The 72,089-nt window shown below is 42.6% G+C and overlaps 3 non-coding genes across 3 annotated transcripts; all 3 read right to left on the reverse strand.

Moving 5' to 3' along the window:
• Positions 1-1,888: 1,888 nt before the first annotated feature.
• TRNAL-AAG (transfer RNA leucine (anticodon AAG)) lies at positions 1,889-1,970 on the reverse strand. Its single transcript has one exon. It is a non-coding gene; the product is annotated as a tRNA-Leu (tRNA).
• A 27,115-nt stretch (positions 1,971-29,085) lies between these two features.
• On the reverse strand, positions 29,086-29,167 carry TRNAL-AAG (transfer RNA leucine (anticodon AAG)). Its single transcript has one exon. It is a non-coding gene; the product is annotated as a tRNA-Leu (tRNA).
• A 26,247-nt stretch (positions 29,168-55,414) lies between these two features.
• TRNAL-AAG (transfer RNA leucine (anticodon AAG)) lies at positions 55,415-55,494 on the reverse strand. The gene has a single exon. It is a non-coding gene; the product is annotated as a tRNA-Leu (tRNA).
• Positions 55,495-72,089: the final 16,595 nt, after the last annotated feature.

Consider the following 72,089-nt stretch of genomic DNA (forward strand, 5'->3'; position numbering starts at 1 on the left):
GTGGCCTATAAATTGAAACTCCCGGCCAACTTGCGGATCCCTAACTCCTTCCATGTATCTCTCCTCAAACCTGTGGTACTTAACTCTTTTTCCAAGTCTACAGGTACGCCTCCTGCTCTGGTTTCCGCTGAAAACGAATTTGAGGTAGAGAACATTCTGGCCACCAAAGGGTAAGAGGGAAGACCTTTTTTCTAGTAGATTGGAAGGGGTTTGGTCCTGAAGAGAGAACGTGGGAGCCCCGGGAGAACATCCATGCCCCTCTCATCCTAGCTAAATTTCTCTCTGGCCTAAAAACGGGGGGGCCTAAAGGGGGGGTACTGTCGCGCCGGCGTCCCTGCCCTCTGCTAGGCAGGGACGCTGTTCCCCTCACCCCTCTGCTCCGAGCCCGGCGTCCTCCTCCCACTCTGCTGGCAGCGCGCGCTCCTTCCCGGCCACTGTGCTTAGGGCGCGCGCGCACGCGCTCCCTCCCTCTTAAAGGGGCCGCGCGCGCCGTCCTAAGGAGTCCCCGGCCAATGGCCGGAGGACTTCACCATATATATGGCACCTCCTCCAAAATGGAGGTGCCCGAGCAATGTTGTTGCACTGTTCTCTACTCCGCTTTGGCCCTCAGGTCCCGTTGCCAGTTACCTGCCAGTTACCTGCCAGAAACCTGCCAGTTTGCTGTCTGTTTCCTGCCTGACATTCCTCCTACCTGCTTGCTAGCCTGAGGTCCGACGGTCTGCCTTCCTACCCCTGTCAGTCTGTCTATGGACCAGCTTGCCCACTCACCTGGGAGCGCTCACCTGCTACCTGTTTGTTAGCCTACCTGGAGGCTCCGCCGTCACATGCTGTGACCACCTGCTTATCCAGAGACTCTCGCCTGCTCACCTGGGAGCACTCATCTGCATCCGCCTGTTAGCCTACCTGGAGGCTCCGCCGTCACATGCTGCGACCACCTGCTTATCCAGAGACTCTCGCCTGCTCACCTGGGAGCACTCATCTGCATCCGCCTGTTAGCCTACCTGGAGGCTCCGCCGTCACATGCTGTGACCACCTGCTTTTCCAGAGACTCTCGCCTGCTCACCTGGGAGCACTCATCTGTCATCCGCCTGCTAGCCTAACTGGAGGCTCAGCCGTCACAGGTCTTACCTACCCTATACCCAGAGACTGTCCCGGTCACCTGCTGTGACTACCTGCCCGTCTTCCCTTGTCACCACCCGCTTCCTTACAAGGACCGCCCCCTTGTATAGTAGCTCAGAGGTTCCGCCTCCCAGACCCGTTACAAAGGAATTTAAAAGTTCAGTATTCTCAACATCATTATTGACCACTTTACCCTTTTCATCCTTTAAAAATCCTATAGCATCTTTGGCTTTTCTTTAACTTTTGACTTACTTCCAAAAACCTTTCTTATTGCCTTTGGTCTCTCTTGCAAGCCTCACTTCATTTCTGGCTTTAGCTCTTCTAACGCTAGCCCAGCTTTCCCTGCAGACAGCATTATATTCTTCTTTAGATATGAACCCTTCTTTTCATTTGATATTCATTTCTTTGTTCCTTTTTAGCAAGCTTTTAAGTTCAGTATTTAGCCATCCTGGTCTCCATAAATGCTTTCCATTCTTCCTTCTTTTCGGGATTGTTACTGATTGTGCAGTGAGAATTTAATTTAGCAAAATCTCCCATCATTCCTGGACATTTCTTTCCTTTAGAACACTCTACCTTTCCTTCCTTTTTACTGAGTCCATTAAAAACTGCATTTCTAAAGTCCAATCTTAAAATCTCAGTTTCGCAGGTTTTCCACCTTTTGTAGTTCAAAAGTATAGGATAGAATTAACGCTGCCTCCTAAATTCTCAATCCCCTTTACTTCCTCAACTGTTTCCTAATTTTTGGTAAAAATTAGATCCAAATAAATAATGGCAGCGGTGGGATTTGAATCCACGCCTCCAGAGAGACTGGAGCCTTAATCCAGCGACTTAAACCACTCGGCCACGCTACCTCATACAGATGTTCAAACTTATTTAAATCAGAAATTTGCTAATGATATAAGTGGCAGAAAACATTGTATATCTAATTAGACAAAAATACAAATGTTATTATGCATGAGCAACGTAATTATCAGGGATTTGTTTGTGCAATGACTCTGGGGCACCATTTTGCAAAACATATGACTTGTATCCAGATATTTAACTAATCTTTCCTCTGTTGGCTCATCCGCTAATTTTTAGATATCACTGAATTAGGTGGTATAGATTACTTGCTATGATCTCCCACATACAGGACACTCAAACATGAAGGATTCCAAAAGCCCTGCCTGTATGTAACAGATAATCAGAAGCAGCAGCAAGGAAGACATTATACAGCAGTGCAGAGCAGTGTAGCTATGAATCCAACACTAGGGTGACTTATTGGAAAGCAGCAGAATCAGCATGGCTCTGTTTATGTTTGCTAATCACTCTGCTCATCCTGTATTGATAATCCTAAAAAGGCAGCAGGGATATGAGCTAGCAGTTAGACTTCTTTTGACCAAGATTGATTTTGGCAAATTTTGAGAATGGTTGATCATTTATTGAACTGACATGGATGTAACATAGATGGTAAATTATGTAATTAATTCTGATGCCTAAAGCCAACATGACTATTCATATGCTGTATTCATATGTATGACTTGCTCACATGTTCCTTTTCTTCTACAGCACAGTGAAGATCACTTGATGTTACATTTGCTTTCTTAGAGAACACAGAAGCAAAACAGGAATTTAAAAGTTCAGTCTTCTCAACATCATTATTGACCACTTTACCCTTTTCATCCTTTAAAAATCCTATAACATCTTTGGCTTTTCTTTAACTTTTGACTTACTTCCAAGATCCTTTCTTATTGCCTTTGGTCTCTCTTGCAAGCATCACTTCATTACTGGCTTTAACTCTTCTAATGCTAGCCCAGCTTTCCCTGCAGACAGCATTATATTATTCTTTAGATATGAACCCTTCTTTTCATTTGATATTCATTTCTTTGTTCCTTTTTAGCAAGCTTTTAAGTTCAGTATTCAGCCATCCTGGTCTCCATAAATGCTTTCCATTCTTCCTTCTTTTCGGGATTGTTACTGATTGTGCAGTGAGAATTTAATTTAGCAAAATCTCCCATCCTTCCTGGACATTTCTTTCCTTTAGAACATTCTACCTTTCCTTCCTTTTTACTGAGTCCATTAAAAACTGCCTTTCTACAGTCCAATCTTAAAATCTCAGTTTTCGCAGGTTTTCCACCTTTTGTAGTTCAAAAGTATAGGATAGAATTACCGCTGCCTCGTAAATTCTCAACCCCCTTTACTTCCTCAACTGTTTCCTAATTTTTGCTAAAAATTAGATCCAAATAAACAATGGCAGTGGTGTGATTTGAACCCACGCCTCCAGAGAGACTGGAGCCTTAATCCTGCAACTTAGACCGCTCGGCCACGCTACCTCATACGGATGGTCAAACTTATTTAAATCAGAAATTTGCTAATGATATGTGGCAGAAAACATTGTATATCTAATTAGACAAAAATACAAATGTTATTATGCAACAGCAATGTAATTATCAGGGATTTGTTTGTGCAATGACTCTGGGGCACCATTTTGCAAAACATATGACTTGTAGCCAGATATTTAACTAATCTTTCCTCTGTTGGCTCATCCGCTAATTTTTAGATATCACTGAATTAGGTGGTATAGATTACTTGCTATGATCTCCCACATACAGGACACTCAAACATGAAGGATTCCTACCCCCCTGCCTGTACGTAACAGATAATCAGAAGCAGCAGCAAGGAAGACATTATACAGCAGTGCAGAGCAGTGTAGCTATGAATCCATCACTAGGGTGACTTACTGGAAAGCAGCAGAAGCAGCATGGCTCTGTTTATGTTTGCTAATCACTCTGCTCATCCTGTATAGATAATCCTAAAAAGGCAGCAGGGATATGAGCTAGCAGTTAGACTTCATTTGACCAAGATTGATTTTGGCAAATTTTGAGAATGGTTGATCATTGATTGAACTGACATCGATGTAACATAGATGGTAAATTATGTAATTAATTCTGATGCCTAAAGCCAACATGACTATTCATATGCCATATTCTTATGTATGACTTATTCACATGTTCCTTTTCCTCTACAGCACAGTGAAGATCACTTGATGTTACTTTTGCTTTCTTAGAGAACACAGAAGCAAATTAGGAATTTAAAAGTTCAGTCTTCTCAACATCATTATTGACCACTTTACCCTTTTCATCCTTTAAAAATCCTATAGCATCTTTGAATTTCTTTAACTTTTGACTTACTTCCAAAGTCCTTTCTTATTGCCTTTGGTCTCTCTTGCAAGCCTCACTTCATTATTGGCTTTAGATCTTCTAATGCTAGCCCAGCTTTCCCTGCAGACAGCATTATATTCTTCTTTAGATATTAACCCTTCTTTTCATTTGATATTCATTTCTTTGTTCCTTTTTAGCAAGCTTTTAAGTTCAGTATTTAGCCATCCTGGTCTCCATAAATGCTTTCCATTCTTCCTTCTTTTCGGGATTGTTACTGATTGTGCAGTGAGAATTTAATTTAGCAAAATCTTCCATCCTTCCTGGACATTTCTTTCCTTTATAACATTCTACCTTTCCTTCCTTTTTACTGTGTCCATTAAAAACTGCCTTTCTACAGTACAATCTTAAAATCTCAGTTTTCGCAGGTTTTCCACCTTTTGTAGTTCAAAAGTATAGGATAGAATTAACGATGCCTCCTAAATTCTCAATCCCCTTTACTTCCTCAACCGTTTCCTAATTTTTGGTAAAAATTAGATCCAAATAAATAATGGCAGCGGTGGGATTTGAACCCACACCTCCAGAGAAACTGGAACCTTAATCCAGCGCCTTAGACTGCTCGGTCACGCCACCTCATACGGATGTTCAAACTTATTTAAATCAGAAATTTGCTAATGATATAAGTGGCAGAAAACATTGTATATCTAATTAGACAAAAATACAAATGTTATTATGCATGAGCAACGTAGTTATCAGGGATTTGTTTGTACATTGACTCTGGGGCACCATTTTACAAAACATATGACTTGTGTCCAGATATTTAACTAGTCTTTCCTCTGTTGGCTCATCCGCTAATTTTTAGATATCACTGAATTAGGTGGTATAGATTACTTGCTATGATCTCCCATATACAGGACCCTCAAACATGAAGGATTCCTACACCCCTGCCTGTACGTAACAGATAATCAGAAGCAGCAGCAAGGAAGACATTATACAGCAGTGCAGAGCAGTGTAGCTATGAATCCAACACTAGGGTGACTTACTGGAAAGCAGCAGAATCAGCATGGCTCTGTTTATGTTTGCTAATCACTCTCCTCATCCTGTATTGATAATCCTAAAAAGGCAGCAGGGATATGAGCTAGCAGTTAGACTTCTTTTGACCAAGATTGATTTTGGCAAATTTTGAGAATGGTTGATTATTGATTGAACTGACATGAATGTAACATAGATGGTAAATTATGTAATTAATTCTAATGCATAAAGCCAACATGACTATTCATATGCAGTATTCATACGTATGACTTGCTCACATATTCCTTTTCTTCTACAGCACAGTGAAGATCACTTTATGTTATATTTGCTTTCTTAGAGAACACAGAAACCAAATAGGAATTTAAAAGTTCAGTCTTCTCAACATCATTTGCAAAATCTCCCATCCTTCCTGGACATTTCTTTCCTTTAGAACATCCTACCTTTCCTTCCTTTTTACTGAGTCCATTAAAAACTGCCTTTCTACAGTGCAATCTTAAAATCTCAGTTTTCGCAGGTTTTCCTCCTTTTGTAGTTCAAAATTATAGGATAACATGATCGCTGCGTTCTCAATCCCCTTTACTTCCTCAACCGTTAGCTAATTTTAGGTAAAAATTAGATCCAGATAAATAATGGCAGCAGAGTGATTTGAACCTATGCCTCCAGAGAGACTGGAGCCTTAATCCAGCGACTTATACCACTCGGCCACGCTACCTCATACAGATGGTCAAACTTATTTAAATCAGAAATTTGCTTTTGATTTAAATGGCAGAAAATATTTTATATCCAATAAGACAAAAAGACAAATGTTATTATGCAACAGCAACGTAATTATCAGGGATTTGTTTGTACATTGACTCTGGGGCACCATTTTACAAAACATATGACTTGTTTCCAGATATTTAACTAATCTTTCCTCTGTTGGCTCATCCGCTAATTTTTAGATATCACTGAATTAGGTGGTATAGATTACTTGCTATGATCTCCCATTTACAGGACACTCAAACATGAAGGATTCCTACACCCCTGCCTGTATGTAACAGATAATCAAAAGCAGCAGCAAGGAAGACATTATACAGCAGTGCAGAGCACTCAATGTAAGTGCATTGAGGTGAAGGGTGCATTGCTGGAAAAAAAAAAAAAAACTCTCTAAATCTCTTAGTTTGCGAGTGTGAACAAGCTGCGTGTGTCCGGAGCGAAAGTGCAATTGAAAATAAGTGTGTGACTTGTTTTTCAGTGACTTTGTATTCAGGGAGTTTGGAAGGGAGGACTTAGGACTGAATTGCTGACTGTATTTCATTCTTTCTTTACTTTACTTTTTACTTAATTAATCCACCTGACCTACTTAGCTGATTCCCCCGTCCATACTTGATACTTAATTGATCCCCGTCCATACTTAACTGATCCCCCACCGATATCTAATTGATACACTTGCACATCCCTAATTGATCCCTGTCCATACACCTATATATAAATAATTGTGTTTTGTACTTCTATATATATACTGACTGTATCCCCATATTTAGAATGACGTCCATGTTGGCCGGAGCCGTGCAGTGTACATCTTGCGCAATGTTTGCATTCCGTGAGCAACCGCTCAAGGATCCATACTGCTGCGAGAGATGTGAGCATATCGTGCACTTGGAAGCCCAAATTCTGGATCTAAGTGCTCAGATATCGATACTGAGGAGCATCGACAACATGGAACGGAGTTTGCTGCTCACAGAGCAGACACTCAATGGGTCAATACTGGGGGTGGAGCATAGAGGGGAAGTGCAGGCTGAACAGGCAGGGAGCTGGATAACAATTAGGAGGGATAGAGGGAAGAAGTATCTGAAGGCTGGTTCAGAACCGGCATTATTGGAGCACGACAGATCCTCTGACCGCCGGGGGAGTGTATGCTCCAGTAATGAGGGGGAGGGGGGAAATGTAGGGCAGGCAAGACAGGTTCTGGTAGTGGGTGACTCTATTATTAGGGGGACAGACAGGGCAATCTGCCTTGCTACACTCATCAGGAGAGCTTTAAACTAGAACAATGTGGGAAGGGAAGCAAAAGGCCAGAAAAAGCCATACAGCTGACAAATACTATTGAGATCTCTGCTACTGGAAGTGGAAAGAAAGAACAAAGACAAAAAAATCTAAATAAAAATATGGGAGGAAGAGAAACCAATCACAAACTAAAATGTTTTTATACAAATGCACAAAGCATGGGCAACAAACAAGGAGAATTGGAACTACTAATGCAGGAAAAGAAATATGATGTCATTGGAATCACTGAAACTTGGTGGGACGATACACATGATTGGAATAAAAGGCTAAAAGGATACAACTTATTTGCAAGAAACAGAATTGATAAACGAGGAGGAGGTGTCGCATTGTATGTTAGAAAAGCGTATATCTGCACAGAGATTGAAGCTTCAGAGACTGGGAGTTCTGTGGAAACTGTTTGGGCAAGAATACAAGGAGAGAACAATGGAAAGGACACCATTGTAGGCATTTACTACAGGCCACCTGGGCAAGCTGAAGATATGGATGAACTCTTTATGTATCAAATGACCAAGTTCTCCAAAAAATATGACGTAGTGGTCATGGGAGATTTCAACTATCCAGACATTTGTTGGGAATCTCTCTCAAGTAAAACTAACAGGTCAAGCAAATTCTTATCCTCTCTTGCTGACAACTTTATCTTCCAAAAGGTAGGGGAGAAAACAAGGGGATCTGCTACTTTGGATCTAATCCTTATAAACAGGGAGGAAGTGGTTGAGGAGGTAAAGGTGGCTGGGACCCTAGGAGGCAGCGATCATGCTATTATAGAATTTTGGATAACTAGAGGAGGAAGACATGTGAAGACTCAAACTTCAAGGTTAGATTTTAGAAAGGCAGATTTTAAGAGACTCAGAAAGAGAATAGGAGGGATCCAATGGCTGGATGTCCTTAAGGACAAAAATGTCCAGGAAGGATGGGAAATTTTTAAAAATGAGATTCTCAAAGCACAATCATTAACAATCCCGAAAAATAGGAAGAATGGGAAGCATTTAAGGAAACCAGGATGGATGAACACAGAACTTAAACACATGCTAAAAAGAAAGAAAGAAATGTTTATTAAATGGAAAGAGGGAGGCATATCTAAAGAAGATTATAATGCAGTCTGCAGATCCTGCAGGGCACGTATCAGGTTAGCTAAAGCTGACAATGAATTAAGGCTTGCAAGAGATGTCAAAAGCAATAAAAAAGGATTTTGGGGGTATGTCAAAAGTAAAAGAAAAGTCAAAGATGCTATAGGATTTTTACAGGATGAAAATGGAGAAATGGTAAGAGAGGATGTTGAGAAGGCCAAACTTTTTAATTCCTATTTTGCATCTGTTTTCTCTCAGAAAGAAAATGTAACATCAATTGATTTTCACTGTCCTTTTAAAGGAATAGAAGAATCCAAGTTATCTGTAAACAGAAAGATTGTGAGGGAATATTTAGCTAACATAAATGAGTTCAAGTCTCCAGGTCCAGATGAATTACACCCCAGAGTACTGAAGGAGATCGTAGAAGAAATTTTAGAACCACTCTCCATAATCTTTGAAAATTCTTGGAGAACAGGAGAAGTCCCAGAAGACTGGAGAAGAGAAATGTTGTTCCTATCTTCAAAAAGGGGAAGAAGGTGGACCCAGGGAACTATAGGCCGGTGAGTCTGACTTCTATACCAGGAAAGATCTTTGAACAAATTATTAAACATCATGTATGTAAGTACCTGGATAAGAATGAAGTGATTAACCAGAGTCAGCATGGGTTTGTAACTAACAAGTCATGTCAGACTAACTTAATTTCCTTCTATGAAAGAATCACTGACTGGGTGGATCAGGAAAATGCTGTAGATATAGTATATCTTGACTTCAGCAAAGCATTTGACAAAGTATCTCACACCATCCTTATTGAAAAAATGACAAAGTATGCAATGGACCAGGCAACTGTTAGGTGGATTCATAACTGGCTTAGTGATCGGACTCAAAGGGTGGTTGTAAATGGCTTCACATCCAGCTGGATGAATGTCTCAAGTGGGATACCACAGGGCTCTGTCCTGGGACCTGTATTGTTCAACATCTTCATCAATGATTTAGATGAAGGAATTGAGGGTAAACTGATTAAATTTGCTGATGACACAAAGCTAGGAGGGATAGCTAATACTAGAGAAGAGAGAGAGAGGATTCAAAAAGACCTAAATAAACTGGAGCAGTGGGCAGCAACCAACAGAATGGTTTTTAACAGGGAAAAATGCAAAGTACTACATCTGGGCAATAAAAATGAAAAAAGCATATACAGAATGGGAGGAATAGAGCTAAGCAACAGTACATGTGAAAAAGACTTAGGTATACTAATAGATCATAGACTGAACATGAGTCAACAGTGTGATGCAGCAGCAAAAAAGGCAAATACAATTCTGGGATGTATTAACAGAAGCATACAGTCTAGATCACGTGAAGTCATTATCGGTCTTTACTCCTCTTTGGTCAGACCTCATCTGGAATACTGTGTACAGTTTTGGGCACCACATTTTAAAAAAGACATAGACAAGCTGGAACAAGTTCAGAGAAGAGCGACCAGAATGGTGACTGGTCTGCAAACCATGTCCTATGAGGAACGGTTGCAGGATTTGGGAATGTTTAGCTTGCAAAAAAGAAGACTGAGAGGAGACTTAATAGCTGTCTACAAATATGTCAAGGGCTGTCACATTGTAGAAGGATCATCTTTATTCTCATTTGCACAGGGAAAGACTAGAAGCAACGGGATGAAACTAAATGGGAGGAGACACAGATTAGATATTAGAAAAAACTTTTTGACAGTTAGGGTGATTAATGAGTGGAACAGGCTGCCACGAGAGGTGGTGAGTTCCCCTTCAATTGACGTCTTCAAACAGAGGCTGGACAGACATCTGTCTGAGATGATTTAGTGAATCCTGCTTTGAGCAGGGGGTTGGACCAGATGACCCAGGAGGTCCCTTCCAACTCTACCATTCTATGATTCTATGAAAATGACCGGGATCGCCGAACGGTGTGCTGACTCTCTGGTGCTCGAGTCCGGCACATCGCGGATCGGGGTGACAGGTTACTGGGTGGGGCTGGCGAAGACCCAGCGGTCATGGTCCACATCGGCACCAATGACAAAGTGAGTGGTAGATGGAGGGTCCTTAAAAATGATTTCAGGGACCTAGGTTGGAAGCTTAGGGCAAGGACCTCCAAGGTAGTTTTCTCAGAAATACTACCAATCCCGCGAGCCACACAGGAGCGCCAACAGGAAGTTAGGGAGGTGAATAAGTGGCTAAAGAGTTGGTGCAAGGAAGAAGGGCTTGGGTTCACGGAGAACTGGGCCGACTTCACAGTCGGCTACAGGCTCTACCATAGGGAGGGGCTGCACCTCAATGGGGAGGGTGCAGCGGTGCTGGGGAAGATTATGGGTAATAGGTTGGAGGAGTTTTAAAACTAGAGACGGAGGGGGAACCAAGGAAATAGGTGGGATGTGAGGCAAGCAAGGGGGAAGGGGAGAAGTGAATATAATGAGGGAGGAGAGGGGGGTGGGGATAGTACAGTTAGATCATTAGAGAAGAATAGGATGCTAAATAACCCCAAAGTTTTATCTTGCATGCTGACCAATGCAAGAAGCCTGACCAATAAGGCGGATGAGCTGCGGGCGCTTATATCGGAGGAGAGGTATGACATCGTAGGTATAACAGAGACTTGGTTAGACGATAGCTACGAATGGGCGGTAAATTTATTAGATTATAGTTTATTTAGAAGGGACCGGAAACAGGGGAAAGGCGGAGGAGTCTGCTTATATGTAAAGTCATGTCTAAAACCCAGACTAAGGGAAGATATAGGAGAGGGAGAAGAGGGGGTCGAGTCCATGTGGGTAGAGATAGAGGGGGCAAAAAATAATAATAAAATATTACTGGGGGTCTCCTATAAGATACCAAATATAACAGAGGAGAATGAGAATCTGCTATTAGGACAAATAGACAAAGTAGCAAAACATAATGAAGTGATTGTAATGGGGGATTTCAACTACCCCGATATTGACTGGGAAGCAGAAACCTGTAGATCTCAGAAAGGAAAAAGGTTCTTGACAAATATTAAGGATAATTATCTCTCCCAACTAGTGCAGGAACCAACGAGAGGGAAGGCCGTGTTTGACTTAATATTGACTAATAGGCCTGATAGAATAACTGAGGTACAGATAGGGGGGCACCTAGGTAATAGCGATCATAATATTATCGACTTCAAAATGCCCTTCAGTAGGGTTATCAATAAGGGAACAACAAAAACATTAAACTTTAGGAGGGCGAAGTTTGATCAGCTGATAGAAAACCTTCAACTTATTGACTGGGACAAAGTACTTAATCAATGGAATACGAATAGTAAATGGGAAACCTTGAAAAGAATTCTGAATACTCAGTACGAGAGGTATATACCGTATGGGAATAAAAGGGCCAGAAATAAGAGGAAACCAATATGGTTGAACAAGAACGTAAAAGGGGCGTTAAATAGCAAAAAAGAGGCATACAAGAGATTAAAACAGGAAAAACAGTAAGGAGGCACTAATGTGTTACAAGGAAAAAACGAGAACCTGTAAAAAGCAAATAAAAATAGCGAAGGAGGAAACAGAGAAACGTATTGCTAGAGAAAGTAGATCAAATCCCAAACTGCTCTTTACGTATATAAATAGTAAAAGGATTAAATCGGATAATATTGGACCGATAAAAAGTGAGGAAGGCAAAATCATAGAGAAAGATGAGGATAAAGCTAATCTATTAAATAATTTTTTTTTGACAACTTTCACAAAGGAAATAGAACTAACAGGAGAAATGAGAAGTGACGAGCTTAATCCTCCACTAACTATGACTAATCTAACCCAAGTTGAGGTACAGAAACGCCTAAGTAACATTAAAATAAACAAATCACCAGGACCTGATGGCATACACCCACGGGTACTAAGGGAACTAAGTAATGTGATAGACAAACTGTTATATCTTATATTTAAGGACTCTGTTGAGACTGGGTCTGTACCACTTGATTGGCGACAGGCGAATGTAGTGCTAATATTCAAAAAGGGAGCGAAAAGTGACGCCGGAAACTATCGGCCGGTGAGTCTGACGTCCGTTGTGGGCAAAATTTTTGAAAGCTTCATTAAAGAGGCAATTAGGGAGCATCTTGATGCTAATAATCTTTTAATCCCGAACCAACATGGATTCATGAGGAATCGCTCCTGCCAAACAAACCTGATTGACTTCTACGAGGAGGTTAGCTCTCGAGTAGATCAGGGGGAACCAGTGGATGTTGTGTATCTCGACTTCACAAAAACGTTCGATAGCGTGCCACATAATAGGTTGGTATACAAAATGAGAATGATGGGGCTGGGGGAAAATGTCTGCAAGTGGGTAGCTAATAGAGATGAGCATTGTTCTACTCGAACTGTTCGCCAATCTCAATTTCGAGCTGTTTTGGGCGGTGTTCGAGCCGTTCGGCGAACACGAACAATTTGAGAAAAATTCGGCTGTTCGAGGTTATGTTCGATATCTGTTCGTGCACCAAAATCATAACTAGATTTTTTCTCAGTAATGATGAAAATTAATGTTAATACGCAGTTTGAGTGTACAGCGGGGTGGGGGGAGGGGCAGGGGATGGATCTCTGCAGGAACAATGAAGATCTCCATTTTTTTTTCTCTTTCCCGCATTTGCAGTGGGGAGGTGCAATCTGTCAGCCTATCAGCAGCGCACACACGGAGCGAAGTGCTTTTTTTCACACAAGCAAGGGCATGTGTCATTGGCAGTGTATGTCACATGTCCTTGCCCTATAAGACCAAGCCATTTTCCCCGTCGCCACCATTTTCTCACTGCTGCAGCTGCGTGTTAGACGGCACCGCTGTTGTTGTGTGCGCTATACCTTGTTAATTTCAAGCCAATTTTCGCACAAATCTACAGATAGCTTGGGAGTAGGGAATAGTTGTGATTGCAGTCCTTTTAAGGACTAGGTTACAGCATTTCCTACGACTTTTATCAGGCAGGTCTGTGCTCTTAAATAGATAGATTGTGGGAGTAAAGACTAATTGTAATTGGAGTCCTTTTCAGGACTAGGTTACATCAGTTCCTATCAGTTTTTGCCAGGCAGGTCTGTGCCAGTGCTGTGCAAGTTTTTTTCACAGCATTTGGCTGAATCTAGCAAAGCTAATCCTTTTTGGCCTATTGCAGAGTGTGTTAGTCAGTGGAGTAGCCTATCTGTGTTGCAAGATATACCACCTGTGTATAGAATACCAATTTTTTTACTGCACCTAGTGAAGTAAAATCTTTTGGGCATAGCATCATTCTATTAGTCCATCTATACTGACCTCCATCAGGTTGCAAATTGAATATAATTTTTTTCTGCATCTAGCTCTGAAAAAATATTGGGCTTCTAGCTGTGTGTGGGACTTGTTCTATTAATCAATCTATACAGACCTCCATCAGGTTGCAAACTGAATATATTTTTTTCTGCATCTACCTCTGAAAAAATATTGGGCTTCTAGCTGTGTGTGGGACTTGTTGTATTAGTCCATCTATACTGACCTCCATCAGGTTGCAAACTGAATATATTTTTTTCTGCATCTACCTCTGAAAAAATATTGGGCTTCTAGCTGTGTGTGGTACTTGTTCTATTAATCCATCTATACAGACCTCCATCAGGTTGCAAACTGAATATATTTTTATCTGCATCTACCTCTGAAAAAATATTGGGCTTCTAGCTGTATGTGGGACTTGTTCTATTAATCCATCTATACAGACTTCCATCAGGTTGCAAACTGAATATATTTTTTTCTGCATCTACCTCTGAAAAAATATTGGGCTTCTAGTTGTGTGTGGGACTTGTTCTATTAATCCATCTATACAGACCTCCATCAGGTTGCAAACTGAATATATTTTTTTCTGCATCTACCTCTGAAAAAATATTGGGCTTCTAGCTGTGTGTGGGACTTGTTCTATTAATCCATCTATACAGACCTCCATCAGGTTCCAAACTGAATATATTTTTTTCTGCATCTACCTCTGAAAAAATATTGGGCTTCTAGCTGTGTGTGGGACTTGTTCTATTAATCCATCTATACAGACCTCCATCAGGTTGCAAACTGAATATATTTTTTTCTGCATCTACCTCTGAAAAAATATTGGGCTTCTAGCTGTGTGTGGGACTTGTTCTATTGATCCATCTATACAGACCTCCATCAGGTTGCAAATTGAATATATTTTTTTCTGCATCTACCTCTGAAAAAATATTGGGCATCTAGCTGTGTGTGGGACTTGTTCTATTAATCCATCTATACAGACCTCCATCAGGTTGCAAACTGAATATATTTTTTTCTGCATCTACCTCTGAAAAAATATTGGGCTTCTAGCTGTGTGTGGGACTTGTTCTATTAATCCATCTATACAGACCTCCATGAGGTTGCAAACTGAATATATTTTTTTCTGCATCTACCTCTGAAAAAATATTGGGCTTCTAGCTGTGTGTGGGACTTGTTCTATTAATCCATCTATACAGACCTCCATCAGGTTGCAAACTGAGTATATTTTTTTCTGCATCTACCTCTGAAAAAATATTGGGCTTCTAGCTGTGTGTGGGACTTGTTCTATTAATCCATCTATACAGACCTCCATCAGGTTGCAAATTGAATATAAATTTTTCTGCATCTACCTCTGAAAAAATATTGGGCTTCAAGCTGTGTGTGGGACTTGTTCTATTAATCCATCTATACAGACCTCCATCAGGTTGCAAACTGAATATATTTTTTTCTGCATCTACCTCTGAAAAAATATTGGGCTTCTAGCTGTGTGTGGGACTTGTTCTATTAATCCATCTATACAGACCTCCATCAGGTTGCAAACTGAATATATTTTTTTCTGCATCTACCTCTGAAAAAATATTGGGCTTCTAGCTGTGTGTGGGACTTGTTCTATTAATCCATCTATACAGACCTCCATTAGGTTGCAAATTGAATATAATTTTTTTCTGCATCTAACCCAGCCAATAGTTTTGGCCTAATACTACAGTTTGGCCACTCAGCTCTGCTCGGTTCCCATCCATTGTTTTTTTGTGCAAACAACTCCAGAGTTGTGAATTAGTTAACCACCAAAATGAGTGGAAAAAGGCCTGCTGCTGGTGGAAAGGGGAATAGGCGTGTTGGGAAGGGGAAAAAAGGTTGTGTCCGTGGGGTAGGTGTTAAAGCAACAGTAACATCTGCAGTAGAAAGACCATCTTCCAGCCAAACTAAAATGTCTACTTCTTTTAGCGGACAATGTGATAAGATCCCTTTCTTACGGCCACGCCAATCGCTACAAATTCCAGATGAGGAACAAAAACAGCAGGTGCTTCAACGGATATCAAGTGCTCCTTTAAGTGGGCTCTCCTCCACATCAACTTCAACATCACAAATGCTCCAGTCCTCAAAGGTGTCACCCCAATCGCACTTGCTTCCTCACAGCTCCCAAATCTCCAGCTGCCCATCTGAGTATGAGGTAGAACAGATGGTTGAGTCTGCAGAGCTGTTTACTCATACTATAGCCTGGGAATCAGAGGTCGACTCCAGCTCTTCTGTGAATCCAGACGAGGAAATGATCTGCACTGATGCCCAGAATCTTTATGAGTCGGATCCAGGACCAGACGCAGAAGGTTCTAACCATAATGTAGACCCTCATTCCCAAACTGTAACTCCTGTTGGTGGAGACAATGAGGAAGACGATGATAAGACTCAAATACCTGATTGGAGCGACAACTTTAGTTTTTTGTCAGGGCAGGAACAGGTTGGCTCTGAGGACGACGGGTGTGATAACGCACTGGGTGATGATGATGAGGTTGGAGATCCCACTTACTGTCAACCCACAGTCAGCCAAGAGATGAGGTCAGCAGAGGAGGTGGAGGAAGATGCTAGTGACGACGAGGTCAGGTTGCGCCTTCCTGGACAGAGACGTAGTACTGGAAGCACGTCAACAACTGCATCCTCAAACACAACTCTGCCTCTCACCACAAGTCGTGGTGGTTCTTCAGTTCGCATGGGTGCTAAGCCTTGCATAGCCTGGGCATTTTTTCAGATTGATAAAGATGACCCAACTCGTGTTATCTGTAACATTTGTCAGCAAAAGCTAAGTAGAGGCCAAAAAATACATAGTTTGAGTACTTCATGCATGAACCGGCACAAGGACATGAAGCATAAGTTGCAGTGGGAAGCTCAGTGTGCTACAATGCGGCCTAGCCGGCCGGGCCAACCACCGTCTGCCATATCTTGTGCATCCGTGGCCTCTTCATCCTCTGTGACTGGGGGGACAGCAGTCACACCTGTTTTGGGGCGCAGACCTGCCACCTCTTTACCCGCAACAGCCAGCGTGATTGGCAGGTCATCATTTTCTTTGGAGGTGGTAACACCAGCTGGTGTTGAGCGCTGTCCGACATCGATAGCACCACCTTTGGATCAAGGCAACCTAACATGTCCGCCTGCATCTTCCTCACAGACCGGCAGTTTGCCGGGGACACCCTTATCAACCCCGTCTAAGCACAATAGCCAGCCCTCGGTCCCTCAGATGTGGACAAGTAAAAGACCATTTCCTCCTAGCCATGAGAAAGCTAAGAGGTTGAATTTCACCATCTGCAAGCTCTTGGCTACAGAAATGCTGCCTTTCCGCCTGGTGGACACAGAGGATTTTCGAGACCTTATGTCCGTCGCAGTGCCCCAGTACCAGATGCCCAGTCGGCACTACTTCTCAAAGAAAGGTGTGCCTGCGCTCCACCAGCATGTCGCACACAACATCACCGCTTCTTTGAGAAACTCTGTGTGTGACAGGGTGCATTTCACCACAGACACTTGGACGAGTAGGCATGGACAGGGGCGTTACATGTCGCTGACTGGGCACTGGGTAACTATGGTGACAGCAGGACAAGGGGCTGCTGTCCAAGTCTTGCCGTCCCCACGAGTTGTGCGTCAATCCTCTTTATGTCAAAGTTCCTCCACTGTTTCTGCCTCCTCAACCTCCTCTCGGTCTTCCACCTGCACCCAAAGCCTGTCTGGTCATGCCACAAGCTTTCTAACTGCGCAGAAGGGATCCTGCACACCTCCTTACTATGCTGGCAGTAGGGCTCAACGTCATCAGGCGGTTTTTACATTGAAATGTCTGGGAAATGTGAGTCACACAGCTGAGGAGTTGTGGTCAGCTCTGGAGAACCAATTTCATGAATGGTTGTCTCCACTGGACCTGAAACCAGGGAAGGCCGTGTGCGACAATGCTGCAAACCTGGGTGCGGCCCTTCGCCGGGGCAATGTCACACACGTGCCTTGTATGGCTCACATGTTGAACCTTGTTTTCCAGCAATTTTTAGCCCACTATCCCAGACTAGATGGCCTTCTGCAGAGGGCACGTTCGCTGTGTGCTCACTTCCGCCGTTCGCATCCCGCAGCTCAGCGACTTACATCTCTACAGAAGTCATTCGTCCTGCCACTTCACCGGCTAAAATGCGATGTGCCTACCCGGTGGAATTCAACTCTGCACATGTTGCAGCGACTGTGGCAGCACCGACAAGCCCTGGTGCAATACGTTCTGACGTATAGCCTGGGCCAACGAGATTCAGAGGTGGGGCAAATCACGCTGGAGGAGTGGTCTCAGATCAGGGACCTATGCACCCTTCTGCACAGTTTTGAAATGGCGACGAAGATGTTTAGTGCTGACGATGCCATTATCAGCATGACTATTCTGGTGATTTACATGCTGGAGCACATGTTAAACAGAATTCGGAGTCAGGTGGTGGCACAAGAGGAGGCGGAGGAAGTAGAGGAGGAGGAGTTGTATGCGGAAGGGCTAACATCTGCAAGGTCCAGACGGTCGGCAGCACCAAGGCGGCAGGCATGTGAGGGTGGGGGAGATGGTTTTACCAGGGCGCATGGTAGCAGCCAAACTAGTGAGGAAGGTGCAGGACCCCAGGAAGAAGTGGAGGACGAACTGATGGAAGACTCATCAGATGAGGGATACCTTGATCACATTTCTGTTGTGCGAGGTTGGGGGGAGAGGACAGAGGAAGGAAGCATGATTGTTACCTCGCCACCAACACAACAGGGACTTGGTGCTCCTGGATGCGCAACACACATGAGTGCCTTCTTGCTGCACTACCTGCAACATGACCCTCGAATTGTGAGAATTAGAGATAATCCTGACTACTGGGTTGCCACACTGTTAGATCCCCGGTACAAAAGTAAATTTGCAGAAATTATTCCTGCCATAGAAAGGGATGCACGCATGCAGGAGTATCAGCAGAGACTGTTGCAGAATCTTACATGTGCTTTTCCTCAAAATACCAGTGTGCACGTAGTGAATCTCACAGTTCCAACTTGCCAACCGTGGGACCGTCAAGTGTTCAGCACTCAAACCGTAACAGAACCACAGTATCTGCTGGTAACATCAATTTTGCGGAATCATTTCACCACTTTTTTAGCCCATCCTTTGCAAGGCCACAGGAGACAAGAAGTCTGACACATAGTCAACGCCTAGAGACGATGGTACAGGAGTATCTCCAAGTATACATTGAAGCCACGACTGTGTCACTGGACCCTTGCTCTTTTTGGGCTTCCAATCTGGATAAATGGCCGGAGCTAGCCACTTACGCCTTGGAGATCTTGTCATGCCCCGCAGCCAGCGTTCTGTCTGAACGTGTGTTCAGCGCTGCTGGTGGTGTGCTGACAGATAAGCGCACGCGGCTCTCCACTGATAATGTAGACAGACTCACGTTCATAAAGATGAACAAATCATGGATCCAAAACGACTTTTCTACCCCTGTGTCATCCTGGGGAGAGTAAAAGCTTGATGATTGGTTAAAATCACCCTACCAACCGTTTTAAGCTTTCAAATTACTAATCATGTTTATCTGTATCTTGGCTGGAAAATAATTTGGGCTTTGTAGCAGTGTGCAGCACTGATCCTATTAGGCCATCTATAATAAGCTCCACCAGATTTAAAATTACTAATCATGTTTATCTGTATCTTGACTGGAAAATAATTTGAGCTTTGTAGCAGTGTGCAGCACTGATCCTATTAGGCCATCTATACTAAAGCTTCACCAGATTTAAAATTAATAATAATTTTTAGCTGCATCTAGCCCGGAAAATAATTTTGGGGCTCCGAGATGCGCAAGACACATAAGTGCCTTCTTGCTGCACTACCTGCAGCATGACCCTCATATTGTCAGAATTCGAAGAAATCATGACTACTGGGTTGCCACACTCTTAGATCCCCCAAACTTTTCGATCAACCTTTTCATTTTAATAAAGACCAAAAAAATGGTCATTTTTGAAATTATAAGCATTAGCAGGTTGTTAGAAACTGAAATCAAACAGTTTTCAACTCAAAACTTTATTCTAGGTGATGTTACATTTTCACATAGGACCCCTTGTTCGAAAGGAGCTTCTGAACTCTCTCGTCCATTGAATTTGTCAGGTTTTGGATGGTTTCTGCTTCAATTGTTTTGCATGAGGACAGAATACCCTCCCAGAGCTGTTGCTTAGATGTGAACTGCCTCCCGCCATCATAGACACTCCTTTTAATGATGCTCCAAAGGTTCTGAATGGGGTACAGGTCAGGGGAGCATGGGGGTCACACCATAAGTTTGTCCCCTTTTATGCCCATATCAGCCAGAGATGCAGATGTTTTATGTGCAGCATGAGATGGTGCATTATCATGCAGAAAAATGATCTTGCTGTGAAATACACGGTTCTTCTTCTTGAACCATGGCAGGAAGTGCTGTTTGAGAAAATCCACATACATTATGGAGTTCATCTTTAGCGCCTTCAGGGATCCTAAAGGGGCCGACAATCTCTCTCCCCATGATTCCAGCCCAAAACATTACTCCACCTCCTCCTTGTTGGCGCTGTAGCCGTGTTTGCGTGGGGTGTCCATCAACCAGCCATCCTCCACTCCATCCATCTGGACCATCGAGCGCTGCATGGCACTCATCCGTGAACAAAACAGTTTTGAAATCAGTCTTCATGTAATGTTTGGCCCACTGGAGCCGTTTCTGCTTGTGTGAAGTGGATAGAGGAGGTCGACAGGATGGCGTATGCACATCTGCAAACCTCTGAAGGACCCTGCATCTTGTTGTTCGGGGGACGTTGGAGGCACAAGCAGCTTCAAAAACTTGTCTGCTGCTATGACAAGGCTTTTTTGCCGCTGCTCTTTCAACCTGATGTAATTGCCTGTAGGAAAGAGTCCTCAATTTGCCCTTATCAGCACGCACACGTGTGTACTGTGAATCAGCTACATACTTCTTGACTGCCAAGACACTTCATCCTGATCATCGCACAATGTTGATTGTAGTCATGCCTTGACCTAAACACTCCACAATTTGTTGCTTCTCAGCAGCCGACACATCCTTTTTCTTTCCCATTTTGGCAGAAAATGTAGGCTGCTTAATAATGTGAGACAGCCTTCTTAAGTAGTCTTGCCTTTCATTGGACACACCTGCCAAACTAATTAGCACAGGTGTCTGCAATTGCTTACAGTGATATAAAGAGCCCTGACACACATCACCATCAATGAGTTTAACTGACAAACAAACAAATTCTTCCCTTATCACTCCTAAAAACACTTTTTGCATAATAATTTGGAACGCAGTGTACATGTGCTTTTCCACAAAACCCCAGTGGTTCACGTAGTGAATCTTACAGTTCTAACTTGCCAACCGTGGTCTGTATGGAGTTGTTCAATAAAGGGCCCAAAATTAAGATAACATAGATGGGAGAGGTCTCTATGAATAGGAATTCCTAAGTATTTGATACCCTGTGAGGGCCAGGCAAAGGGAAAGTTGGACTGGATGGAATCCTATATGGATTTGGGGAGGGAGACATCGAGGGCCTCAGACTTCGCTGCATTGATTTTAAAATTTGACCATGTAACAAAGTGATCTATTTCAGCCATAACAGCATGGATGGATATATGTGATTGAGTGATATATACTAGGACATCATCAGCAAATAGAGAGCACTTGTACTCGGTGCCTCCCACCTCAATCCACCTAATATTGGGGTTATGGCGAATTGATGAGAGCAGGTGCTCCGTCACTAGGATGTATAAGAGAGGGGACAGAGGACATCCCTGCCTTGTCCCATTGGTGATTGTGAAAGGTGATGAAAATGTTCTGATACACCCCCTGGGCCTTGGGACACCCGGAGCCGGACCCTTTTTGGTGGATGCTGGTGGTTGTAGTCTTCGTGGCGGCGACCCGGTTCCGTGGCTCAGGGTGGTCAAACCAGTGGCGGAACTATTTATGTGGTTTTGATGTTTAAATGTCTGACTACGCCACCCGTGGATTGCGGTCAGAGTGAACCGCCGCTGCAGGGCAGACCGCTGAGGCTGGTGTTGTGGGTGCAGCAGAGCATAGCATAACTCCCCACGGGAGGAGTATAGCCTCAGGGCAGTGTATGCGGAGGATGGGGGTGATGGTGCAGGGCAGCAGCAGTAACGACACGGAGTCAGTGATGCAGTCCAGGGCCTTTACTCACAGTTCTTATTATCCAGACCACGTCTGCAGGTAATGGCTGCCCACGTCGTACTGTGCTCACCAGGTGAGGGGCTCAGACAACTCCCAGATAACTTTGGAGCGCTTCACAGGACCCCCTTTGTGTGTCCTTTGTCTGGCCTTTCTTACCAACCCTTCTGTCCGGCTGCCTCGGGCCTCCTCTTGGTCAACTTGGCGCCAGTTTCCCTGACCTATGTGGTGCCTTCCTAGCGGGTGTAGCGAGGGGCTGCGCCACATAAAATGTCACAGCCTCCGGTTTCTAGCTGAGGGTCGTTTCCTGCCTCCACTAGTTTCGGGGACCGGTCTCCCCCTTTGGCCTGACCCCTCCACGCAGGTGGATTCGGGCGTGCGGTGGTGACTCGCCCGTCCGCACCCCTGGGATCCCTTCATTCCTCGTTCCTGGAGCCTTCTCCGCTCCTCTTCCTTCCTTCTCCCTCTTCCAGGCCTGGGCCTCTGTTACTAGGCCTGCCTCCGGAGCAGAGCTCATGCAGAGCCCCTGCTCCCTGCCACTTCTGCTCAGACTTCTCTGCACTGAACTAAGATGGTGCCCACCTTTTATACTCCCTTCTCAATGCACCCAGGAACTGCTTCCTCCCTGCTCCTGCACTACAGGGTTCCCCTTCCTCAGTGTTCCCTCCCCCCACTCCAGCCAGGGACAGGGACTGTTGTGCCCATCTCAGAGGCATATTGGTCGCCCTGCCCCACGGCAATGTGGTGTAATGCATGAAGGTGTTGGGTCCTGATCCACCCTCCATCCTTACCTGAGAGTGAGATATCACACCTCTGGGTGAGGTGTAATACCTCTGTAGCAACCGAGCCCTCAGGGTGCTACAGTTCCATTTATCTTCAGCCTAGGTGACGTATTGTGATACAGGGCTGTGATTTTGGCTATAAAAGGGTCCCCTAGACACCTACCCCAAGCTTTTTAAGAGAATCATATATGGCGTGCCAGGAGACTCTATGGAATGCTTTCTCAGCATCCAACGAGAGTATCTAATTACAAATTTTTAACTGCATCTAGCCCAGGAAATACTTTGTGCCTAGTAGCAGTGTCTGCTAGTCAGCGGATTATCCCGGCTGTTAAGCAAGCTACACCACCTGTAGTTTAGACACTTAATTTTTTCAAAGGAAATGCTTCGGGACCATGGGATACTCAGTGAAGAGCATCAGGAGGCACCCCAAGGCATAGGGGCTGGGACTGGCAGTAGGATGCCTTGCGATGGACAGCCGAACTCGATCCTCATAAAAGCTTTTTAACTGCAGCAGCTTTAGTGGACGCTACTGGAGCTTTAATGACGCGGCTGCTGGCATGAGACTTGCCCTCCAATAGATCCTTGTAAATGGATTTAAAGTGTATTCATTCAAATTAGAGAGACAATTTAAATTAAAAAGCTTAGAGCTGCCTCCACCACAGGGGGCTCGCTCGACCCACCAGCGGACAGGCACCAGTATTGGGAGAGGGGGGCTGGCCATCAGGGTTCACCGCGGCTCTGGCACAAACCCGGCGACACGGAGGTGGCACGGGCAGGAGCGGACTGGCCGTGTCGGCTTCTCACTTTTTGGATTTTAGAAGGGCATGACATGCCTATATCTGTGTCTTCCCCTCCTTTTACTCCTCCACCTCTTTAATTTTCGCATGACTATATGTACTTGTCACTTTTCCATGTGTTAGTTATGTCTTCTGAGCAGTTTGTCAGCTTTTGGACACCTTTGAAGGTGTTTTCTATGTGTTTCTATGTGTTTTTGTTTGCCTGCCATTGGTTTTAACGGTGTTCAAAGGTGTTCGACGAACAGTTCGACGAACAGTTCGGCGAACACACGGGTGTTCGACGAACCGAACCGAACTCGAACACTACGGGGGTGGCTCAAGACTAGTAGCTAACTGGCTAAAGGATAGAAGGCAGAGGGTGGTTATAAATGTTATATACTCAGATTGGGTAAGCATCACTAGTGGGGTACCACAGAGGTCTGTACTAGGCCCAATGTTATTTAATATCTTTATTAACGACATAGTCAACGGGATAAATAGTAAAATATCAATATTTGCAGATGACACAAAGTTATGTAAAACAATTAATACAAAAGAGGACAGTTCAGACCTACAGAGGGATTTGGATAAGCTGGGTAGGTGGAGCATTAAATGGCAAATGAGGTTTAATGAGGAGAAATGTAAGGTCATACATATGGGAAGGAAAAATGGAAGTCACCAGTACTCACTGAATAGGAAATCATTGGGGAATTCAGAGATGGAGAAGGACTTGGGCATCTTGATTGATAGCAAACTAAATTGGAGTGCCCAAAGTCAGGCCGCTGCTGTAAGGGCAAACAGGGTAATGGGATGTATCAGAAGAGGTATAGCTGCAAAGGATGAGAACATTGTTCTTCCACTGTACAAAGCACTGGTCATACCACACTTGGAATACTGTGCTCAGGTATGGGCCCCAATATATAGAAAGGATATAAATGAGCTTGAAAAGGTACAAAGGAGGACAACAAAATTAATAAAGGGAATGGAGGGACTGCAATACCCAGAGAGGTTGGCAAAACTAGGACTATTCAGCCTGGAAAAGAGAAGGTTGAGGGGGGACATAATAAATGTGTACAAATATGTTAGGGGACAGTATAGAGATCTTGCCCGGGATTTGTTCAAAAGGAGGGATATTACGGTAACAAGAGGGCATTCACTAAGACTGGAAGAGAAAAGGTTTCAGGACCAGCATAGGAAGGGGTTCTTTACGGTAAGAGCAGTGAGAATATGGAATTCACTGAGTGAGGAGACGGTAATGTCGGATTCACTACACCAGTTCAAGCGGGGACTGGATGCATTTCTAGATACCAGGCAGATTTCAGCGTATACTTAAAAATAAAATAAAATAGTAGGTTGATACAGGGATTTATTCTGACTGCTGGTTTCAGAGTCGGGAGGGAATTTTTCCTCAGGTGAAGATTGGCTAAATCATTTCGGGTTTTTGCCCTCCTCTGGATCAACTTTAGCAATTACAGAACTAACAGGTCGAACTTGATGAACGCAAGTCTTTATTCGGCTTTACAAACTATGTTACTATGTTACTATGTAGCTATCTGGAGGAGTTTTTAAACTAGAGACGGGGTTGGGGAACCAAGGAAATAGGTGGGATGTGAGGCAAGCAAGGGGGAAGGGGAGAAGTGAATATAATGAGGGTGGAGAGGGGGGTGGGGATAGTACAGTTAGATTGTTAGAGAAGAATAGGATGCTAAATAACCCCAAAGTTTTATCTTGCATGCTGACCAACGCAAGAAGCCTGACCAATAAGGCGGATGAGCTGCGGGCGCTTATATCGGAGGAGAGGTATGACATCGTAGGTATAACAGAGACTTGGCTAGACGATAGCTATGACTGGGCGGTAAATTTATTAGATTATAGTTTATTTAGAAGGGACCGGAAACAGGGGAAAGGCGGAGGAGTCTGCTTATATGTAAAGTCATGTCTAAAACCCAGACTAAGGGAAGATATAGGAGAGGGAGAAGAGGGGGTCGAGTCCATGTGGGTAGAGATAGAGGGGGCAAAAAAAATAATAAAATATTACTGGGGGTCTGCTATAAGCCACCAAATATAACAGAGGAGAATGAGAATCTGCTATTAGGACAAATAGACAAAGTAGCAAAACATAATGAAGTGATTGTAATGGGGGATTTCAACTACCCGGATATTGACTGGGAAACAGAAACCTGTAGATCTCAGAAAGGAAAAAGGTTCTTGACAAATATTAAGGATAATTATCTCTCCCAACTAGTGCAGGAACCAACGAGAGGGAAGGCCGTGTTGGACTTAATATTGACTAATAGGCCTGATAGAATAACTGAGGTACAGATAAGGGGGCACCTAGGTAATAGCAATCATAATATTATCGACTTCAAAATGCCCTTCAGTAGGGTTATCAATAAGGGAACAACAAAAACATTAAACTTTAGGAGGGCGAAGTTTGATCAGCTGATAGAAAACCTTCAACTTATTGACTGGGACAAAGTACTTAATCAATGGATTACGAATAGTAAATGGGAAACCTTCAAAAGAATTCTGAATACTCAGTGCGAGAGGTATATACCGTATGGGAATAAAAGGGCCAGAAATAAGAGGAAACCAATATGGTTGAACAAGTACGTAAAAGGGGCGTTAAATAGCAAAAAAGAGGCATTCAAGAGATTAAAACAGGAAAACAGTAAGGAGGCACTAATGTGTTACAAGGAAAAAACGAGAACCTGTAAAAAACAAATAAAAATAGCGAAGGAGGAAACAGAGAAACGTATTGCTAGGGAAAGTAGATCAAATCCCAAACTGCTCTTTACGTATATAAATAGTAAAAGGATAAAATCGGATAATATTGGACCGATAAAAAGTGAAGAAGGCAAAATCATAGAGAAAGATGAGGATAAAGCTAATCTATTAAATAATTTTTTTTCGACAACTTTCACAAAGGAAATATAACTAACAGGAGAAATGAGAAGTGACAAGCTTAATCCTCCACTAAGTATGACTAATCTAACCCAAACTGGGGTACAGAAACGCCTCAGTAACATTAAAATAAACAAATCACCAGGACCTGATGGCATACACCCACGGGTACTAAGGGAACTAAGTAATGTGATAGACAGACCGTTATATCTTATATTTAAGGACTCTGTTGAGACTGGGTCTGTACCACTTGATTGGCGACAGGCGAATGTAGTGCCAATATTCAAAAAGGGAGCGAAAAGTGACGCCGGAAACTATCGGCCGGTGAGTCTGACATCTGTTGTGGGCAAAATTTTTGAAAGCTTCATTAAAGAGGCAATTACGGAGCATCTTGATGCTAATAATCTTTTAATCCCGAACCAACATTGATTCATGAGGAATCGCTCCTGCCAAACAAACCTGATTGACTTCTATGAGGAGGTTAGCTCTCGAGTAGATCAGGGGGAACCAGTGGATGTCATGTATCTCGACTTCTCAAAAGCGTTCGATAGCGTGCCACATAATAGGTTGGTATACAAAATGAGAATGATGGGGCTGGGGGAAAATGTCTGCAAGTGGGTAGCTAACTGGCTAAAGGATAGAAGGCAGAGGGTGGTTATAAATGGAATATACTCAGATTGGGTAAGCGTCACTAGTGGGGTACCACAGGGGTCTGTACTAGGCCCAATGTTATTTAATATCTTTATTAACGACATAGTCAACAGGATAAATAGTAAAATATCAATATTTGCAGATGAAACAAAGTTATGTAAAACAATTAATACAAAAGAGGACAGTGCAGACCTACAGAGGGACTTGGATAAGCTGGGTAGGTGGAGCATTAAATGGCAAATGAGGTTTAATGAGGAGAAATGTAAGGTCATACATATGGGAAGGAAAAATGGAAGTCACCAGTACTCACTGAATGGGAAATCATTGGGGAATTCAGAGATGGAGAAGGACTTGGGCATCTTGATTGATAGCAAACTAAATTGGAGTGCCCAAAGTCAGGCCGCTGCTGTAAGGGCAAACAGGGTAATGGGATGTATCAGAAGAGGTACAGCTGCAAAGGATGAGAACATTGTTCTTCCACTGTACAAAGCACTGGTCAGACCACACTTGGAATACTGTGCTCAGTTATGGGCCCCAATATATAGAAAGGATATAAATGAGCTTGAAAAGGTACAAAGGAGGGCAACAAAATTAATAAAGGGAATGGAGGGACTGCAATACCCAGAGAGGTTGGCAAAACTAGGACTATTCAGCCTGGAAAAGAGAAGGTTGAGGGGGGACATAATAAATGTGAACAAATATGTTAGGGGACAGTATAGAGATCTTGCCCGGGATTTGTTCAAAAGGAGGGATATTACGGTAACAAGAGGGCATTCACTAAGACTGGAAGAGAAAAGGTTTCAGCACCAGCATAGGAAGGGGTTCTTTACGGTAAGAGCAGTGAGAATATGGAATTCACTGAGTGAGGAGACGGTAATGTCAGATTCACTACACCTGTTCAAGCGGGGACTGGATGCATTTCTAGATACCAGGCAGATTTCAGCGTATACTTAAAAATAAAATAGTAGGTTGATACAGGGATTTATTCTGACTGCTGGTTTCAGAGTCGGGAGGGAATTTTTCCTCAGGTGAAGATTGGCTAAATCATTTGGGGTTTTTGCCCTCCTCTGGATCAACTTTAGCAATTACAGAACTAACAGGTCGAACTTGATGGACGCAAGTCTTTATTCGGGTTTACAAACTATGTTACTATGTTACTGTGATTTCATCACTAGGGTGACTTACTGGAATGCAGCAGAAGCAGCATGGCTCTGTTTATGTTTGCTAATCACTCTACTCATCCTGTATTGATAATCCTAAAAAGGCAGCAGGGATATGAGCTAGCAGTTAGACTTCTTTTGACCAAGATTGATTTTGGCAAATTTTGAGAATGGTTGATCATTGATTGAACTGACATGGATGTAACATAGATGGTAAATTATGTAATTAATTCTGATGCCTAAAGCCAACATGACCACTCATATGCAATATTCATAAGTATGAATTGCCCACATGTTCCTTTTCTTCTACAGCACAGTGAAGATCACTTGATGTTACATTTGCTTTCTTAGAGAACACAGAAGCAAAACAGGAATTTAAAAGTTCAGTCTTCTCAACATCATTACTGACCTCTTTACCCTTTTCATCCTTTAAAAATCCTATAGCATCTTTGGCTTTTCTTTAACTTTTGACTTACTTCCAAATTCCTTTCTTATTGCTTTTGGTCTCTCTTGCAAGGCTCAATTCATTACTGGCTTTAGCTCTTCTAACGCTAGCCCAGCTTTCCCTGCAGACAGCATTATATTCTTCTTTAGATTATAACCCTTCTTTCCATTTGATATTCATTTCTTTGTTCCTTTATTGCAAGCTTTTAAGTTCAGTATTCAGCGATCCTGGTCTCCATAAATGCTTTCCATTCTTCCTTCTTTTCGGGATTGTTACTGATTGTGCAGTGAGAATTTAACTTAGCAAAATCTCCCATCCTTCCTGGACATTTCTTTCCTTTAGAACATCCTACCTTTCCTTCCTTTTTACTGAGTCCATTAAAAACTCCCTTTCTACAGTCCAATCTTAAAACCTCAGTTTTCGCAGGTTTTCCACCTTTTGTAGTTCAAAAGAATAGGATAGAATTACTGCTGCCTCCAAAATTCTCAATCCCCTTTACTTCCTCAACTGTTTCCTAATTTTTGGTAAAAATTAGATCCAAATAAATAACAGCAGTGGTGGGATTTGAACCCACGCCTCCAGAGAGACTGGATCCTTAATCCAGCGCCTTAGACTGCTCGGCCACGCTACCTCATAAATATTTTCAAACTTATTTAAATCAGAAATTTGCTAATGATATAAGTTGCAGAAAACATTGTATATCTAATTAGACAAAAATACAAATGTTATTATGCATGAGCAACGTAGTTTTCAGGGATTTGTTTGTACATTGACTCTGGGGCACCATTTTACAAAACATATGACTTGTATCCAGAAATTTAACTAATCTTTCCTCTGTTGGCTCATCCGTTAATTTTTAGATATCATTGAATTAGGTGGTATAGATTACTTGCTATGATCTCCCATATACAGGACACTCAAACATGAAGGATTCCTACCTCCCTGCCTGTACATAACAGATAATCAGAAGCAGCAGCAAAGAAGACATTATACAGCAGTGCAGAGCAATGTAGCTATGAGTTCATCACTAGGGTGACTTACTGGAAAGCAGCAGAAGCAGCATGGCTCTGTTTATGTTTGCTAATCACTCTGCTCATCCTGTATTGATAACCTTAAAAAGGCAGCAGGGATATGAGCTAGCAGTTAGACTTCTTTTGACCAAGGTTGATTTTGGCAAATTTTGAGAATGGTTGATCATTGACTGAACTGACATGGATGTAACATAGATGATAAATTATGTAATTAATTCTGATGCCTAAAGCCAACATGACCACTCATATACAGTATTCATACGTATGACTTGTTCACATGTTCCTTTTCTTCTACAGCACAGTGAAGATCACTTGATGTTACATTTGCTTTCTTAGAGTACACAGAAGCCAAATAGGAATTTAAAAGTTCAGTCTTCTCATCATCATTATTGGCCACTTTACCCTTTTCATCTTTTAAAAATCCTATAGCATCTTTGGCTTTTCTTTAACTTTTTAATTACTTCCAAATCCTTTCTTATTGCTTTTGGTCTCTCTTGCAAGCCTCAATTCAATACTGGCTTTAGCTCTTCTAACGCTAGCCCAGCTTTCCCTGCAGACAGCATTATATTCTTCTTTAGATATGAACCATTCTTTCCATTTGATATTCATTTCTTTGTTCCTTTTTAGCAAGCTTTTAAGATCATTATTCAGCCATCCTGGTCTCCATAAATGCTTTCCATTCTTCCTTCATTTCGGGATTGCTACTGATTGTGCAGTGAGAATTTAATTTAGCAAAATCTCCCATCCTTACTGGACATTTTTTCTTTTAGAACATACTACCTTTCCTTACCTTTTACTGAGTCCATTAAAAACTCCCTTTCTACAGTCCAATCTTAAAATCTCAGTTTTCGCAGGTTTTCCTCCTTTTGTAGTTCAAAATTATAGGATAGCATGATCCCTGCCTCCTAAGTTCTCAATCCCCTTTACTTCCTCATCCATTTCCTAATTTTTGGTAAAAATTAGATCCAAATAAAAAATGGCAGTAGTGGTATTTGAACCCACGCCTCCAGAGAGACTTTAGCCAAAATCCAGTGCCTTAGATCGCTCGGCCACGCTACTTCTTACAGATGTTTAAAGTTATTTATATCAGAAGTTTGCTTTTGATGTAATCAGCAAAATATATTTTGTATCCAATAAGACAAAAAGACAAATGTTATTATGCATGAGCAACATAGTTATCAGGGATTTGTTTGTACATTGACTCTGGGGCATCATTTTACAAAACATATGACTTGTATCCAGATATTTAACTAATCTTTCCTGTGTTGGCTCATCCACTAATTTTTAGATATCACTGAATTAGGTGGTATAGATTACTTGCTATGATCTCCCATATACAGGACACTCAAACATAAAGGATTCCTACACCCCTGCCTGTACGTAACAGATAATAAGAAGCAGCAGCAAGGAAGACATTATACAGCAGTGCAGAGCAGTGTAGCTATGAATCCATCACTAGGGTGACTTACTGGAAAGCAGCAGAAGCAGCTTGGCTCTGTTTATGTTTGCTAATCACTCTGCTCATCCTGTATTGATAACCCTAAAAAAGCAGCAGGGATATGATCTAGCAGTTAGACTTGTTTTGACCAAGATTGATTTTGGCAAATTTTGAGAATGGTTGATCATTGATTGAACTGACATGGATGTAACATAGATGGTAAATTATGTAATTAATTCTGATGCCTAAAGCCAACATGACCACTCATATGCAGTATTCATACATATGACTTGCTCACATGTTACTTTTCTTCTACAGCACAGTGAAGATCACTTGATGTTACATTTGCTTTCTTAGAGAACTCAGAAGGAAAACAGGAATTTAAAAGTTCAGTCTTCTCAACATCATTATTGACCACTTTACCCTTTTCATCCTTTAAAAATCCTATAGCATATTTGGCTTTTCTTTAACTTTTGACTTACTTCCAAAATCCTTTCTTATTGCTTTTGGTCTCTCTTGCAAGCCTCACTTCATTACTGGCTTTAGCTCTTCTAACGCTAGCCCAGCTTTCCCTGCAGACAGCATTATATTCTTCTTTAGATATAAACCCTTCTTTCCATTTTATATTCATTTCTTTGTTGCTTTTTAGCAAGCTTTTAAGTTCAGGATTCAGCCATCCTGGTCTCCATAAATGCTTTCCATTCTTCCTTCTTTTCGGGATTGTTACTGATTGTGCAATGAGAATTTAATTTAGCAAAATCTCCCATCCTTCCTGGACATTTCTTTCCTTTAGAACATCCTACCTTTCCTTCCTTTTTACTGAGTCCATTAAAAACTGCCTTTCTACAGTCCAATCTTAAAATCTCAGTTTTCGCAAGTTTTCCTCCTTTTGTAGTTCAAAATTATAGGATAGCATGATCCCTGCCTCCTAAGTACTCAATCCACTTAACTTACTCAACCGTTTCCTAATTTTTGGTAAAACATAGATCCAAATAAATAATGGCAGCAGTGGGATTTGAATCTACGCCTCCAGAGAGAATGGAACCTAAATCCAGCGCCTTAGACCGCTCGGCCACGCTTTTCGAATTTATTTAAATCAGAAGTATGCTTTTGATGTAAGTGGCAGAAAATATTTTATATCCAATAAGACAAAAATACAAATGTTATTATGCAACAGCAACGTAATTATCAGGGATTTATTTGTACATTGACTCTGGGGCACCATTTTACAAAAAATATGACTTCTATCCAGGTATTTAACTAATCTTTCCTCTGTTGGCTCATCCGCTAATTTTTAGATATCACTGAATTAGGTGGTATAGATTACTTGCTATGATCTCCCATATACAGGACACTCAAACATGAAGCATTCCTACACCCCTGCCTGTACATAACAGATAATCAGAAGCAGCAGCAAGGAAGACATTATACAGCAGTGCAGAGCAGTGTAGCTATGAATCCATCACTAGGTTGACTTACTGGAAAGCAGCAGAAGCAGCATGGCTCTGTTTATATTTGCTAATCTCTGTGCTCATCCTGTATTGATAACCCTAAAAAGGCAGCAGGGAAATGAGCTAGCATTTAGACTTTTTTTGACCAAGATTGATTTTGGCAAATTTTGAGAATGGTTGATCATTGATTAAACTGACATGGATGTAACATAGATGGTAAATTATGTAATTAATTCTGATGCCTAAAGCCAACATGACCACTCATATGAAGTATTCATACGTATAACTTGCTCACATGTTCTTTTTCTTCTACAGCACAGTGAATATCACTTGATGTTACATTTGCTTTCTTAGAGAACACAGAAGCAAAACAGGAATTTAAAAGTTCAGTCTTCTCAACATCATTATTGACCACTTTACCCTTTTCATCCTTAAAAAATCCTATAGCATCTTTGGCTTTTCTTTAACTTTTGACTTACTTCCAAAATCCTTTCTTATTGCTTTTGGTCTCTCTTTCAAGCCTCACTTCATTACAGGCTTTAGCTCTTCTAATGCTAGCCAAGCTTTCCCTGCAGACAGCATTATATTCTTCTTTAGATATGAACCCTTCTTTCCATTTGATATTCATTTCTTTGTTCCTTTTTAGCAAGCTTTTAAGTTCAGTATTCAGCCATCCTGGTCTCCATAAATGCTTTCCATTCTTCCTTCTTTTCGGGATTGTTACTGATTGTGCAGTGAGAATTTAATTTAGCAAAATCTCCCATCCTTCCTGGACATTTCTTTCCTTTAGAACATCCTACCTTTCCTTCCCTTTTACTGAGTGCATTAAAAACTGCCTTTCTACAGTCCGATCTTAAAATCTCAGTTTTTGCAGGTTTTCCTCCTTTTGTAGTTCAAAATTATAGGATAGCATGATCGCTGCCTCCTAAGTTCTCAATCCCCTTTACTTCTTCAACCGTGTCCTAATTTTTGGTAAAAAGTAGATCCAAATAAATAATGGCAGCGCTGGGATTTGAACCCACACCTCCAGAGAGACTGGAGCACTAAATCCTACGCCTTAGACTGCTCAGCCACGCTACCTCACACATATTCTCAAACTTATTTAAATCAGAAATTTGCTAATGATATAAGTTGCAGAAAACATTGTATATCTAAAAAGACAAAAATACAAATGTTATTATGCATGAGCAATGTAGTTATCAGTGATTTGTTTGTACATTGACTCTGGGGCACCATTTTACAAAACATATGACTTGTATCCAGATATTTAACTAATCTTTACTCTGTTGGCTCATCCGCTAATTTGTGGATATCACTGAATTAGGTGGTATAGATTACTTGCTATGATCTCCCATATACAGGACACTCAAACATGAAGGATTCCTACACCCCTGCCTGTACGTAACAGATAATCAGAAGCAGCAGCAAGGAAGACATTATACAGCAGTGCATAGCTATGTAGCTATGAGTTCATCACTAGGGTGACTTACTGGAAAGCAGCAGAAGCAGCATGGCTCTGTTTATGTTTGCTAATCACTCTGCTCATCCTGTGTTGATAACCCTAAAAAGGCAGCAGGGATATGAGCAAGTAGTTAGACTTCTTTTGACCAAGATTGATTTTGGCAAGTTTTGAGAATGGCTGATCATTGATTGAACTGACATGGATGCAACATAGATGTTAAATTATGTAATTAATTCTGATGCCTAAAGCCAACATGACCACACATATGAAGTATTCATACGTATTACTTGTTCACATGTTCCTTTTCTTCTACAGCACAGTGAAGATCACTTGATGTTACATTTGCTTTCATAGAGAACACAGAAGCCAAATAGGAATTTAAAAGTTCAGTCTTCTCAACATCATTATTGACCACTTTACCCTTTTCATCTATTAAAAATCCTATAGCATCTTTGGCTTTTCTTTAACTTTTGACTTACTTCCAAAATCCTTTCTTATTGCTTTTGGTCTCTCTTGCAAGCCTAAATTCATTACTGGCTTTAGCTCTTCTAACGCTAGCCCAGAATTCCCTGCAGACAGCATTATATACTTCTTTAGATATGAGCCCTTCTTTCCATCTGATATTCATTTCTTTGTTACTTTTTAGCAAGCTTTCAAGTTCAGTATTCAGCCATCCTGGTCTCCATAAAGGCTTTCCATTCTTCCTTTTTTTCGGGATTGTTACTGATTGTGCAGTGAGAATTTAATTTAGCAAAATTTCCCATCCTTCCTGGACATTTCTTTCCTTTAGAACATCCTACCATTCCTTCCTTTTTACTGAGTCCATTAAAAACTGCCTTTCTACAGTCCAATCTTAAAATCTCAATTTTCGCAGGTTTTCCTCCTTTTATAGTTCAAAATTAAAGGATGGCATGATCGCTGCCTCCTAAGTTCTCATTCCCCTTTACTTCCTCAACCGTTTCATAATTTATGGTAAGAATTATATCCAAATAAATAATGGCAGCGGTGTGATTTGAATCCACATCTCCAAAGAGACTAGGGCCTTGATCCAGCGCCTTAGACCGCTCGGCCACGCTACCTCATACAGATGTTCAAACTTATTTAAATCAGAAATTTGCTAATGATATAAGTGGCAGAAAACATTGTATATCTAGTTAGACAAAAATACAAATGTTATTATGCATGAGCAACGTAGTTATCAGGGATTTGTTGTACATTGACTCTGGGGTTCCATTTTACAAAACATATGACTTGTATCCAGATATTTAACTAATCTTTCCTCTGTTGGCTCATCCGCTAATTTTTAGATATCACTGAATTAGGTGGTATAGATTACTTGCTATGATCTCCCATATACATGACACTCAAGCATGAAGGATTCCTAAACCCCTGCCTGTACGTAACAGATAATCAGAAGCAGCAGCAAGGAAGACATTATACAGCAGTGCAGAGCAGTGTAGCTATGAATCCATCACTAGGGTGACTTACTGGAAAGCAGCAGAAGCAGCATGGCTCTGTTTATGTTTGCTAATCAGTCTACTCATCCTGTATTGATAACCCTAAAAAGGCAGCAGGGATATGAGCTAGCAGTTAGACTTCTTTTGACCAAGATTGATTTTGGCAAATTTTGAGAATGGTTGATCATTGATTGAACTGACATGGATGTTAGATAGATGGTAAATTATGTAATTAATTCTGATGCCTAAAGCCAACATGACTATTCATATGCCGTATTCATACGTATGACTTGCTCACATGTTCCTTTTCTTCTACAGCACAGTGAAGACCACTTGATGTTACATTTGCTTTCTTAGAGAACACAGAAGCAAACCAGGAATTTAAAAGTTCAGTCTTCTCAACATAATTATTGACCACTTTACCCTTTTCATCCTTTAAAAATCCTATAGCCTCTTTGGCTTTTCTTTAACTTTTGACTTACTTCCAAATCCTTTCTTATTGCTTTTGGTCTCTCTTGCAAGCCTCACTTCATTACTGGCTTTAGCTCTTCTAACGCTAGCCCAGCTTTCCCTGCAGACAGCATTATATTCTTCTTTAGATATGAACCCTTCTTTTCATTTGATATTCAATTCTTTGTTCCTTTTTAGCAAGCTTTTAGGTTCAGTATTCAGCCATCCTGGTCTCCATAAATGCTTTCCATTCTTCCTTCTTTTCGGGATTGTTACTGATTGTGCAGTGAGAATTTAATTTAGCAAAATCTCCCATGCTTTCTGGACATTTCTTTCCTTTAGAACATCCTACATTTCCTTCCTTTTTACTGAGTCCATTGAAAACTGCCTTTCTACAGTCCAATCTTAAAATCTCAGTTTTCGCAGGTTTTCCACCTTTTGTAGTTCAAAAGTATAGGATAGAATTACCGCTGCCTCCTAAATTCTCAACCCCCTTTACTTCCTCAACTGTTTCAAAATTTTTGGTAAAAATTAGATCCAAATAAATAAAGGCAGCTGTGGATTTTGAACCCACGCCTCCAAAGAGACTGGAGCCTTAATCGAGTGCCTTTGACCGCTTGGCCACGCTACCTCATATGGATGTTCAAACTTATTTAAATCAGAAATTTGCTAATGATACATGTTGCAGAAAACATTGTATAACTAATTAGACAAAAATACAAATGTTATTATGCATGAGCAATGTAGTTATCAGGGATTTGTTTGCACATTGACTCTGGGGCACCATTTTACAAAACATATGACTTGTATCCAGATTTTTAACTAATCTTTCCTCTTTTTTCTCATCCGCTAATTTTTAGATATCACTGAGTTAGGTGGTATAGATTACTTGCTATGATCTCCCATATACAGGACACTCAAACATGAAGGATTCCTACACCCCTGCCTGTGCGTAACAGATCATCAGAAGCAGCAGCAAGGAAGACATTATACAGCAGTGCAGAGCAATGTAGCTATGAGTTCATCACTAGGATGACTTACTGGAAAGCAGCAGAAGCAGCATGGCTCTGTTTATGTTTGCAAACCACTCTGCTCATCCTGTATTGATAACCCTAAAAAGACAGCAGGGATAAGAGCTAGCAGTTAGACTTCTTTTGACCAAGATTGATTTTGGCAAATTTTGAGAATGGTTGATCATTGATTGAACTGAAATGGATGTAACATAGATGATAAATGATGTAATTAATTCTGATGCCTAAAGCCAGCATGACCACTCATATGCAGTATTCATACGTATGACTTGTTCACATGTTCCTTTTCTTCTACAGCACAGTGAAGATCACTTGATGTTACATTTGCTTTCTTAGAGAACACAGAAGCCAAATAGGAATTTAAAAGTTCAGTCTTCTCAACATCATTATTGACCACTTTACCCTTTTCATCCTTTAAAAATCCTATAGCATCTTTGGCTTTTCTTTTTCTTTTGACTTACTTCCAAAATCCTTTCTTATTGCTTTTGGTCTCTCTTGCAAGCCTCAATTCATTACTGGCTTTAGCTCTTCTAACGCTAGCCCAGCTTTCCCTGCAGACAGCATTATATTCTTCTTTAGATATGAACCCTTCTTTCCATTTGATACTCATTTCTTTGTTCCTTTTTAGCAAGTTTTAAGTTCAGTATTCAGCCATCCTGGTCTCCATAAATGCTTTCCATTCTTCCTTCTTTTCGGGATTGTTACTGATTGTGCAGTGAGAATTAAATTTTGCAAAATCTACCATCCTTCCTGGACATTTCTTTCCTTTAGAACATCCTACCTTTCCTTTCTTTTTACTGAGTCCATTAAAAACTTCCTTTCTACAGTCCAATCTTATAATCTCAGTTTTTGCATATTTTCCTCCTTTTGTAGTTCAAAATTATAGTATAGCATGATCGCTGCCTCCTAAGTTCTCAATCCCCTTTATTCCTCAACCGTTTTCTAATTTTTTGTAAAAATTAGATCTAAATAAATAATGGCAGTGGTGGGATTTGAACCCACCGCTCCTGAGAGACTGTAGCCTAAATCCAGCGCCTTAGACCACTCGACCACGCTACCTCTTACAGATGTAAAAAGTTATTTATATCAGAAGTTTGCTTTTGATGTAAGTGGCAGAAAATTTTTTATATCCAATAAGACAAAAAGACAAATGTTATTATGCAACAGCAACGTAATTATCAGGGAATTGTTTGTACATTGACTCTGGGGCACCATTTTACAAAACATATGACTTGTATCCAGATATTTAACTAATCTTTCCTCTGTTGGCTCATCCGCAAATTTTTAGATATCACTGAATTAGGTGGTATAGATTACGTGCTATGATCTCCCAAATACAGGACACTCAAACATGAAGGATTCCTACACCCCAGCCTGTACGTAACAGATAATCAGAAGCAGCAGCAAGGAAGACCTTATACAGCAGTGCAGAGCAGTGTAGCTATGAGTTCATCACTAGGGTGACTTACTGGAAAGCAGCAGAAGCAGCATGTCTCTGTTTATGTTTGCTAATCACTCTGCTCATCTTGTATTGATAATCCTAAAAAGGCAGTAGGGATTTGAGCTAGCAGTTATACTTTATTTGACCAAGATTGATTTTGCCAAATTTTGAGAATGGTTGATCATTGATTGAACTGACATGGATGTAACATAGATGGTAAATTATGTAATTAATTCTGATGCCTAAGGCCAACATGACTATTCATATGCCGTATTCATATGTATGACTTGCTCACATGTTCCTTTTTACTTCTACAGCACAGTGAAGATCACTTGATGTTACATTTGCTTGCTTAGAGAACTCAGAAGCAAAACAGGAATTTAAAAGTTCAGTCTCCTCAACATCATTATTGACCACTTTACCCTTTTCTTCCTTTAAAAATCCTATAGCCTCTTTGGCTTTTCTTTAACTTTTGACTTACTTCCAAATCCTTTCTTATTGCTTTTGGTCTCTCTTGCAAGCCTCACTTCATTACAGGCTTTAGCTCTTCTAATGCTAGCCCAGCTTTCCCTGCAGACAGCATTATATTCTTCTTTAGATATGAACCCTTCTTTTCATTTGATATTCATTTCTTGTTCCTTTTTAGCAAGCTTTTAAGTTCAGTATTCAGCCATCCTGGTAAACATAAATGCTTTCCATTCTTCCTTCTTTTCGGGATTGTTACTGATTGTGCAGTGAGAATTTAATTTAGCAAAATCTCCCATCATTCCTGGACATTTCTTTCCTTTAGAACTTCCTACCTTTCCTTCCATTTTACTGCGTCCATTAAAAACTGCCTTTCTACAGTTCAATCTTAAAATCTCAGTTTTCGCAGGTTTTCCACCTTTTGTAGTTCAAAAGTATATGATAAAATTACCGCTGCCTCCTAAATTCTCAATCCCCTTTACTTCCTCAACTGTTTCCTAATTTTTGGTAAAAATTAGATCCAAATAAATATTAGCAGCAGGGGGATTTGAACCCCCGCCTCCAGAGAGACTGCAGCCTAAATCCAGCACCTTAGACCGCTCGGCCAAGCTACCTCTTACAAATGTTTAAAGTTATTTATATCAGAAGTTTGCTTTTGATGTAAGTGGCAGAAAATATTTTATATCCAATAATTCAAAAAGACAAATATTATTATGCAACAGCAGCGTAATTATCAGGGATTTGTTTGTACATTGACTCTTGGGCACCATTTTACAAATCATATGACTTATATCCAGATATTTAACTAATCTTTCCTCTGTTGGCTCATCTGCTAATTTTTAGATATCACTGAGTTAGGTGGTATAGATTACTTGCTATGATCTCCCATATACAGGACACTCAAACATGAAGGATGCCTACACCCCTGCCTGTACGTAACAGATAATCAGAAGCAGCAGCAAGGAAGACATTATTAGAGATGAGCGTTGTTCTACTCAAACTGTACGCCAATCTCAATTTCGAGCTGTTTTGGGCGGTGTTCGAGCCGTTCGGCGAACACGAACAATTTGAGAAAAATTCGGCTGTTCGAGGTTATGTTCGATAACTGTTCGTGCACCAAAATCATAACTGGATTTTTTCTCAGTAATGATGAAAATTAATGTTAATACGCAGTTTGAGTGTACAGCGGGGAGGGGGGAGGGGCAGGGGATGGATCTCTGCAGGAACAATGAAGATCTCCATTTGTTTTTCTCTTTCCCGCATTTACATTGGGGAGGTGCAATCTGTCAGCCTATCAGCAGCGCACACACTGAGCGAAGTGCTTTTTTTCACACAAGCAAGGGCATGTGTCATTGGCAGTGTATGTCACATGTCCTTGCCCTATAAGACCAAGCCATTTTCCCCTTCGCCACCATTTTCTCACTGCTGCAGCTGCGTGTTAGACGGCACCGCTGTTGCTGTGTGCGCTATACCTTGTTAATTTCAAGCCAATTTTCGCACAAATATACAGATAGTTTGGGAGTAGGGAATAGTTGTGATTGCAGTCCTTTTAAGGACTAGGTTACAGCATTTCCTACGACTTTTATCAGGGAGGTCTGTGCTCTTAAATAGATCGGTTGTGGGAGTAAAGACTAATTGTAATTGCAGTCCTTTTCAGGACTAGGTTACATCAGTTCCTATCAGTTTTTGCCAGGCAGGTCTGTGCCAGTGCTGTGCAAGTTTTTTTCACAGCATTTGGCTGAATCTAGCAAAGCTAATCCTTTTTGGCCTATTGCAGAGTGTGTTAGTCAGTGGAGTAGCCTATCTGTGTTGCAAGATATACCACCTGTGTATAGAATACAATTTTTTTACTGCACCTAGTGAAGTAAAATCTTTTGGGCATAGCATCATTCTATTAGTCCATCTATACTGACCTCCATCAGGTTGCAAATTAAAACTAATTTTTATCTGCATCTACAGTACCTCTGAAAAAATATTTGGGCTTCTAGCAGTGTGTGGGACTTGTTCTATTAGTCCATCTATACTGACCTCCATCAGGTTGCAAACTGAATATATTTTTTTCTGCATCTACCTCTGAAAAAATATTGGGCTTCTAGCTGTGTGTGGGTCTTGTTCTATTAATCCATCTATACTGACCTCCATCAGGTTGCAAACTGAATATAATTTTTTTCTGCATCTAGCTCTGAAAAAATATTTGGCCTTCTAGTAGTGTGTCGGACTTTCTCTATTAGTCCATCTATACTGACCTACATCAGGTTGCAAATTAAAACTAATTTTTATCTGCATCTACAGTACCTCTGAAAAAATATTTGGGCTTCTAGCTGTGTGTGGGACTTGTTGTATTAGTCCATCTATACTGACCTCCATCAGGTTGCAAACTGAATATATTTTTTTCTGCATCTACCTCTGAAAAAATATTTGGCCTTCTAGTAGTGTGTCGGACTTTCTCTATTAGTCCATCTATACTGACCTCCATCAGGTTGCAAACTGAATATATTTTTTTCTGCATCTACCTCTGAAAAAATATTTGGCCTTCTAGTAGTGTGTCAGACTTTCTCTATTAGTCCATCTATACTGACCTCCATCAGGTTGCAAATTAAAACTAATTTTTATCTGCATCTACAGTACCTCTGAAAAAATATTTGGGCTTCTAGCAGTGTGTGGGACTTGTTCTATTAGTCCATCTATACTGACCTCCATCAGGTTGCAAACTGAATATATTTTTTTCTGCATCTACCTCTGAAAAAATATTGGGCTTCTAGCTGTGTGTGGGTCTTGTTCTATTAATCCATCTATACTGACCTCCATCAGGTTGCAAACTGAATATATTTTTTCCTGCATCTACCTCTGAAAAAATATTTGGCCTTCTAGTAGTGTGTCGGACTTTCTCTATTAGTCCATCTATACTGACCTCCATCAGGTTGCAAATTAAAACTAATTTTTATCTGCATCTACAGTACCTCTGAAAAAATATTTGGGCTTCTAGCAGTGTGTGGGACCTGTTCAATTAGTCCATCTATACTGACCTCCATCAGGTTGCAAACTGAATATATTTTTTTCTGCATCTACCTCTGAAAAAATATTTGGGCTTCTAGCTGTGTGTGGGTCTTGTTCTATTAATCCATCTATACTGACCTCCATCAGGTTGCAAACTGAATATATTTTTTTCTGCATCTACCTCTGAAAAAATATTTGGCCTTCTAGTAGTGTGTCGGACTTTCTCTATTAGTCCATCTATACTGACCTCCATCAGGTTGCAAATTAAAACTAATTTTTATCTGCATCTACAGTACCTCTGAAAAAATATTTGGGCTTCTAGCAGTGTGTGGGACTTGTTCTATTAGTCCATCTATACTGACCTCCATCAGGTTGCAAACTGAATATATTTTTTTCTGCATCTACCTCTGAAAAAATATTGGGCTTCTAGCTGTGTGTGGGTCTTGTTCTATTAATCCATCTATACTGACCTCCATCAGGTTGCAAACTGAATATATTTTTTTCTGCCTCTACCTCTGAAAAAATATTTGGCCTTCTAGTAGTGTGTCGGACTTTCTCTATTAGTCCATCTATACTGACCTCCATCAGGTTGCAAACTGAATATAATTTTTTTCTGCATCTAGCTCTGAAAAAATATTTGGCCTTCTAGTAGTATGTCGGACTTTCTCTATTAGTCCATCTATACTGACCTCCATCAGGTTGCAAATTAAAACTAATTTTTATCTGCATCTACAGTACCTCTGAAAAAATATTTGGGCTTCTAGCTGTGTGTGGGACTTGTTGTATTAATCCATCTATACTGACCTCCATCAGGTTGAAAATTCAAAATTATTTTTTTCTGCATCTAACCCAGCCAATAGTTTTGGCCTAATACCACAGTTTGGCCACTCAGCTCTGCTCGGTTACCATCCATTGTTTTTTTGTGCAAACAACTCCAGAGTTGTGAATTAGTTAACCACCAAAATGAGTGGAAAAAGGCCTGCTGGTGGAAAGGGGAATAGGCGTGTTGGGAAGGGGAAAAAAGGTGTCCGTGGGGTAGGAGTTAAAGCAACATTAACATCTGCAGAAGAAAGACCATCTTCCAGCCAAACTAAAATGTCTACTTCTTTTAGCGGACAATGTGATAAGATCCCTTTCTTACGGCCACGCCAATCGCTACAAATTCCAGATGAGGCACAAAAACAGCAGGTGCTTCAACGGATATCAAGTGCTCCTTTAAGTGGGCTCTCCTCCACATCAACTTCAACATCACAAATACTCCAGTCCTCAAAGGTGTCACCCAAATCTCACTTGCTTCCTCACAGCTCCCAAATCTCCAGCTGCCCATCTGAGTATGAGGTAGAACAGATGGTTGAGTCTGCAGAGCTGTTTACTCATACTATAGCCTGGGAATCAGAGGTCGACTCCAGCGCTTCTGTGAATCCAGACGAGGAAATGATCTGCACTGATGCCCAGAATCTTTATGAGTCGGATCCAGGACCAGACGCAGAAGGTTCTGACCATAATGTAGACCCTCATTCCCAAACTGTAACTCCTGTTGGTGGAGACAATGAGGAAGACGATGATAAGACTCAAATACCTGATTGGAGTGACAACTTTAGTTTTTTGTCAGGGCAGGAACAGGTTGGCTCTGAGGACGACGGGTGTGATAACGCACAGGGTGATGATGATGAGGTCGGAGATCCCACTTACTGTCAACCCACAGTCAGCCAAGAGATGAGGTCAGCAGAGGAGGTGGAGGAAGATGCTAGTGACGACGAGGTCAGGTTGCGCCTTCCTGGACAGAGACGTAGTACTGGAAGCACGTCAACAACTGCATCCTCAAACACAACTCTGCCTCTCACCACAAGTCGTGGTGGCTCTTCAGGTCGCATGGGTGCTAAGCCTTGCATAGCCTGGGCATTTTTTCAGATCGATAAAGATGACCCAACTCGTGTTATCTGTAACATTTGTCAGCAAAAGCTAAGTAGAGGCCAAAAAATACATAGTTTGAGTACTTCATGCATGAACCGGCACATGGACATGAAGCATAAGTTGCAGTGGGAAGCTCAGTGTGCTACAATGCGGCCTAGCCGGCCGGGCCAACCACCGTCTGCCATATCTTGTGCATCCGCGGCCTCTTCATCCTCTGTGACTGGGGGGACAGCAGTCACACCTGTTTTGGGGCGCAGACCTGCCACCTCTTTACCCGCAACAGCCAGCGTGATTGGCAGGTCATCATTTTCTTTGGAGGTGGTAACACCAGCTGGTGTTGAGCGCTGTCCGACATCGATAGCACCACCTTTGGATGAAGGCAACCTTACATGTCCGCCTGCATCTTCCTCACAGACCGGCAGTTTGCCGGGGACACCCTTATCAACCCCGTCTAAGCACAATAGCCAGCCCTCGGTCCCTCAGATGTGGACAAGTAAAAGACCATTTCCTCCTAGCCATGAGAAAGCTAAGAGGTTGAATTTCACCATCTGCAAGCTCTTGGCTACAGAAATGCTGCCTTTCCGCCTGGTGGACACAGAGGATTTTCGAGACCTTATGTCCGTCGCAGTGCCCCAGTACCAGATGCCCAGTCGGCACTACTTCTCAAAGAAAGGTGTGCCTGCGCTCCACCAGCATGTCGCACACAACATCACCGCTTCTTTGAGAAACTCTGTGTGTGACAGGGTGCATTTCACCACAGACACTTGGACGAGTAGGCAAGGACATGGGCGTTACATGACGCTGACTGGGCACTGGGTAACTATGGTGACAGCAGGACAAGGGGCTGCTGTCCAAGTCTTGCTGTCCCCACGAGTTGTGCGTCAATCCTCTTTATGTCAAAGTTCCTCCACTGCTTCTGCCTCCTCAACCTCCTCTCGGTCTTCCACCTGCACCCAAAGCCTGTCTGGTCATGCCACAAGCTTTCTAACTGCGCAGAAGGGATCCTGCACACCTCCTTACTATGCTGGCAGTAGGGCTCAACGTCATCAGGCGGTTTTTACATTGAAATGTCTGGGAAATGTGAGTCACACAGCTGAGGAGTTGTGGTCAGCTCTGGAGAACCAATTTCATGAATGGTTGTCTCCACTGGACCTGAAACCAGGGAAGGCCGTGTGCGACAATGCTGCAAACCTGGGTGCGGCCCTTCGCCGGGGCAATGTCACACACGTGCCTTGTATGGCTCACGTGTTGAACCTGGTTGTCCAGCAATTTTTAGACCACTATCCCAGACTAGATGGCCTTCTGCAGAGGGCACGGTCGCTGTGTGCTCACTTACGCCGTTCGCATCCCGCAGCTCAGCGACTTACATCTCTACAGAAGTCGTTGGGCCTGCCACTTCACCGGCTAAAATTCGATGTGCCTACCCGGTGGAATTCAACTCTGCACATGTTGCAGCGACTGTGGCAGCACCGACAAGCCCTGGTGCAATACGTTCTGACGTATAGCCTGGGCCAACGAGATTCAGAGGTGGGGCAAATCACGCTGGAGGAGTGGTCTCAGATCAGGGACCTATGCACCCTTCTGCACAGTTTTGAAATGGCGACGAAGATGTTTAGTGCTGACGATGCCATTATCAGCATGACTATTCCGGTGATTTACATGCTGGAGCACATGTTAAACAGAATTCGGAGTCAGGTGGTGGCACAAGAGGAGGTGGAGGAAGTAGAGGAGGAGGAGTTGTATGCGGAAGGGCTAACATCTGCAAGGTCCAGAAGGTCGGCAGCACCAAGGCGGCAGGCATGTGAGGGTGGGGGATATGGTTTTACGAGGGCGCATGGTAGCAGCCAAACTAGTGAGGAAGGTGCAGGAGCCCAGGAAGAAGTGGAGGACGAACTGATGGAAGACTCATCAGATGAGGGAGACCTTGATCACATTTCTGTTGTGCGAGGTTGGGGGCAGAGGACAGAGGAAGGAAGCATGATTGTTACCTCGCCACCAACACAACAGGGACTTGGTGCTCCTGGATGCGCAACACACATGAGTGCCTTCTTGCTGCACTACCTGCAACATGACCCTCGAATTGTGAGAATTAGAAATAATCCTGACTACTGGGTTGCCACACTGTTAGATCCCCGGTACAAAAGTAAATTTGCAGAAATTATTCCTGCCATAGAAAGGGATGCACGCATGCATGAGTATCAGCAGAGACTGTTGCAGAATCTTACATGTGCTTTTCCACAAAATACCAGTGGTGCACGTAGTGAATCTCACAGTTCCATCTTGCCAACCGTGGTACCGTCAAGTGTTCAGCACTCAAACCGTAACAGAACCACAGTATCTGCTGGTAACATCAATTTTGCGGAATCATTTCACCACTTTTTTAGCCCATCCTTTGCAAGGCCACAGGAGACAAGAAGTCTGACACATAGTCAACGCCTAGAGACAATGGTACAGGAGTATCTCCAAGTAAACATTGAAGCCACGACTGTGTCACTGGACCCTTGCTCTTTTTGGGCTTCCAATCTGGATAAATGGCCGGAGCTAGCCACTTACGCCTTGGAGATCTTGTCATGCCCCGCAGCCAGCGTTCTGTCTGAACGTGTGTTCAGCGCTGCTGGTGGTGTGCTGACAGATAAGCGCACGCGGCTCTCCACTGATAATGTAGACAGACTCACGTTCATAAAGATGAACAAATCATGGATCCGAAACGACTTTTCTACCCCTGTGTCATCCTGGGGAGAGTAAAAGCTTGATGATTGGTTAAAATCACCCTACCAAACGTTTTAAGCTTTCAAATTACTAATCATGTTTATCTGTATCTTGACTGGAAAATAATTTGGGCTTTGTAGCAGTGTGCAGCACTGATCCTATTAGGCCATCTATAATAAGCTCCACCAGATTTAAAATTAAAAATGATTTTTAGCTGCATCTAGCCCGGAAAATAATTTTGGGGCTCCGAGATGCGCAAGACACATAAGTGCCTTCTTGCTGCACTACCTGCAGCATGACCCTCATATTGTCAGAATTCGAAGTAATCATGACTACTGGGTTGCCACACTCTTAGATCCCCCAAACTTTTCGATCAACCTTTTCATTTTAATAAACACCAAAAAAATGGTCATTTTTGAAATTATAAGCATTAGCAGGTTGTTAGAAACTGAAATCAAACAGTTTTCAACTCAAAACTTTATTCTAGGTGATGTTACATTTTCACATAGGACCCCTTGTTCAAAAGGAGCTTCTGAACTCTCTCGTCCATTGAATTTGTCAGGTTTTGGATGGTTTCTGCTTCAATTGTTTTGCATGAGGACAGAATACCCTCCCAGAGCTGATGCTTAGATGTGAACTGCCTCCCGCCATCATAGACACTCCTTTTAATGATGCTCCAAAGGTTCTGAATGGGGTAGAGGTCAGGGGAGCATGGGGGTCACACCATAAGTTTGTCCCCTTTTATGCCCATATCAGCCAGAGATGCAGATGTTTTATGTGCAGCAGGAGATGGTGCATTATCATGCAGAAAAATGATCTTGCTGTGAAATACACGGTTCTTCTTCTTGAACCATGGCAGGAAGTGCTGTTTGAGAAAATCCACATACATTATGGAGTTCATCTTTAGCGCCTTCAGGGATCCTAAAGGGGCCGACAATCTCTCTCCCCATGATTCCAGCCCAAAACATTACTCCACCTCCTCCTTGTTGGCACTGTAGCCGTGTTTGCGTGGGGTGTCCATCAACCAGCCATCCTCCACTCCATCCATCTGGACCATCGAGCGCTGCACGGCACTCATCCGTGAACAAAACAGTTTTGAAATCAGTCTTCATGTAATGTTTGGCCCACTGGAGCCGTTTCTGCTTGTGTGAAGTGGATAGAGGAGGTCGACAGGATGGCGTATGCACAGCTGCAAACCTCTGAAGGACCCTGCATCTTGTTGTTCGGGGGACGTTGGAGGCACAAGCAGCTTCAAAAGCTTGTCTGCTGTTATGACAAGGCTTTTTTGCCGCTGCTCTTTCAACCTGACGTAATTGCCTGTAGGAAAGAGTCCTCAATTTGCCCTTATCAGCACGCACACGTGTGTACTGTGAATCAGCTACATACTTCTTGATTGCCAAGACACTTCATCCTGATCATCGCACAATGTTGATTGTAGTCATGCCTTGACCTAAACACTCCACAATTTGTTGCTTCTCAGCAGCCGACACATCCTTTTTCTTTCCCATTTTGGCAGAAAATGTAGGCTGCTTAATAATGTGAGAGAGCCTTCTTAAGCAGTCTTGCCTTTCATTGGACACACCTGCCAAACTAATTAGCACAGGTGTCTGCAATTGCTTACAGTGATATAAAGAGCCCTGACACACATCACCATCAATGAGTTTAACTGACAAACAAACAAATTCTTCCCTTATCACTCCTAAACACTTTTTGCATAATAATTTGGAACGCGGTGTACATGTGCTTTTCCACAAAACACCAGCGGTTCATGTAGTGAATCTTACAGTTCTAACTTGCCAACCGTGGTCTGTATGGAATTGTTCAATAAAGGGCCCAAAATTAAGATAACATAGATGGGAGAGGTCTCTATGAATAGGAATTCCTAAGTATTTGATACCCTGTGAGGGCCAGGCAAAGGGAAAGTTGGACTGGATGGAATCCTATATGGATTTGGGGAGGGAGACATCGAGGGCCTCAGACTTCGCTGCATTGATTTTAAAATTTTACCATGTAACAAAGTGATCTATTTCAGCCATAACAGCATGGATGGATATATGTGATTGAGTGATATATACTAGGACATCATCAGCAAATAGAGAGCACTTGTACTCGGTGCCTCCCACCTCAATCTACCTAATATTGGGGTTATGGCGAATTGATGAGAGCAGGTGCTCCGTCACTAGGATGTATAAGAGAGGGGACAGAGGACATCCCTGCCTTGTCCCATTGGTGATTGTGAAAGGTGATGAAAATGTTCTGACGCACCCCCTGGGCCTTGGGACACCCGGAGCCGGACCCTTTTTGGTGGATGCTGGTGGTTGTAGTCTTCGTGGCGGCAACCCGGTTCCGTGGCTCAGGGCGGTCAAACCAGTGGCGGAACTATTTATGTGGTTTTGATGTTTAAATGTCCGACTACGCCACTCGTGGATTGCGGTCAGAGTGAACCGCCGCTACAGGGCAGACCGCTGAGGCTGGTGTTGTGGGTGCAGCAGAGCGTAGCATAACTCCCCACGGGAGGAGTATAGCCTCAGGGCAGTGTATGCGGAGGATGGGGGTGATGGTGCAGGGCAGCAGCAGTAACGACACGGAGTCAGTGATGCAGTCCAGGGCCTTTACTCACAGTTCTTATTATCCAGACCACGTCTGCAGGTAACGGCTGCCCACGTCGTACTGTGCTCACCAGGTGAGGGGCTCAGACAACTCCCAGATAACTTTGGAGCACTTCACAGGACCCCCTTTGTGTGTCCTTTGTCTGGCCTTTCTTACCAACACTTCTGTCCGGCTGCCTCGGGCCTCCTCTTGGTAAACTTGGCGCCAGTTTCCCTGACCCTATGTGGTGCCTTCCTAGCGGGTGTAGCGAGGGGCTGCGCCACATAAAATGTCAGAGCCTCCGGTTTCTAGCTGAGGGTCGTTTCCTGCCTCCACTAGTTCGGGGACCGGTCTCCCCCTTTGGCCTGACCCCTCCACGCAGGTGGATTCGGGCGTGCGGTGGCGACTCGCCCGTCCGCACCCCTGGGATCCCTTCATTCCTCGTTCCTGGAGCCTTCTCCGCTCCTCTTCCTTCCTTCTCCCTCTTCCAGGCCTAGGCCTCTGTTACTAGGCCCGCCTCCGGAGCAGAGCTCATGCAGAGCCCCTGCTCCCTGCCACGTCTGCTCAGACTTCTCTGCACTGAACTAAGATGGTGCCCACCTTTTATACTCCCTTCTCAATGCACCCAGGAACTGCTTCCTCCCTGCTCCTGCACTACAGGGTTCCCCTTCCTCAGTGTTCCCTCCCCCCACTCCAGCCAGGGACAGGGACTGTCGTGCCCATCTCAGGGGCATATTGGTCGCCCTGCCCCACGGCAATGTGGTGTAATGCATGCAGGTGTCGGGTCCTGATCCACACTCCATCCTTACCTGAGAGTGAGATATCACACCTCTGGGTGAGGTGCAATACGTCTGTAGCAACCGAGCCCTCAGGGTGCTACAGTTCCATTTATCTTCAGCCTAGGTGACGTATTGTGATACAGGGCCGTGATTTTGGCTATAAAAGGGTCCCCTAGACCCCTACCAAAAGCTTTTTAAGAGAATCATATATGGCGTGCCAGGAGACTCTATGGAATGCTTTCTCAGCATCCAACGAGAGTATCTAATTACAAATTTTTAACTGCATCTAGCCCAGGAAATACTTTGTGCCTAGTAGCAGTGTCTGCTAGTCAGCGGATTATCCCGGCTGTTAAGCAAGCTACACCACCTGTAGTTTAGACACTTAATTTTTTCAAAGGAAATGCTTCGGGACCATGGGATACTCAGGGAAGAGCATCAGGAGGCACCCCAAGGCATAGGGGCTGGGACTGGCAGTAGGATGCCTTGCGGTGGACAGCCGAGCTCGATCCTTATAAAAGCTTTTTAACTGCAGCAGCTTTAGTGGACGCTACTGGAGCTGGAATTACGCGGCTGCTGGCATGAGACTTGCCCTCCAATAGATCCTTGTAAATGGATTTAAAGTGTATTCATTCAAATTAGAGAGACAATTTAAATTAAAAAGCTTAGAGCTGCCTCCACCACAGGGGGGCTCGCTCGACCCACCAGCGGACAGGCACCAGTATTGGGAGAGGGGGACTGGCCATCAGGGTTCACCGCGGCTCTGGCACAAACCCGGCGACACGGAGGTGGCACGGGCAGGAGCGGACTGGCCGTGTCGGCTTATCACTTTTTGGATTTTAGAAGGGCATGACATGCCTATATCTGTGTCTCCCCCTCTTTTTACTCCTCCACCTCTTTTATTTTCGCATGACTATATGTACTTGTCACTTTTCCATGTGTTAGTTGTGTCTTCTGAGCAGTTTGTCAGCTTTTGGACAACTTTGAAGGTGTTTTCTATGTGTTTCTATGTGTTTTTGTTTGCCTGCCATTGGTTTTAACGGTGTTCGAAGGTGTTCAACGAATAGTTCGATGAACAGTTCGGCGAACACACGGGTGTTCGACGAACCAAACCGAACTCGAACACTACGGGGGTGGCTCAACACTAGACATTATACAGCAGTGCAGAGCAGTGTAGCTATGAATCCATCACTAGGGTGACTTACTGGAAAGCAGCAGAAGCAGCATGGCTCTGTTTATGTTTGCTAATCACTCTGCTCATCCTGTATTGATAACCCTAAAAAGGCAGCAGGGATATGAGCTAGCAGTTAGACTTCTTTTGACCAAGATTGATTTTGGCAAATTTTGAGAATGGTTGATCATTGATTAAACTGACATGGATGTAACATAGATGGTAAAATATGTAATTAATTCTGATGCCTAAGGGCAACATGACTATTCATATGCCGTATTCATTTGTATGACTTGCTCACATGTTCCTTTTCTTCTACAGCACAGTGAAGATCACTTGATGTTACATTTGCTTTCTTACAGAACACCGAAGCAAAACAGGAATTTAAAAGTTCAGTCTTCTCAACATCATTATTGACCACTTTACCCTTTTCATCCTTTAAAAATCCTATAGCATCTTTGGCTTTTCTTTAACTTTTACTTCTAAAATCCTTTCTAATTGCCTTTGGTCTCTCTTGCAAGCCTCACTTCATTACTGGCTTTAGCTCTCCTTATGCTAGCCAAGCTTTACCTGCAGAAAGCATTATATTCTTCTTTAGATATGAACCCTTCTTTTCATTTGATATTCATTTCTTTGTTCCTTTTTAGCAAGCTTTTAAGTTCAGTATTCAGCCATCTTGGTAAACATAAATGCTTTCCATTCTTCCTTCTTTTCGGGATTGTTACTGATTGTGCAGTGAGAATTTAATTTAGCAAAATCAACCATCCTTCTTGGACATTTCTTTCCTTTAGAACATGCTACCTTTCCTTCCTTTTTACTGAGTCCATTAAAAACTGCCTTTCTACAGTCCAATCTTAAAATCTCAGTTTTCGCAGGTTTTCCACCTTTTGAAGTTCAAAAGTATAGGATAGAATTACCGCTGCCTACTAAATTCTCCATCCCCTTTACTTCCTCAACCGTTTCCTAATTTTTGTAAAAATTAGATCCAAATAAAAAATGGTAGCGGTGGAATTTGAACCCGCACCTCCTGAGAGACTGGAGCCTTAATCTGGTGCCTTAGACCGCTCGGCCACGCTGCCTCATACGTATGTTCAAAAGTTATTTAAATCAGAAATTTGCTAATGATATAAGTGGCAGAAAACATTGTATATCTAATTAGACAAAAATTGAAATGTTATTATGCATGAGCAACGTAGTTATCAGGGATTTATTTTTACATTGACTCTGGGGCACCATTTTACAAAACATATGACTTGTATCCAGATATTTAACTAATCTTTCCTCTGTTGGCTCATCCGCTAATTTTTAGATATCACTGAATTAGGTGGTATAGATTACTTGCTATGATCTCACACATACAGGACACTCAAACATGAAGGATTCCTACACCCCTGCCTGTACATAACAGATAATCAGAAGCAGCAGCAAGGAAGACATTATACAGCAGTACAGAGCAGTGTAGCTATGAATCCATCACTAGGGTGACTTACTGGAAAGCAGCAGAATCTGCATGGCTCTGTTTGTATTTGCTAATTACTCTGCTCATCCTGTATTGATAACCCTAAAAAGGCAGCAGGGATATGAGCTAGCAGTTAGACTTCTTTTGACCAAGATTGATTTGGGCAAATTTTGAGAATGGTTGATCATTGATTGAACTGACATGGATGGAACATAGATTTTAAATTATGTAATTAATTCTGATGCCTAAAGACAACATGACCACTCATATGCAGTATTCTTACTTATGACTTGCTCACATGTTCCTTTTCTTCTACAGCACAGTGAAGATCACTTGATGTTCCATTTGCTTTCTTAGAGTACACAGAAGCAAAACAGGAATTTAAAAGTTCAGTCTTCTCAACATCATTATTGACCACTTTACCCTTTTCATCCTTTAAAAATCCTGTAGCATCTTTGGCTTTTCTTTAACTTTTGACTTACTTCCAAAATCCTTTCTTATTGCTTTTGGTCTCTCTTGTAAGCCTCTCTTCATTACTGGCTTTAGCTCTTCTAACGCTAGCCCAGCTTTCCCTGCAGACAGCATTATATTCTTCTTTAGATATGAACCCTTCTTTTCATTTGACATTCATTTCTTTGTTCCTTTTTAGCAAGCTTTTAAGTTCAGTATTCAGCCATCCTGGTCTCCATAAATGCTTTCCATTCTTCCTTCTTTTCGGGATTGTTACTGACTGTGCAGTGAGAATTTAATTTTGCAAAATCTCCCATCCTTCCTGGACATTTCTTTCCTTTAGAACATCCTACCTTTCCTTCCTTTTTACTGAGTCAATTAAAAACTGCATTTCTACAGTCCAATCTTAAAATCTCAGTTTTCGCAGGTTTTCCACCTTTTGTAGTTCAAAAGTATAGGATAGAATTAACGCTGCCTCGTAAATTCTCAATTCCTTTTACTTCCTCAACTGTTTCCTAATTTTTGGTAAAAATTAGATCCAAATAAATAATGGCAGCGGTGGTATTTGAACCATTGCCTCCAGAGAGACTAAAGCCTTAATTGAGCACCTTAAACCGCTCAGTCACGCCACCTTAACAGATGTTTAAAGTTATTTATTTCAGAAGTCTGCTTTTGATGTAAGTGGCAGAAAATATTTTATATCCAATAAGACAAAAAGACAAATGTTATTATGCAACAGCCACGTATTTATCAGGTAATTGTTTGTACATTGACTCTGGGGCACCATTTTACAAAACATATGACTTGTATCCAGATATTTAACTAATCTTTCCTCTGTTGGCTCATCCGCTAATTTTTAAATATCACTGAATTAGGTGGTATAGATTACTTGCTATGATCTCCCATATACAGGACACTCAAACATGAAGGATGCCTACACCCCTGCCTGTACGTAACAGAAAATCAGAAGCAGCAGCAAGGAAGACATTATACAGCAGTGCAGAGCAATGTAGCTATGAGTTCATCACTAGGGTGACTTACTGGAAAGCAGCAGAAGCAGCATGGCTCTGTTTATATTTGCTAATCACTCTGCTCATCCTGTATTGATAACCCTAAAAAGGCAGCAGGGATATGAGCTAGCAGTTAGACTTTTTTTAACCAAGATTGATTTTGGCAAATTTTGAGAATGGTTGATCATTGATTGAACTGACATGGATGTAACATAGATGGTAAATTATGTAATTAATTCTGATGCCTAAAGCCAACATGACCACTCATATGCAGTATTCATACGTATGACTTGTTCACATGTTCCTTTTCTTCTACAGCACAGTGAAGATCACTTGATGTTACATTTGCTTTCTTAGACAACACAGAAGCCAAATAGGAATTTAAAAGTTCAGTTTTCTCAACATCATTATTGACCACTTTACCCTTTTCATCCTCTAAAAGTACTATAGCATTTTTGGCTTTTCTTTAACTTTTGACTTACTTCCAAAATCCTTTCTTATTGCTTTTGTGCAGTGAGAATTTAATTTAGCAAAATCTCCCATCCTTCCTGGACATTTCTTTCCTTGAGAACATCCTACCTTTCCTTCCTTTTTACTGAGTCCATAAAAACTGCCTTTCTACAGTCCAATCTTAAAATCTCAGTTTTCGCAGGTTTTCCACCTTTTGTAGTTCAAAATTATAGGACAGCATGACCGCTGCCTCCTAAATTCTCAATCCCCTTTACATCCTCAACCGTTTCCTAATTTTTGGTAAAAATTTGATCCAAATAAATGACGGCAGCGGTGGGATATGAACCCATTAATTATGTAATTAATTCTGATGCCTAAAGACAAAATGACCACTCATATGCAGTATTCTTACTTATGACTTGCTCACATGTTCCTTTTCTTCTACAGCACAGTGATGATCACTTGATGTTACATTTGCTTTCTTAGAGTTCACAGAAGCAAAACAGGAATTTAAAAGTTCAGTCTTCTCAACATCATTATTGACCACTTTACCCTTTTCATCCTTTAAAAATCCTATAGCATCTTTGGTTTTCTTTAACATTTGACTTACTTCCAAAATCCTTTCTTATTGCTTTTGGTCTCTCTTGCAAGCCTCTCTTCATTACTGGCTTTAGCTCTTCTAACGCTAGCCCAGCTTTCCTTGCAGACAGCATTATATTCTTCTTTAGATATGAACCCTTCTTTCCATTTGATATTCATTTCTTTGTTCCTTTTTAGCAAGCTTTTAAGCTCAGTATTCAGCCACATTGGTCTCCATAAATGCTTTCCATTCTTCCATCTTTTCGGGATTGTTACTGATAGTGCAGTGAGAATTTAATTTAGCAAAATCTCCCATCCTTCCTGGACATTTCTTTCCTTTAGAACATCCTACCTTTCCTTCCTTTTTACTGAGTCCATTAAAACTGCCTTTCTACAGTCCAATCTTAAAATCTCAGTTTTCGCAGGTTTTCCACCTTTTGTAGTTCAAAAGTATAAGATAGCATGACCGCTGCCTCCTAAATTTTCAATCCCCTTTACTTCCTCAACCGTTTCCTAATATTTGGTAAAAATTAGATCCAAATAAACAATGGCAGCGTTGGGATTTGAACCCATGCCTCCAGAGACTGGAGCCTTAATCCAGCGCCTTAGACCGCTCGGCCACGCTACCTCATATGGATGTTCAAACTTATTTAAATCAGAAATTTGCTAATGATATAGGTTGCAGAAAACATTTTAGATCTAATTAGACAAAAATACAAATGTTATTATGCATGAGCAACGTAGTTATCAGGGATTTGTTTGTACATTGACTCTGGGTCACCATTTTACAAAATATATGACTTGTATGCAGATATTTTCCTAATCTTTCCTCTGTTGGCTCATCTGCTAATTTTTTGATATCACTGAATTAGGTGGTATAGATTACTTGCTATGATCTCCCATATACAGGACACTCAAACATAAAGGATTACTACACCCCTCTCTGTACGTAACAGATAATCAGAAGCAGCAGCAAAGAAGACACTATACAGCAGTGCAGAGCAGTTTAGCTATGAATCGATCACTAGGGTGACTTACTGGAAAGCAGCAGAAGCAGCATGGCTCTGTTTATATTTGCTATTCACTCTGCTCATCCTGTATTAATAACCTGAAAAAGGCAGCAGGGATATGAGCTAGCAGTTAGACTTCTTTTGACCAAGATTGATTTTGGCAAATTTTGAGAATGGTTGATCATTGATTGAACTGACATGGATGTAACATAGATGGTAAATTATGTAATTAATTCTGATGCCTAAAGCCAACATAACCACTCATATGCAGTATTGATACGTATGACTTGTTCACATGTTCCTTTTCTTCTACAGCACAGTGAAGATCACTTGATGTTACATTTGCTTTCTTAGAGAACACAGAAGCAAAATAGGAATTTAAAAGTTCAGTTCTCTCAACATCATTTATGACTATTTTACCCTTTTCGTCCTGTAAAAATCCTATAGCATCTTTGGCTTTTCCTTAACTTTTGACTTCCTACCAAAATTTTTTTTATTGCTTTTGGTCTCTCTTTCAAGCCACAATTCATTACTGGTATTAGCTCTTCTAACGCTAGCCCAGCTTTCCCTGCAGACAGCATTATATTCTTCTTTAGATAGGTACCCTTCTTTCTATTTGATATTAATTTCTTTGTTCCTTTTAAGCAAGCTTTTAAGCTCAGTATTCAGCCATCCTGGTCTCCATAAATGCTTTCCATTCTTCCTTCTTTTCGGGATTGTTACTGATTGTGCAGTGAGAATTTAATTTAGCAAAATCTCCCATCCTTCCTGGACATTTCTTTCCTTTAGAACATCCTACCTTTCCTTCCTTTTTACTGTGTCCATTAAAAACTGCCTTTCTACAGTCCAATCTTAAAATCTCAGTTTTCGCAGGTTTTACACCTTTTGCAGTTCAAAATTATAAGATAGCATGATCGCTGCCTCCTAAGTTCTCAAACCCCTTTACTTCCTCAACTGTTTCCTAATTTTTCGTAAAAATTCCATCCAAATTAATAATGGCAGCGGTGTGATTTCAATCCACATCTCCAGAAAGACTGGAGCCTAAATCCTGCGCCTTAGACCGCTCAGCCACACTATCTATTACAGTTGTTTAAAGTTATTTATATCAGAAGTTTGCTTTTGATCTAAGTGGCAGAAAATATTTTATATCCAATAAGACAAAATGACAAATGTTATTATGCATGAGCAACGTAGTCATCAGGGATTTGTTTGTACATTGACTCTGGGGCACCATTTTACAAAACAGATGACTTGTATCCAGATACTTATCTAATCTTTCCTCTGTTGGCTCATCCGCAAAATTTTTAGATATCACTAAATTAGGTGGTATAGATTACTTGCTATGATCTCCCATATACAGGACACTCAAACATGAAGGATTCCTACATCCCTGCCTGTACGTAACAGATAATCCGAAGCAGCAGCAAGGAAGACATCATACAGCAGTGCAGAGCAGTGTAGCTATGAATCCATCACTAGGGTGACTTACTGGAAAGCAGTAGAAGCAGCATGGCCCAGTTTATGTTTGCTAATCACTCTGCTCATCCTGTATTGATAACCCTAAAAAGGCAGCAGGGATATGAGCTAGCAGTTAGACTTCTTTTGACCAAGATTGATTTTGGCAAATTTTGAGAATGGTTGATCATTGATTGAACTGACATGGATGTAACATAGATGGTAAATTATGTAATTAATTCTCATGCCTAAAGCCAACATGACCACTCATATTCAGTATTCATACGTATGACTTGCTCACATGTTCCTTTTCTTCTACAGCACAGTGAAGATCACTTGATGTTACATATGTTTTCTTAGAGAACACAGAAGCAAAACAGGAAATTAAAAGTTCCGTCTTCTCAACATCATTATTGACCACTTTACCCTTTTCATCCTTTAAAAATCCTATAGCATCTTTGGCTTTTCTTTAACTTTTGACCTACTTCCAAAATCCTTTCTTATTGCTTTTTGTCTCTCTTGCAAGCCTCAATTCATTACAGGCATTAGCTCTTCTAATGCTAGCCCAGATTTCCCTGCAGACAGCATTATATTCTTCTTTAGATATGAACCCTTCTTTCCATTTGATATTCATTTCTTTGTTCCTTTTTAGCAAGCTTTTAAGTTCAGTATTCAGCCATCCTGGTCTCCATAAATGCTTTCCATTCTTCCTTCTTTTCGGGATTGTTACTGATTGTGCAGTGAGAATTTAATTTAGCAAAATCTCCCATCCTTCCAGGACATTTCTTTCCTTTAGAACATCCTACCTTTCCTTCCTTATTACTGAGTCCATTAAAAACTGCCTTTCTACAGTCCAATCTTAAAATCTCAGTTTTCGCAGGTTTTCCTCCTTTTGTAGTTCAAAATTATAGGATAGCATGATCGCTGCCTCCTAAGTTCTCAATCCCCTTTACTTCCTCAACCGTTTCCTAATTTTTGGTAAAAATTTGATCCAAATAAATAATGGCAGCGATGGAATTTGAACCCATGCCTCGAGAGAGACTGGAGTCTAAATCCAGCGCCTTAGACCTCTCAGCCACATTACCTCTTGAAAAGGTATAAAGTTATTTATATCAGAAGTTTGCTTTTGATGTAAGTGGCAGAAAATATTTTATGTCCAATAAGACAAAAAGACAATTGTTATTTTGCAACAGCAACGTATTTATCATGGATTTGTTTGTACATTGACTCTTCGGTAGAGATGAGCGGTGTTCGACTAGAACTGTTCGCCAATCTCAAATTCGAGCTGTTTTGGGCGGTGTTCGAGTTGTTCGACGAACCCGAACGATTTGCAAAAAATTCGGCTGTTCGAGGTTATGTTCGATAACTGTTCGTGCACCAAAAGCGTGTCCTGCATGTCTGGCGCTATTTAGAGCACCAATCATGCAGGGATTGTCTGCCACTCACTGTAATGCCACAGCCATGGTGGTTGTGACATTACAGTGATTGCCCAAATCGATGGGAAAAGTGCCAACAGTGAAACATGAAAAGCCGGCAATTCAGCAGCGGCATACACCTGTACCCGACAATTTAGAACCGAAAGAATAGAGCTTCACACATAGATTAGATAGATATAAACATGTCAGCCACATATATACGAAGTACAGTGAAAGTGCTGCTTACTGTACTTGTCATTTAGCGTAATGGATTTATCAAAAAAAATAATAGTGTTTTCATGCACCGTCTCTTTAAAAAAGCCGGCCGGCAATTCAGCATCTGTACCCGACAATTTATAACAGACAGAATAGAGCTTCACACATAGATTAGATAGATAGAAACATGTCAGCCACATATATACGAAGTACAGTGACAGTGTTGCTTACTGTACTTTTCATTTAGCGTAAAGGATTTATCAAAAAAAATAATAGTGTTTTCATGCACCGTCTCTTTAAAAAAGCCGGCCGGCAATTCAGCAGCGGTACCCGACAATTTATAACAGACAGAATAGAGCTTCACACATAGATTAGATAGATAGAAACATGTCAGTCACATATATATGAAGTACAGTGATAGTGTTGGTTACTGTACTTGTCATTTAGTATTAAAATAAAGGATTTATTATTAAAAAAATTGGCGTGGGGTTCCCCTTAATTTTAGGCTCTAGCGGAGGTTAAGCAGATGGCTGGGGCAGATGTTTGAGACCTGGGAAGGGGGTAATACCCACGGAGCTTCCCAGGCTACTAATATCAGCCCCCAGCTGAATACATAGCCTTTACTAGCTATTAAAATGGAGGACCCCCCAAAAAAAATGACGTGGGGTCCCCCCTACTTTAATAGCTATCAAAGGCTAGGCAGACAGCTGGGGGCTGATATTAATAGCCCAGGAAGGGAGCCATGAATATTGGCCCCCTCCCAGGCTAGAAACACCAGCCGTCAGCCGCCCCAGAAATGGCGCATTCATAGGATGCGCCAATTCTGGCACTTAGCCTCGCTCTTCCACGCTGCCCTGGTGCGGTGGCAGGGGGTAATAGGGTTGGGGTTGATGTCAGCTTATAATGCCAGCTGACATCAAGCCCAGGTTAGTAATGGAGAGGCGTCTATAAGACACCCCCATTACTAACCCCATAGTCAAAGTTAAAAAAAACACAAACACCCAGAATAAAGTCCTTTAATTGAAATAAAGACACAATCCTTTATTGTTCTAAATTAAACCATACTTACCGTCACGCCCATTCCAGCTGAAGCCAACCATCTCCTGCAATAAAAGAAAAATAATAAAGCAACCTCATCCTTACCTTTCCATGGTTCCCACGACAGCTTCAGCTCTGCTACATCGAGATGACAGGCTGGACCGCAGCAGAACGCTGCCATCCAGCCTGTCATCCCGCAGACACTGAGAAGCGCAGGCTTGCTTGCGCTGCTCAGCGTCTCTCTGTGACGACATCCAGATGAGCCGAGTTCATGTCCAATGAACTCGGCTCACCTCATGCACGTCACTGACAGCGTGGGAAAATTCTCCTGCACTCAGCGCTTCAGCGTGAGAATTCTCCCACGCTGAAGCGCTGAGTTTAGGAGAATTCTCCCACGCTGTCGGTGACGTGCATAAGGTGAGCTCATGTCCAATGAACTCAGCTCACCTCCTGCACGTCACTGACAGCGTGGGAGAATTCTCCTGCACTCAGCGCTTCAGCGTGAGAATTCTCCCACGCTGAAGCGCTGAGTGCAGGAGAATTTTCCCACGCTGTCAGTGACGTGCATAAGGTGAGCTCATGTCCAATGAACTCAGCTCATCTCCTGCACGTCACTGACAGCGTGGGAGAATTCTCCTGCACTCAGCGCTTCAGTGTGAGAATTCTCCCACGCTGAAGCGCTGAGTGCAGGAGAATTTTCCCACGCTGTCAGTGACGTGCATGAGGTGAGCCGAGTTCATTGGACATTAACTCGGCTCATCTGGATGCCCTCACAGAGAGACACTGTGGAGCGCAAGCAAGCCTGCGCTTCTCAGTGTCTGCGGGATGACAGGCTGGATGGCAGCGTTCTGCTGCGGTCCAGCCTGTCATCTCGATGTAGCAGAGCTGAAGCTGTCATGGGAACCATGGAAAGGTAAGGATGATGTTGCTTTATTATTTTTCTTTTATTTCAGGAGATCGTTGGCTTCAGCTGGAATGGGCGTGATGGTAAGTATGGTTTAATTTAGAACAATAAAGAATTGTGTGTTTATTTCAATTAAAGGACTTTTTTCTGGGTGTTGTGTTTTTTTTAAATACTTTACTAGAAATTCATGGTGGTCATGTCTAATATTGGCGTGACCCCATGAATTTCGGGCTTAGGGCCAGCTGATAATGCCAAGCTGGCCCTAACCCCTTTATTACCCAGTGAGCCACCGCATCAGGGCCCTGGATGAGTTGGGTACAGCGCCAGAAGATGGCGCTTCTATGAACGCGCCATTTTCCGGGGTGGCTGCGGACTGCAATTTGCAGCGGGGGTGGCCCAGAAAGCTTGGGCCTCCCTGCGCTGTGGATTCCAGCCCCCAGCTGCCTAGTTGTACCTGGCTGGACACAAAAACAGGGCGAAGCCCCACGTCAATTTTCTTTAAATTATTTCATGAAATAATTAAGAAAAAAAGGGCTTCCCTATATTGTTGTGTCCGGCCAGGTACAAATAGGCAGCTGGTGGATGGGGGCAGCCCGTTCCTGCCTGCTGCACCTGACTGGACACAAATATAGTGCGAAGCCCCACGTCAATTTTTTTTAAATTATTTCATGAATTTCCTGAAATAATTTAAAAAAATTGAAGTGGGGCTTCGCACTATATTTGTGTCCAGCCAGGTACAGCAGGCAGGAACGGGCTGCCCCCATCCACCAGCTGCCTATTTGTACCTGGCCGGACACAACAATATAGGGAAGGCCTTTTTTTCTTAATTATTTCATGAATTTCATGAAATAATTAAAAAAAAAGTACGTGGGGCTTCGCCCTATTTTTGTGTCCAGCCAGGTACAACTAGGCAGCTGGGGGCTGGAATCTGCAGCGCAGGGAGGCCCAAGCTTTCTGGGCCCCCCCCCGCTACAAATTGCAGTCCGCAGCCACCCCGGAAAATGGCGCGTTCATAGAAGCGCTATCTTCTGGCGCTGTACCCAACTCATCCAGGGCCCTGGTGCGGTGGCTCACTGGGTAATAAAGGGGTTAGGGCCAGATTGGTATTATCAGCTGGCCCCAAGCCCAAAATTTATGGCGTCACGCCAGTATTAGACATGACCGCCATGAATTTCTAGTAAAGTATTTAAAAAAAACACAACACCCAGAATAAAGTCCTTTAATTGAAATAAAGACACAATTCTTTATTGTTCTAAATTAAACCATACTTACCGTCACGCCCATTCCAGCTGAAGCCAACGATCTCCTGCAATAAAAGAAAAATAATAAACCAACCTCATCCTTACCTTTCCATGGTTCCCACGACAGCTTCAGCTCTGCTACATCGAGATGACTGGCTGGACCGCAGCAGAACGCTGCCATCCAGTTTGTCATCCCGCAGACACTGAGAAGCGCAGGCATGCTTGCGCTCCTCACTGTCTCGCTGTGACGGCATCCAGATGAGCCGAGGTCATGTCCAATGAAATTGGCTCACCTCATGCACGTCACTGACAGCGTGGGAAAATTCTCACGCTGAAGTGCTGAGTGCAGGAGAATTCTCCCACGCTGTCAGTGATGTGCATGAGGTGAGCTCATGTCCAATGAACTCAGCTCACCTCCTGCACGTCACTGACAGCGTGGGAAAATTCTCCTGCAATCAGCGCTTCAGCGTGAGAATTTTCCCACGCTGTCAGTGACGTGCATGAGGTGAGCCGAGTTCATTGGACATGAACTCGGCTCATCTGGATGTCGTCACAGAGAGACGCTGAGCAGCGCAAGCAAGCCTGCGCTTCTCAGTGTCTGCGGGATGACAGGCTGGATGGCAGCGTTCTGCTGCGGTCCAGCCTGTCATCTCGATGTAGCAGAGCTGAAGCTGTCGTGGGAACCATGGAAAGGTAAGGATGAGGTTGCTTTATTATTTTTCTTTTATTGCAGGAGATCGTTGGCTTCAGCTGGAATGGGCGTGATGGTAAGTATGGTTTAATTTAGAACAATAAAGGATTGTGTCTTTATTTCAATTAAAGGACTTTATACTGGGTGTTTGTGTTTTTTTTAACTTTGACTATGGGGTTAGTAATGGGGGTGTCTTATAGACGCCTCTCCATTACTAACCTGGGCTTGATGTCAGCTGGCATTATAAGCTGACATCAACCCCAACCCTATTACCCCCTGCCACCGCACCAGGGCAGCGTGGAAGAGCGAGGCTAAGTGCCAGAATTGGCGCATCCTATGAATGCGCCATTTCTGGGGCGGCTGACGGCTGGTGTTTCTAGCCTGAGAGGGGGCCAATATTCATGGCTCCCTTCCTGGGCTATTAATATCAGCCCCCAGCTGTCTGCCTAGCCTTTGCTAGCTATTAAATTAGGGGGGACCCCACATAATTTTTTTTGGGGGGTCCCCCATTTTAATAGCTAGTAAAGGCTATGTATGCAGCTGGGGGCTGATATTAGTAGCCTGGGAAGCTCCGTGGGTATTACCCCCTTCCCAGGCTTCAAACATCTGCCCCAGCCGTCTGCTTAACCTCCGCTAGAGCCTAAAATTAAGGGGAACCCCACCCCAATTTTTTTAATAATAAATCCTTTATTTTAATACTAAATGACAAGTACAGTAACCAACACTATCACTGTACTTCATATATATGTGACTGACATGTTTCTATCTATCTAATCTATGTGTGATGCTCTATCTTTCTGTTCTAAATTGTCGGGTACCGCTGCTGAATTGCCGGCCGGCTTTTTTAAAGAGACAGTGCATGAAAACACTATTATTTTTTTAAATAAATCCTTTACACTAAATGACAAGTATAGTAAGGAACACTATCACTGTACTTATTATATATGTGACTGACATGTTTCTATCTATCTAATCTATGTGTGAAGCTCTATTCTTTCTGTTCTAAATTGTCGGGTACAGATGCTGAATTGCCGGCCGGCTTTTTTAAAGAGACGGTGCATGAAAACACTAATATTTTTTTTAATAAATCCTTTACACTAAATGACAAGTGCAGTAACCAACTGTTAGAACCTTGCTGTTAGGTTTTTTTTCCTTTGCTGGTCACATGACCTTGTTGGCCTATTTAATCCTGCTCCGCCCTTCTGGCTTTGCTGGACTTCATTGTATATCTACTTTCTAGCTAGCCTGTGCTCTGTATCTAACTCTGTTAGTTTGCTTGGTCTACGGACCTCTATGTTCTATCTATTTTGTTTGTTCGTCTGTCTGCTACTATTTCTGTTAGGAGGTGTCCCATATTCCTCCCAGTCCTTAGTACTTGTAGGGATTCCCTCCCCACATCTATAGGTCTTCGTACAGACTAGATTAGCACTTTAGCAGGTCTGATCGCAGGATCAGGTTCCCTGTTACATCGTAGGGATTCAGCTGAGTCTTATAGTAGGGACAGATCTCCTCTCTTTCCTTAGCTTTGGTAGCAGAACATAACAGTAAGTCCAGCCTGCAAATTCTCTAAGGAAAGATTTTTTTTTTTTTTTTTCCATCATGGTGTCGGTTCAGGATTTGGCTCATCGCCTGCAGTGACTCTCTCTGGAGGTGGCCGAGCTCCGTCAGCACGTGAGTAACTGTCCTGGAGCATATTTCTTGGAGCCTAAGGTATGTTTGCCGGATTTATTTTTTGGTGAACATCGAGAATTTTTTTCATTTAAAAATGCTTATTGTATTTTCGTTTGAGACCCAAGTCCTCTGGGGATGAATCCCAGCGCGTAGGGTTCATAATGTCACTTTTGCGCAAAGAGCCTCAGGAGTGGGCCTTTTCTTTGCAACCTAGTGATACATGCTTCAGATCAGTGGATAGTTTTTTTTCTGCTTTAGGACTATTATATGATGATCCTGACCGTGTGGCATCAGCTGAGACTGAGTTGAGACGTTTAAAACAAGGATCAGGTAATGTCGAAAAATATTGTACTCATTTTCGTCGTTGGTCCACTCAAACAGGGTGGAACGATTCTGCTCTGAAAAGTCTATTTCTTGCTGGGCTCAGTGAAAGGGTTAAAGACCTGCTAATTGCTTATCCTACACCTGAGGATTTGCAACAGGCTATGCAATTAGCTATACGGGTGGATAGAAGACTGCGTGCTAGGGTTAATGAGAGCAAATCCTCTGCTATGTCAGTTTCTGGTTATGATAATGTGTGTACTAACAGTGGTGAACCGATGGAGATTGGATCGGTGGCACCTCGCTCTCAAGAAAAAGACCGTCGTTTTTCGGAAGGCTTGTGCTTCTATTGCGGAAAATCTGGTCATTTGATTAAAGGCTGTGAGCTTCGGATGAAGAAAGAAAAAAAAATGGTCAGTCACGCCCGTATTGCCTGTTTAAATTCCAAGGGTATATTTTTAGCTGCTTCCACGATTGCTCAGGAAAAATTAATGGAATTTCGGGTGTTTGTTGATTGCGGGTCTACACTGAATGTAATTGATGGGGGATTCGTGGAAAAACTCAATTTAAAACCTGAACCTTTATCATCCCCCATTGCTGTGGTTTCTGTGGATGGCTCCCCTTTGAAGAATATTACTCTCAAGGTCAGTGAATTTCCTCTCACTATTAATGGTGTTCACCATGAGAAATTGGATTTGGTAGTGTTGAATAACTTGCCTTCTCCAGTAATATTGGGTTTGCCCTGGTTAAAATTTCACAATCCTGTACTGGATTGGTCTACCAGTGAAATTAAATCCTGGAGCCATAAATGTTATGACAAGTGTTGTAATGGGCGTATTGCAGCTTTGGATAGGGGAGAATTGCCTGTTCCTATTCAGGATTTTTGGAGAGTTTTTTCTGAGAAGGAATCGCAGGTTTTGCCTCCCCATAGAGACTATGATTGTTCTATTGAATTTGTCCCTGGAGCGACTCTTCCTAAAAGTCGTTTATTTAACCTTACTATTCCTGAGAGGAAGGCTTTGGAGGAATACATACAGACAAGTTTGGCCGCCGGTCACATTAGGCCCTCTAAGTCTCCTGTGGCGGTTGGATTTTTTTTTGTAAAAAAAAAGGACGGCGGTTTACGTCCTTGTCTGGATTTTCGTGAGATTAACAAAATTACGGTACGCAATCCTTACCCACTGCCATTGATTCCTGATCTGTTTAACCAGTTATTGGGGGCCAAGTGGTTCTCTAAAATTGACCTTAAGGGGGCATACAATCTGTTGCGCATGAAGGAGGGTGATGAATGGAAGACTGCTTTTAACACTCCTGTGGGTCATTTTGAGAATCTGGTTATGCCTTTTGGTCTTACTAATGCTCCTGCATTTTTTCAGAATCTGATTAATGACATCCTTAGACCTTTGATCGGTAAAAATGTGGTTGTGTATTTGGATGACATTTTGATTTATTCGCCAGATCTGGAGTCTCATTGGCGGAGCATGCGTGAGGTATTACAGTTATTAATGGACAATTCGCTTTTTGCTAAGCTGGAGAAATGTGAGTTCGCTGTACAGAGAATTAGTTTTTTGGGCTACATTATCTCCAGCAAAGGTTTTGAGATGGATCCGGTTAAGGTTCAGGCTGTGCAGGAATGGCCTAGGCCTATTGGTTTGAAATCGATACAGAGGTTTTTGGGTTTCGCCAATTACTACAGAAAATTCATAAAAAATTTTTCTAGTATTGTCAAACCTCTGACTGATCTCACCAGGAAAGGTGCTGATGCGGTTCAGTGGTCTTCTGAGGCCATTGAAGCTTTTGTGTATCTCAAGGAGAGGTTCACCTCTGCTCCCATCCTTATGCAGCCTGATGTTACTAGGCCGTTTTTGGTTGAGGTTGATGCTTCCTCTGTGGGGGTTGGCGCAGTATTGTCTCAGGATAACGGGGATGGATTACATCCCTGTGCCTTTTTTTTCAAAAAAATTTTCGGAGACTGAACTGAATTACGATATTGGTAATCGGGAATTATTGGCTATTAAACTCGCATTTGAACACTGGCGCCACTTCTTGGAAGGTGCGGAATTTCCCGTTCAGGTTCTTACGGATCATAAAAATCTGATATATCTTGATGCTGCCAAGCGCCTGAATGCCCGTCAGGCTAGGTGGGCACTGTTTTTCTCGCGGTTTAATTTCTCCGTTACTTACATCCCTGGTACTAAGAATGTTAAGGCGGATGCCTTATCTCGCAGTTTTTCTCCCATAGTCGGTGCTGAGAAAGAGGAAAACATTTTACAAGAAGGTGTTGTGATAGCTGCTTTAGACTCCGTTTTGGAAGATGAGATTCTTAAAGCTCAGGAGAATGCCCCATCTAACACTCCTCATGGGAGGTTGTTTGTGCCTGGGACCTTTAGGAGAGATTTGTTTGTTGAGTGTCACGAATCTCGGTTGGCAGGTCATCCCGAAATCTCTGAGACCAAGAGACTGGTGGGTCGCAGTTTTTGGTGGCCTGGATGGCAGAAGGAAGTCATTAAGTGGGTGCGCCAATGTACTATATGTGCTAGATCTAAGTCCTCACATACTCCTGCTGTGGGGTTGCTTTGTCCTTTGGAGGTCCCCAGTGCTCCTTGGACACATTTGGCTATGGACTTTATAACTGACCTTCCCCCCTCTGAGGGTTTTACTGTCATCTGGGTGGTCGTGGACCGTTTTAGCAAGATGTGTCACTTGGTTCCCTTCGTCAAACTGCCCTGCGCTAAAACTCTCGCTAAGGCCTTTGTCAAGGAAATTGTCAGACTTCATGGCGTTCCTACTGACATTGTTTCTGATAGGGGTCCTCAGTTCGTGGCTCGTTTTTGGCGTGCCTTTTGTGACAGGTTGGGAATTCATTTGTCGTTTTCTTCCGGATATCATCCTGAATCTAATGGCCAGACAGAAAGGAAAAACCAGGATGTTGAGCAGTTCTTGCGTTGTTTTGTGGCAGACAATCAAGAGGGGTGGTTTGAGTTTCTGCCACTTGCCGAATTTGCTCTGAACAATCATACATCTTCTTCTGCTGGTTGTTCGCCTTTTTTTTGTTGTTCTGGGAGACATCCGTCGTTTGGGTCGTTCTCCAAGTTGGGATCTGCCGTGCCTGAGGAGGAGAATTTTTCCGGTGATTTGGAAAGAGTTTGGACGGATGTGCGTGGTAATCTTCAGGAGGCCAACAGAAAATCTAAAGACTACTTTGATAGGAAACGACAGGAGGTTTTGTTCGCTGTTGGTGACATGGTTTGGTTGTCCTCTAGGAATCTGCGGTTGAGGATTCCTTCTAAGAAATTGGGTCCCAAGTTTGTAGGGCCCTTTAAGGTGCTTCAGGTTGTCAACCAATCTGCTGTTAGGTTGGAGGTTCCTACCTCCTGGAGAATTAATCCGGTCTTTCATGTCTCTCTGTTAAAAAAAGCTGTTGTGTCGGATGGTGACGCCTCTGCCTCTGTTCCTCCGGTGGTGGAGGACGGGGAATATGAAATTTCTCGCATCCTTGACTCTAGACGGTATAGAGGTAGTTTGCAGTATCTTGTGGCCTGGAAAGGTTTCGGACCCGAGGATAACTCTTGGGTGAGGTCAGATGATGTTTCCGCGTCCAGACTTATCAGAGCATTTCACAGGAGATTTCCTGATAAGCCTGGTCCTAGGGGATCCGGAGGATCCTCTTAGAAGGGGGGGTACTGTTAGAACCTTGCTGTTAGGTTTTTTTTCCTTTGCTGGTCACATGACCTTGTTGGCCTATTTAATCCTGCTCCGCCCTTCTGGCTTTGCTGGACTTCATTGTATATCTACTTTCTAGCTAGCCTGTGCTCTGTATCTAACTCTGTTAGTTTGCTTGGTCTACGGACCTCTATGTTCTATCTATTTTGTTTGTTCGTCTGTCTGCTACTATTTCTGTTAGGAGGTGTCCCATATTCCTCCCAGTCCTTAGTACTTGTAGGGATTCCCTCCCCACATCTATAGGTCTTCGTACAGACTAGATTAGGACTTTAGCAGGTCTGATCGCAGGATCAGGTTCCCTGTTACATCGTAGGGATTCAGCTGAGTCTTATAGTAGGGACAGATCTCCTCTCTTTCCTTAGCTTTGGTAGCAGAACATAACACCAACACTGTCACTGTGCTTCTTATATGTGTGACTGACATGTTTCTATCTATCTAATCTATGTGTGATGCTCTATTCCTTCTTGTCTAAATTGTCGGGTACCGGTGTATGCCGCTGCTGAATTTGCCGGCCGGCTTTTTTAAAGAGAGTGTCTTCTGAGCAGTTTGTCAGCTTTTGGACACCTTTGCAGGTGTTTTCTATGTGTTTCTATGTGTTTTTGTTTGCCTGCCATTGGTTTTAACGGTGTTCGACGGTGTTCTAAGGTGTTCGACGAACAGTTCGACGAACAGTTCCTCGAACATCCCGGTGTTCGACGAACCGAACCGAACCCGAACACTACGGGTGTGGTTCAACACTACTCTTGGGCACCATTTTACAAAACATATGACTTGTATCCAGATATTTAACTAATCTTTCCTCTGTTGGCTCATCCGGTAATTTTTAGATATCACTGAATTAGGTTGTATAGATTAATTGCTATGATCTCCCATATACAGGACACTCAAACATGAAGGATTCCTACACCCCTGCCTGTACATAACAGATAATCAGAAGCAGCAGCAAGGAAGACATTATACAGCAGTGCAGAGCAATGTAGCTATGAATCCATCACTAGGGTGACTTAATGGAAAGCAGCAGAAGCAGCTTGGCTCTGTTTATGTTTGCTAATCACTCTGCTCATCCTGTATTGATAACCTTAAAAAGGCAGCAGGGATATGAGCTAGCAGTTAGACTTCTTTTGACCAAGATTGATTTTGGCAAATTTTGAAAATGGTTCATCATTGTTTGAACTGACATGGATGTAACATAGATGGTAAATTATGTAATTAATTCTGATGCCTAAAGCCAACATGACCACTCATATGCAGTATTCATACGTATGACTTGCTCACATGTTCCTTTTCTTCTACAGCACAGTGAAGATAACTTGATGTTACATTTGCTTTCTTAGAGAACACAGAAGCAAAACAGGAATTTAAAAGTAGTGTTGAGCCACCCCCGTAGTGGTCGAGTTCGGTTCGGTTCGTCGAACACCCGTGTGTTTGCCGAACTGTTCGTCGAACTGTTCGTCGAACACATTCGAACACCGTTAAAACCAATGGCAGGCAAACAAAAACACATAGAAACACATAGAAAACACCTTCAAAGGTGTCCAAAAGCTGACAAACTGCTCAGAAGACACAACTAACACATGGAAAAGTGACAAGTACATATAGTCATGCGAAAAGAAAAGAGGTGGAGGAGTAAAAGGAGGGGGAGACACAGATATAGGCATGTCATGCCCTTCTAAAATCCAAAAAGTGAGAAGCCGACACGTTCAGTCCGCTCCTGCCCGTGCCACCTCCGTGTCGCCGGGTTTGTGCCAGAGCCGCGGTGAACCCTGACGGCCAGTCCCCCTCTCCCAATACTGGTGCCTGTCCGCTGGTGGGTCGAGCGAGCCCCCCTGTGGTGGAGGCAGCTCTAAGCTTTTTAATTTAAATTGTCTATCTAATTTGAATGAATACACTTTAAATCCATTTACAAAGATCTATTGGAGGGCAAGTCTCATTCCAGCAGCCGCGTAATTCCAGCTCCAGTAGCGTCCACTAAAGCTGCTGCAGTTAAAAAGCTTTTATAAGGATCGAGCTCTGCTGTCCACCGCAAGGCATCCTAGTGCCAGTCCCAGCCCCTATGCCTTGGGGTGCCTCCTGATGCTCTTCACTGAGTATCCCGTGGTCCCGAAGCATTTCCTTTGAAAAAATTAAGTGTCCAAACTACAGGTGGTGTAGCTTGCTTAACAGCTGGGATAATCCGCTGACTATCAGACACTGCTACTAGGCTCAAAGTATTTCCTGGGCTAGATGCAGTTAAAAATTTGTAATTAGATGCTCTCGTTGGATGCTGAGAAAGCATTCCATAGAGTCTCCTGGCACGCCATATATGATTCTCTTAAAAAGCTTGGGGTAGGGGTCTAGGGGACCCTTTCATAGCCAAAATCACGGCCCTGTATCACAATACGTCACCTAGGCTGAAGATAAATGGAACTGTAGCACCCTGAGGGCTCGGTTGCTACAGAGGTATTGCACCTCACCCAGAGGTGTGATGTCTCACTCTCAGGTAAGGATGGAGTGTGTATCAGGACCCGACACCTGCATGCATTACACCACATTGCCGTGGGGCAGGGCGACCAATATGCCTCTGAGATGGGCATGACAGTCCCTGTCCCTGACTGGAGTGGGGGGAGGGAACACTGAGGAAGGGAAACCCTGCAGTGCAGGAGCAGGGAGGAAGCAGTTCCTGGGTGCATTGAGAAGGGAGTATAAAAGGTGGGCACCATCTTAGTTCAGTGCAAAGAAGTCTGAGCAGAAGTGGCAGGGAGCAGGGGCTCTGCATGAGCTCTGCTCCGGAGGCGGGCCTAGTAACAGAGGCCCAGGCCTGGAAGAGGGAGAAGGAAGGAAGAGGAGCGGAGAAGGCTCCAGGAACGAGGAATTAAGGGATCCCAGGGGAGCGGACGGGCGAGTCACCACCGCACGCCCGAATCCACCTGCGTGGAGGGGTCAGGCCAAAGGGGGAGACCGGTCCCCGAAACTAGTGGAGGCAGGAAACGACCATCAGCTAGAAACCGGAGGCTGTGACATTTTATGTGGCGCAGCCCCTCGCTACACCCGCTAGGAAGGCACCACATAGGGTCAGGGAAACTGGCGCCAAGTTTACCAAGAGGAGGCCCGAGGCAGCCGGACAGAAGGGTTGGTAAGAAAGGCCAGACAAAGGACACACAAAGGGGGTCCTGTGAAGCGCTCCAAAGTTATCTGGGAGTTGTCTGAGCCCCTCACCTGGTGAGCACAGTACGACGTGGGCAGCCGTTACCTGCAGACGTGGTCTGGATAATAAGAACTGTGAGTAAAGGCCCTGGACTGCATCACTGACTCCGTGTCGTTACTGCTGCTGCCCTGCACCATCACCCCCATCCTCCGCATACACTGCCCTGAGGCTATACTCCTCCCATGGGGAGTTATGCTATGCTCTGCTGCACCCACAACACCAGCCTCAGCGGTCTGCCCTGCAGCAGCGGTTCACTCTGACCTCAATCCACGGGTGGCGTAGTCGGACATTTAAACATCAAAACCACATAAATAGTTCCGCCATTGGTTTGACCACCCTGAGCCACGGAACCGG

The sequence above is a fragment of the Phyllobates terribilis genome, unplaced genomic scaffold, assembly GCF_046119375.1.
Source record: "Phyllobates terribilis strain yellow unplaced genomic scaffold, ASM4611937v1 Scaffold_11__3_contigs__length_659146591, whole genome shotgun sequence".
Taxonomy (NCBI): Eukaryota; Metazoa; Chordata; class Amphibia; order Anura; family Dendrobatidae; genus Phyllobates; species Phyllobates terribilis.